We start from the raw sequence: 63,171 nt of genomic DNA on the forward strand, positions 1-63,171 counted from the left end.
AAAACCAAGTGAATTATTGTACTAGTCCCTTTCATGTCCTGAAGACAAAACTACAATTTCCTGTGTTGAGCAAAGGCATTCTGTTGAAATCTGGGTTTCGTCATTGTATAATCCATTATTAAGATATTCATCATAAATGAACTTGATTCTTAAGGAGGTGATCTAATTCAAATACAGTTTGTTGAGGATATTAAAATCATAAATTTTCAGGGCTTTATGATTGATGAGCTTGACACTTAATGAGTAGGTTTATTCATACATATTTCAATATGTGTCGAAATCTCCAACTTTTATCTGTAACTTGTTTCCATGTCCCTTTCTCAATCTTTTGTTGATGAATTGATTCTGGCTTGTGCAAAATAAAGTTTGATTTATTAATATGTGAGTGCAAACGAGGTAACTGAATTATAATTAATTTGGTGTTTGTGATTGATGAGCTTCATTTTTAAGATAAACTGGGTGGTGGGTACATATTCATTTTATACTTCCAGTTTCTTTTTCTTTTTCTTTTTCTTTTTCTTTTTCTTTTTCCAATATTCTGTGCAAAAAACAATGTCATGTTTAAATACTGTGAGGAGGCTGAGAATTATATGACTTCGTTTGCTTAAAGGTTGATACGCCTATGGAGGGCACATCTGAGGAACAGATTTTACTTCAGTCGTTAGTGGCAACTTTGGTCGGCAAAGATGATGTTGAACCAACTGCGCATGCTTTTTTAGAGGCAAATAGCGGAGTAGAAGTTTGTCAAAAGTTGTTGAAGATGTGGAATAAGTGAGTAATTTTTGTTGTTTTAGTTCTATTTGGATAGTTAAGTGTGATCATGTTTCATTCACTTACAAAACATTAAACATATATACAGCATTACCGAGTGCCCTAATTAGGTTTTGAGCTGAGGATGATACAGAGTTGGATTCCTCTTTTTGAGCTATTTTCGACAAATCATAATTTTTGAAAACCAACCATTCAACATCTGTATCTTTAGAGTTTGATATCCTTGTTGCAATTTGCTCCAAATCTCTCACTGAAAATCCCTTCTATTGTGTGGTAGCTTGAGGCCATCATCCCAGAAAGTTCTGGCAGTAGCTGCTGAGTTCAAGATGCTTCAGAAGGATAAGGAGCATTTAAGGATTAACCTTCATAGAGCCGAAGAGGAGGTGAGAATATTAGTGAGACGTGTGATTTCATGTTATTCTGTTAATAACCAATGTTTTATATTTGCTTAGGTCAAATTGTTGTTTGAAGAAAATAACCTAATGAATGAGGAGAATAAAAGGTTGAGGAGACAGTTGCACAAAGAAAGACAGCACTCTGGTTCAGGTGGAAAGCATACCAGCAGCACTTCTGCCAAGGTAAGAAACGAGTGAAGAACAACTCATTTTTATCGGTTTTATGCATTTGCTTGCATGTGTCCATAAGTTCGATATTCGTTTAGCATGCTAACCAATTGATATTTCTGTGATTTAACATCGTCATGCAGGGCAGCAAGCGAAAATGTAGTGCCCAGATGAGTAGCAGCCCAGTTGAGAGGAAAATTGATTTCAGTGACGTGGATTCGCCAAGACCTCCTCTGTCACCCTTGCAACATAATTCCCCCGAGTCTAGATTTTATAAGAAGTAACGTGAATTTTGTGATCGATCTGATTCATTTTTCATCTTCTAACTTTGGTACTAGTATCCATGATGGTGTGTTACCGTTACTTGGTAACTTGTATGGTTACATTTTTTTCTTCTTGAAAATACATAATTTGTCATCTGCAAGTGTTGCTAAGTTTGTCATCTGAAATGTTGATGGCATATCCATGATGGTGTTGATTAAAGCTACTTTCTATAAACTAGTTTTGAGTCTTTGTGGAATGAAAGTCTACCAATCTATTGTATCAGTAACATTTGGGCACTCTGTTCCCTCCTTTTCCTTTTCCCTACAAAATGCAATGTGAGTCTATGACAGTATGTATAGCTACCAATCTTCTGTTGTCTTGGATGTGCAATATGATGCTTCCAGTACAGGTGAAAACGAAAGGATCCCATTTTGCTGAGAGTAGTTTTGAAGGTACATATTCCATTTTGTTGTTGTCTTTCTTGTGTTGTATGTAAATTACTAGTGGATACATAATGCAGTTGTTGCATATGAGACGGAAAATTATTGCATAAGCTATGGTGAAATAATTGTATATGCGACGTACGGATCAAAATTCTCTCTGTAATTGTATATGCGACGTACGGATCAAAATTCTCTTTGGTGCAACAGTACTTCTGTCCCAGCCGATGAGAATAATTTGGGATATGTGTTACGAAAATATTGGAACGTTCACAACATTTTCCTAATGTGCATCACAAATTATCCTCACCAACTAGGAGAGAGTACTGGCACTGGACGCAGAACTAGGAAAACGGGAGACTCTTCAACCCAAACTCAGAATTGGTTTTGGTTTGGGTCTCCGACGGTTTGATTTGTCTTCTAGAATCCCCATCGACTGCTCATTTCTCTACCCACGGTACTCAAAACCTCTACATTCCAACGACATTTATATCTGATCCTCTCTATTTCTCTCTCTACCCCTTGGTAGGTCTTTCCATTTTTTTTCAATCAGAACTTCACAACCCAGCATCGTTGAACGCTCCGCTCCATCGACGACAATAGAAGATGAAGCCTCTTGGCCAGAACGAGAGATTTGGCATTCGTTTCGATGGGTTGACCTGAGGAAGCTCTCGCAGCTTTCAACAATCTCGAATCGTTTGTAGCATATCACTTCTTGAATTTATTAGAGGGCCTGATGCTTTGCTGGTGTACTGTGTGTGCAATATAGGAATTTGAAAATATTATGAAAATGGTCGGAAGCAAAATAACACACAGAAGTTACTGTATCAGATTACTGCAACTGTAAGTAGCAGTCATTCATTCAGTAAATGACATAAACTGACTTACAGTATAAGATCAATCTTCATTGACTTCCAGTAATAAGCACAACCACCACATTACTAATTTTTTTTTTTTTCCCATTTACTTAAGTCATGAGAAGGCACTGAAAATCTGTGAGCATTTGCCATGCAGTAAGTAATATATTTGGAAGCATGTTATATAAAACCAACAAGGTTCACAAATACTTAATACCTAAATTAATAAACTCCTGTATAAAGCCCCGGGAGAGAATAACCTTTCCAAGAAAAATTAACTATGTTTAGGCGGTCTCCTTAGTCTTTACTATAGGGATCTTTCTTTCAAATTTCCACATGGCCGGATTAATCCCCATCCCCAAGCTGCCCAGAAAGCCAGCCCTCAGAAGGTATAACTGAACTATGACATAAACAAAAACTGCCGTCACATTGAAAGATGATCGAACTGTTCATGTGGATCAGGCACCAATATAAGTTCTCTGGTGTCTGGACGATTAACAAAAGCAGCCTGGAGCAAATGGAGAAATTGAAGCAGTAATGCCTTGGAATCGCAAATGGATGGTAATATCACCGGTTCACCAAATCTTCTTTTTGACCCAAAAGAGAAGGATGACAATTCCTAACACAATGGCAACAGGAGCCCATTTCCGAATCAAAGCCTGCAGACAAGATTCAAGATCCTGATAAGATTATTTTAGATCCACACACAACACACGCACATTACAGGCACTTTTAATATTAACTAACAATGTAATTCTAGAATAACTTGATTAAAATTTCAGGTAAATATTGATGCCCATGGAAATAGGTTCATTCAATTTCATTCTTAACATTAGAATAAGCCACAAATCCATGTTCTGTAATGGAATCGATACAAAAGTGGGATACCCAAAAATAGAGCCAAGTCCTTTGTAATTGGTGTTCACATTACATTCGTAGCACTCGAATTACGGAAAAGCATTCCAAATCTGCTTAGTCAGGGTTCATCGCATAGCATTTTTAGTCCAAGACCCGATAGATGCAAACGAAACCTGTCTTTCTCATGTTTTTACCTTGGTCACTATTACTACACTGCAATAGACTTTCCAATTCTCAGCTAATTGACATAGGAGCATTGATTAAAAATGATATCAATAATAAACGACAATAGACTTGCCAATCCTCAAATAAGTGACATAGGAGAATTGATTATAGATGATACCAATAGAGTTGGATTCCAACAATAATTCTCAATTGAGTATTGATAATATTGAACAAAAACTAGTGTGATATATTATTAGAGCTGGATTCCATATGTAATTCTCAATTAAGTACTATAATATTGATATATAAATTAATATGGTATATTATATATAATCTAACTTTACTGGACTTTGAATTTGTCACAAATATAAAAAAACTCAGTTAAGAAGAAGAAAAAGAAAGAAAAAAAACTATAGTTTCTCACCAAGTATGATGATATAAATTAATATAGAAATAGTCAAAAAAATGTTTATAAAATCAAAATTAAAATTATATTGGCATATTTATAGTAGTATAGATTTACCATTAAATTTCAACGGTTATAGTCAATCACAAAATATGCCATAAGAACTCATCAATTTAACTCATCCTGCTATAATTCTATGATTAACGTCATCTCCAATTTATCACACACACTCATGAAAGATCAATGAAACACAGTAACCATGCATGCTTTAATGACCTATAACTTTTGTCAAAAAAAAATCCAGCAATGAATATAACCATGTAGCTAGGCAGGCATCCATTCAACAATTCGAAGCCTCGGGTAAACATTGCCATGATATGAGATGCAACTGCAAGATTCCAAATGTTAGGTCAGCTCAATGAATATTACATGGAAACCAATGCATGAAGTCCATGAACTCTTTCAATTGACGCTTTTTTCTTGCTGAAGCCCTCAAGACTAAAGGCTGATAAGGTGCCATCAAGATGTTTTTAGAACTGGGTAAAAAGAGCTCAGGTGGTAGATGGAAGCTAGTTGATTGTGATTAGTCCAAGCATCAAAAAATGGAGATCATGGGGTTGACGAGAAGGACCACTGGCATGCATACCAGTTCAAGATATTGTTAGAGCAGGTTCCATCATTAATGCAACATTCCTGGGATTGTAAAGAGGAAAGGTTTAGATTACCAACTACTGTATCCCCACAATTCCACTGAATCTTTTACTGTATTCCAGGATATTTCTCCCAGCAACAGGAATCAAGTGACTAAGCTTAACTGCTGTCACTCGAGCCTCCCAGCACCCCTATTTCCCAACACCACCAATCACCATCTCATCACCCACTATCACTGCTGTACCATCATCTCCACCATCCTAAAAAGCCACCACCACTAGCAGTGGCCACTCAGAACCCCTATGCCACCCATCCATTGAGCCCGCTATTTCTTGATCACATGATTGAACCTCCTCACCTACCATCCCCGCCATCCTCTCTGCCCAACCACCACTATTCACAAACATTACTCCAACCACCACCAATCACCACCCATAACCTTTCTCTTCTCTTAAGGTACCCCACCACTATCTAACCCACTATTCCTATCAATCCATCTCAATTACGTATCTTCATGCTTCTAAAATCAAAGGCGGCTCGTATACGTGATAGTAGCAATGTTGCAGCCGTTATCTGAGAATTGGGTGAAAATGAGCTCAGGTGGGTAGATAAAGCTCGGTAATAGTGAATAATCCAAGCATGTAAAAATGGAGATCATGGGGTTCATGAAAAGGATCACTGGCATGCTACCAGATCAAGTGGTTCCATAGATGCCATGGGGATAACAGAACACTCATTAATTAACAGGCAAAGTGTTTGTATGCTTCAGTATAGAGAGAAGGAAACAAAATTATACAATAACTGAGAAAGAACAAAAACTAGCAGTTCACTAAGGGTTCGTGATTAGTCGACATTTTTTGTTCAATTGGGTTACCTGAGCCAAAACCACCGAAAATATACCACACGTTGGTCATCTTCTACCTATTTTTACTTTCCGCTTTCTGTTCTCTCTCTAACACACAATACATCAACAACAAACACCTGCCACCACCATCCAGCCTTTTCTCCCACTAAGACCAATGTAAGTCTATCATTTGGAGTGGATTGTGGTTGATGGAAAAGATGGTGGTGCTCGTAAGTGAAGAAGATACTTGTGTCAGTCAGCTGTGCAGCATGGAACTTAAGAATAGATCTAAACTAAAATGACATTAAAATGCAAAACACATTAGTGCATTTCATTAAATTTAGAATCTCTCATTGACCAATTTAGAAATTTGTTATTATGACATCTACAATTTCTATTTGGTCATTGCCAGCTGAGTTATGGAAGGGAAAATTTGTTACAAATAATGAAAAATAGGAGAAGTCTGTATTATTGCTCAGACTAAGGTAGGTCCTGGTGACTAAGGCCAAATTTAAGGATGTTAATGTGGTTTACCCAAAAATTATCCTCCACATTATTTACTTTCTTCAAATAAATTAACAATACTGATTGATTATTTTAGTCATGTTATTTGTAACGTTCTTATTCTTGAGGATATTTGCATAATCAACCAAATAGGGAAAATTCAAAAGCACATGCAGTATTACCATAAAAAGGTGCACATACCAAGCAAATCCACCAACAAATACAGGGTATGATCACTCAAGAAAGTGGAGATAAATAACTTCAAAATTTCAGCAAGAAAATTGTGCATTATAAAATGATCCGGTTAAACTAACCTGTCGATTTAAATCTTTTGCCTTATCCGCATATACACGAGATTCTGATGTCAAGCGACTAGACATTTGACTGACCTCTGCAAGAATTAATATCTCAACGATATGAAATTACAAAAACTATGCAGCAAATTACTAGAATAACATAAGAAGGTAGTGCATCAATATTGAAATGAACAAAAGTGCTGTCCATCACAAAGAAGGGGACATATATAAACTCATATAATAGATGGTAGAAGATTTAATTAAAAATATAACAGGTGGAGGCCTTCACCACGTGCCATTTTTCTATTTTCCCAATAAGTTATATGGTGTTTTTTTTTTTTTTTTAACTGTTCAGCAATAATCAAGAAAAAATCAGCACAATGTCAATGGGAATCATGGCTCAAAGTCTAAGCACCGCAGAGGCACTAAAAGGACTCAATCCATACCAAAGATGGAATGAATATATATATATATATATATATAAGCCTCAAAACAGTCTAAATATCATAGAGAATATTTAAAAATAATAGGATCAAAAATGGATTCATAGAATAAATAAAATGTAACATTTAACAAATGCAACATTGTTTGAGCCCACAAGGGCTAGAGCAACTGGTAAGGCCTTTGGATGTCTCACCTTAGGTCTCCGGTTCAACGCTCACCAAAGGTGAGGCCTGGACTTAAATAGTTAAATGACGCACGCGGTTTGAAATATTTATGTTGTATTTTTTTCTTGACCCTTATGTTTTCCATATATAGACAAAACGTTTTTAGTAACTCTTGGTTATATCAGATCTAATTGGCCCCTAATTTTGTTTTTATTCATACATTTTCATGCATTATTTATAAAACTTGTAAAAACCACCCCCAAGGCAAATGATAATATGAAGAATATATTACACTAATAAGAGATACATGTAAAGTACAACTTTGAAAAGAAAAAAAAAGATAAGTGTAAATTACACCAATAATTTGTTCTATCAGTAATTAAAAAAAAAAATTTAATTTAGTTTTTCAATGTAATGGTAGAGTATAATAATGCCATAAACCATGCAATCATATCTGATTTCTATTGACATCATACAATTTGAAGGCACAAAATCTAGAAACCAAAATCAACCTATATCATTCACTTGCCATTACACACCTAGAAAGCATAGTGTGCTATTCAATTTCACATTCAACTCCAATATGTTCATGATACAACAAACTATCAAGTGTTGATATCTCTCCATTGTTTGCATGCTTATAGTCAATTTGCGTGCTTATATTCAAAAGACTCAAAACCACTGTATTTGCTATTTCCACTTATAGTACCTATTATTCCTAGGCTGTATTGGCAAACCTGGACCTTTACTAAAATTAATTACTACCTTCAACCTATATCATTCACTTGCCATTACACACCTAGAAAGCATAGTGTGCTATCCAATGTCACATTCAACTCCAATATGTTCATGCTACAACAAACTATCAAGTGTTGATATCTCTCCATTGTTTGCATGCTTATAGTCAATTTGCGTGCTTATATTCAAAAAACTCAAAACCACTGTATTTGCTATTTCCACATATAATACCTATTATTTCTAGGCTGTATTGGCAGACCTGGAACTTTACTAAAATTAATTACTACCTTCATTTTTTACATAAAATTTCATCTATAATTTCAAGTCCATTGATGTTTTCCCTATTGTGTGATCTATTTCCATTTCCCATATAGTCTTTTGCACCCATTTCTCCCAAAATCTCCTAATGTTGCTCATTATTTTCTTAGCTCCATACAAGAATGAATAATTCATAACTTATATATTTTGCTAGTAGAAGGAGTACAATAGTGTTAAGCAACCAATTCCTAGATATTTCAAACATATGAAGGAAAGTGCGCCAGCTCTGACCAATTATTTTTAACAGAACTTCAGAATTCTGTCCTCATATGGGAAATGTTAGTCTTAGTTGTCTAGTTTCTGAGTGTTCCATGTTTATTGATTTTAGATATGTATACTTCTTTTACTCTGTCAATTTTCTTTATTGCTCATGTGATGTCAAAGCATTTGCATAAGCTGCCTTCTATACTCCAATTTTTTAGGTCTCTAACCACCTATTTTAATAAAAACAAGTTCTTTTATCAGAAACTCAAATAAAAAAAGGTTAGACAAAGGTCTCTTTGTCAAAGCTGATGTTTCATGCCCCAACACAGCCACATCTAGAACTTCATGTCTGTGGATGTAGAGGAGATTATTTGTATAATTATTCCTTTTTCCTTTCTTTTTGTTTCTTTGTTGGGTATGCAATGCTTAGGGTAGGGGGAGGCGGTGTTACAAAATTTAAAATAAAAAATAAATAACCATTGAAAATAAAAGGGTTATATTCTCTAGAAAGAACAAATAACCATAAGGTGGTAAATTGGCAGTCAGCTGTCTACTTTCTACTTCTTAGCCGAGACCTAAAATTCTAAGAACATTTTATCTAGCTAAGAAAAAATCATTAAGGCTGTGACTTGGGAGGGGAAGAGAAAAAAAGCCAACGGTAAGCTTTGGCTGCAAAGCAGTGGTGCACCAATATCGCCAACAAGGTTTAAATTCAGAATATTATATGGAATGTTTGTTGTCTGTGAAGTGCCAAAATTTAGTCTTTTACTACTCTCCCTCCACTAGCAGGATCAATACTGATACACCCGTTGTTATCTTTAAGATGAAAGATGAAACTTATTGATAAATCCAGCATGTTGAACTTTAGAATATATAATTTTTAATCAGTATCACGTTAACATATGTAACATTAAACATCTTTCTGTCCACCAAACCTCACAGTAGTTTCCAGAATAGCATGCCGAACAAGTTTGGCAATCTTAAGCTCAGAGTTGAAGAATTCAGCATTTCTATCTCTTAAAAATACTTTCAAAATTATAAAACAAACTGGTCTCAAGAAAATTAAAAAGAATAAAGAATAACTTACGGTCCAACTTTTCACCAACACCAAGAACTTCCTGTACATTGCGAGTCATTATTTGGTGTACTTCATAAAGTTCATCATTCAACTTTGCAATATTCCGCTGAGTTCGAGTGTCCTGGTAGAGTTTCTTTGTTTTCTGTATGAATGTATCTTTTAAACATTTGAAAAAAAAAAAAAAAGAAGAAGAAGAAGAAGAAGAAGTACATCAAAAGTAGGAAAAATAGATTGTTGACAAAATAGCAAGGACGTGTACAGAAAAAGATGGAGAAGTAAGATCTACCAAATTTGATGAAAGCATAAGGTCTAGCGGCAGTTTCAATTTGACTTCCATTAACACGTTCAAATTCATTCTTTAGGTCCTCCAGGTATTGAAAAGCGAGTTTCTTTGGATAAGAGCGATCACACATTGTCAAATAACAAACACGTCCTTCAATAATATAACTAAGAAGCTAGGTTAAGAAAACATTGAATCCATAAATTTTCATTCCTAAATAGAAGAATTATAGTAATAGCATAAACAGCAATTTTGAAGGCAGTGAGATTGGATGGGGAATGTATATAACTTCAACTACGATAGGCCACAAAGTAATACAGAAAGCAACAAGGTTCATTTTATGACCATAGAATTAGGCATTAATGTATATTAAACATGCTGTGTGCATGAACTCACTGGCATCATTGCAGCCATGCACGTTTGCACATCGCAGCATGCATGCATGCATCTAAAATAAATTTCATCACCATGTATCAAGAGAAATATAATCTATCAAATAAAAGGATCAGAAGAAACTCTTATGGCCAAAATACTTTGTGATTTGTGAACGACAAACCTAACTTTGAACATCTTCATATTGCTCAAAATATGCAACTTCAACAGGGAATACTGCCAAGAGGAAAGCAGAAGTTCCCAAACTAAAGCTGCCATCTGGACAACATTGGTATTAAGTAATTTGGTCTGTTTAGTAGGAGAAAAAAATGATATGAAGTTAAAAGAAAAGGGAAGGGGTGGATGATAGATTCTATGGTCTAGTGAGAGGAAGGGAAAAGAAAAGTGGAGAGGGGGCTTCCTCTCTAAGCCCACCAAGTTCTATAAAAAAGTGGGAAGAAAGTTCGAGGGAAAGCGCTCCCCCTTTTTCCGCACATTTTTAGCATCCTTTTTAATGCAAGGGCTTAATAATAAAACTGTGCAACACATCTTTTTTTCCTTCCTTTCATTCAGATCAACCAAAATAAAGGACAGAAAATATATCATCCTTTCACCAAGTGTTCCTTTTCCACTTTCCTCCTACCTTCCCTTTCATACTTATATACTTCGAATCAAACAAAGCATTATTGGAAAATGGTACTCTAATTCAACCCTCAGTAGTTGATCTGAAACCATTATCCTTAAAATGGATCCAGAACCATCATAACAGCAAATGTCCATCTTATCACACAATTTTTTCCGAAATTGCAAGTCCGTTACTTTAAATTGTGTATTTAGTGTATAGGAGAAGTAGAGAACTATTATAGATAACGAGGACCTGATTAAAAAGAAAAATCTCAACACAATCTCATAATTGTCCATTACTGAATTATATACAGAAGTTGTATAAAAACTATAACAGGATGCATGTCTCTAAAGTTACAAGAACTACTTTGCAGTTTCCACAAAAAAAATATAAAAATATAAAGCACACCGATGGGATAACAAGCTTGTTACCTTCTACCTGGAGGGGAAAAAAATAAAATGAAATAAAAAATGTTACCATGAATTTAATAACTTCCAATCAAAGAGATGCCACCTCAAAATGACAACTCAGCACATGAAGATATAAAATTTAGAGCAATAACTTGCTATTATGCGTTATAAGACAGTTAATTGTTAACAGAACTTTTGCCGACAAGCTTGTTACCAAAACAGTAGCAAACAGCAAAAAGCCAGCTCCCAAGTAGCAGCTAAAATTTCTGTCAACCATACCCATATGAAGTGGAAAAAGAGAAGGTGACAAAAGGAAAATGTGAAATGTAAAGGATACTGGAAAACGTAAGGGCCAGTTTCAACTGACATTCTTGAAGCCTCATTCTGGCCTCTTGAGAGATTTTTGAACAAAGCCTTGACTTGCTGTTTATAGAATTCAGAATCTTGCAAATCACGGCCATCATCCAGTCCTTCTGCTAGTGGAAGTCCATCTGTAACACGAGCAATCATTGTCATCTTCACCATCTCTGCTTCACAAGCTCTCAGCTACAAAAAGATGAGAATGAAATGCATTAGCCATTAAAAAGCTGCAACCTGAGAAGGAAATATAACTTAAATGAATTAATTGGACATTCATCTGAATTTCAGTTTTAAGGCAACTTTACATATAACTGAGAGACAGAAACAGAATTTAGTGATGAATATAAACAGTTCCATATATATAGTTATATTTTTGTGTATAACAAGGATTAAATAATGTCAAGAAATTTGAATCCAGCAGGCAAAGTTGAAATGCTAATAAAGATTATACAAATATATACTATAGAATAACAACTATGTCAATTGCAAGTTGACATAGAAATTAATAAACCAGAACGAGTTTCATCGAAAGTGGCCCATATGAAGGGCATCAATATCGCATGAACTCGTAGGAGAACGAAAAGGAATTGAAGGAGTTAATAGTAGGTAATCACCACCAAATATGTAACTATCAATTAAAAATTAACACAATTTGACCTTCTTGTAGTAACTATTGTCAAGAACTGCCACATGCTGTGCAGAAATAAGATCAAAATTATAAAATTTGGAATATAAGATGTTTGTCAATGGCCTTGAACTTTAAAATTCATGAAATCCCTATAGAAAAGGAGTGAAACAAGATGAATATGTAATTTTGAAATCCGAATATATAGATACCAATAAGTTCCTGGATAGAGGCCTCATCCATGCTCAAAAAATCAATGATGTGCACCAATAAGTTCCTGGATAAGATGTTTGTCAATGGCCTTGAACTTTAAAATTCATGAAAATCCCTATAGAAAAGAAGTGAAACAAGACGAATATGTAATTTTGAAATCTCAATATATAGATACCAATAAGTTCCTGGATAGGGGCCTCATCCATGCTCAAAAATCAATGATGTGCACCATGTGTGTCTGAATCAGGGTATGCATCAAAACTTTTTCAAGCAGATTGGAACTGTTTGTTGGGGATTCAAATTTGCAAATGTTGCTTCTAAAATGTCCAAAACACATTTTTCTTAGGAAAAAAAAAAGATAATAAAGCTCTAAAACTTTCATTTAAAGACTTGAATAAAGTTGGATTGGACTTGTTTTTCCCTTTGGATGGATAAGATCGCAGATGTCAATAATTTCCAGGTGCAGAGTTGCAGACAGGAGTAGAGTATCACTAATTAATTTTGTGTTATACTGACTGGGTAAGAGCTATTCTTATGCAAACGAAAAAAAATATAATTTTTCCACCATCACCCAATTGTGATTCAACTTTCAAGCAACAACTGTAGAGATATTCTTGTATCATTTAAGTTTTGACAATGCAGATGAATGTCCTAAGCTGCATTTGATGCCAATGAAATACCAAAAAACCTTATTCTCAATTTTGCTCCAAAATGTGACACAATTCTACTTAAAAATTACAATGTATTGACTTTGATTGTTAAAATGTGTAACAAAAACCTAGATAATTACACCTGGATCCTAATGATTGTTAGCATGTAACAAACTAAGCCCACTAAACGACTCAAATCATCATAACAGGTCATCAAATGCTGAATACTTAGCGAATCAATCATTACGTTGAATAATCCAACCAATTCACCACCAAATATCATCTCAAAAAACATAAAAACAGCGCAGATCGGAACAACTGATTCAATTCCTATAAACCGAAAAAACATTATGATGATGGACAAAAATTATATGAATTCTATAAATTATTTAAATACCTCTAATGCGTATGTATATAAATGTGTCGAATTCAGATCTTCTCTTCAATCTGTTATTCTTGGTTTAGCATTCACCCCTTCTGCTTCGATTTCAATGATCCGATCGCAGAATTGAGGCAATGTTCCAATTCACACGACGAGATTGAATTAGGGTTTCTATAGAAGACAGTGGAGAGAGAATGAGTAAATGCTGGAGAGCAGAAGATGAATCAATTAGAGAATTGCGAGTGCAGTGATCACGGCGCGACTGAGAAATCCGGCAAGTGATGGAAATGGAAACCGCCGGAGGTAGAGGCCTTGTATCGGAGATGTAGGCCGCGCGTCACTCCGGAGAGAGAGAGAGGGGGGGGGTTTTGTGCCGACCGAGGGTCAAGAGAGAAATGGAGATCGGGATTATTTAATTATGAGATGTATTATCTAGTACATTGTGGTGCATGCCAGCAAAGGCCAGCTGCCAATCAGATTAAAACAAAAAATATAAGTACATATTACGACGTCGTGCATATCTTTGCCCGGGGAATATCTTAAGACTGTTTGGATTGCTCAAATTGGGTGGATTTGGAATTTAAAATGGAATTGGTTTCATAAAATTTGAAATTCAAAAATATATAGTGTCCTCAAATCCCATAAAAATAATGAGTAGAATTTGATCAAATTTGTAAATTAGGCTCAATTATTCATAATAATAATTAAGAAATTAGAAATCACTTTAATTATGAAAACAAGGTAGAATAATTTAAGGGAGGTGGGTGATATTGACCCTCCACCCTTTTACTTTTTTTTTCAAACGTTGTTTGGTTATTAAAATTTGTAATTTCATAATTATCTTCTTCTGTTTTCATAATAAAATATGACATTTGCATAAAGTTAGTATGATAAAAATGCAAGTATAGAAATAAATACATAAAAATTTGATGGATAGAATTAAAAATGATCACATTAGAAAGATGATTAGAGGAGATAAAAGGAAAGAAATTGATAAAAATGATCACATTGGAAAGATGATTAGAGGAGATAAAAGGAAAGAAATTGATAAAAATAATCTTTGAGTACGTTGCAAGCAAGTGACATATGTGAGAAAAATACTAGAAGAAAATCGAAGTTAATTAAAATTTTAATTAATAAGAACAAAATAGTTAGGGGTCATTTGGTAATATTTTTATTTTTTTTATTTCTTGGGTTTCTAAAAGGCAAAAATAAAATAAATTAAAATAAATAGGATAACACATTATTTCTATTTTTAAAATGTGGGAATTGGGAACATGGTCCTCAAAAACCCAAAATACCAATTCCATTTCCAAACAGAAGTCCAAATCCCATGTAAATCTGTTTCCAAACGAAGTCTAATCTCCTTATCCAGTCTCTCTCTCTTGTTCTGAAACAGAGCGTACACAGCGAAAATTGAGAAGTGAGCGAAGCATTGGTTTTGGTTTTTGCAAATTGGGTTGGTCTCAGATGGCTTTGCTTCGTCTTCTACACTTCCCATCGACCACTCATTTCTCCACCCAACAGTCGTTCGTTCCCTCAACATCCCCAATAACATTACTGCAAAAACCTCTTCACTCCAACAACACTATCTTTGCTCTTCTCTCTCTCTCTCTCTCTAACCCATCCTCTCTATCTCTTTCCCATTTTCCCCCAATCAGAACCAGACGACCCAGAATCGTCCCCTTCAATTTCTCATCTCCTACCCAAACCCAAGCCACCATTGAAACCCCAGAACTTGAAAACTCGGAGACAGTAGAAGAAGAAGAAAATGAATTCTCTCGAACCAGATTGCTTGCCCAAAACGTCCCGTGGACCTGTACTACTGATGACATTCGATCTCTGTTTGAAAAATACGGAACCGTCGTAGATATAGAGGTTGGTAATGCTAATTTCATTCATGCCTTTGCTTTTTCTTTCGTGTTTTTTCTGATTTGGGTCTCTTTTGATTTTTGTTGTCTCGTTAAGATATCAATGTATAACAAAACCAGAAACAGGGGTTTGGCGTTCGTGTCCATGAGTTCACCTGAGGAAGCTCTCGCAGCTTTCAACAATCTCGAATCGTATGTAAGCATTTTTTAGTTATGAATTACTTCATGGGTTTGTGTTTGTATTTCGATTTTATGGAGCATGATTTTTTATTTTATTTTTTATTTTTTTTATTGCTGGTGTATTGTATGCTTTATATAGGAATTTGAAGGTCGAGTTTTGAAGCTCAATTGGGCAAGGCCAAAGAAGCAGCCTTCTCCTCCTTCGCAACCCAAGGCGATGCCGGTTCACAACTTGTTTGTGGCGAATTTGCCCTTTCAGGCAAGGGCTAAAGACCTCAAGGAGTTCTTCAATACTGAAAATGCTAATGTGGTTTCTGCTGAAATTATATTTCATGATAATCCGAGACGCTCGGCTGGGTATGGATTTGTTTCCTTCAATTCGAAGAAGGAGGCCGAGGCAGCCCTTTTAGCATTTCAGGGAAAGGTAATACTGGGTTATACTGATTCTGCTTATATTAGTTTAATTTTGACTTGTTTTATATTGGCATAATCATATTATGTTTGTTGGATTTAATGAGTTTTATAGTCAAGAAGCTGTTATATTGCAGACGTTCATGGAAAGATCGATTCGAGTGGCACCTAGCAAAAGATTTTTGAGACAAGGAACAAAGTTGAACATCCAACCTGAAATCACATCAACTGAATCGAACACGGATGCCAAGCAGTCAGAGGGTGTTGTTGAAGCTTGAAGGTGAATCTTATGAGTCAGCAAGTTTCCACTTGCTCTTCACTTCGTTTCTTTAAGTATGCTAAGTCATGTACATTCAGTTTTGTTGATCAAAAACTTATATAAGATTTCATCTGGCTCAAGTTGGCTTTCTTTTTCGTTTAATCATTCTATTTGCATTGTGGTTCATCCCCTCTATTGATCACTCATTGCATAGTATTGCAAAGTAGAACATTATAGGTTCGACCCATGTCTACCAGTGTTGCATGGATTTTCGACTAGGATAACTGATCCTGACTTTTTGCAGTAATCAAATTCAGCAAGGAACAAGCTGGGACATAAGTCCACAATTCATATTCTTGTGATGACCAACATGGAAGGGGATTGAATGGGGAGGAATTCAAATGAGGAAGGGGTAATAATTTATTACTATGTGGCTAGGGGTTTTGTGTTCACCCCATTGCATTCAGGTGGTTTTGGAGCACAGAAATTCAAACAATTTAATCAAGCTTCATTTAGAAAATGATTTTCTAGGTTTAATATCTTGTGTTACTTATCCAAAAAAAAAATGGTTTAATATCTTGTGGAGGAAGGAACATTTGGGGGATTTCCATCGAGGTTTCTTGTTTTTATTGGGTCGACCTCTAGATGATGATTGGGAAAGGCTAGAGGAATGCTTCAGATACATTAGCTTTATAGGGGCGTGGTCAGGAGCGAGAGTGTGGCATGACATTCAGTGTGGAAGTCTCACTTCAAAAATACCTTCCTAAACCTCTTTTAGATTACCGAAGTCGTTATTTAATGCAATGGAAAAAACTTGAACTAACAAACATGTGGCTGCGAGTTCAAGTTTGAGAGAAGCCACTTTGTGCAAAATAATGTCAAATTATGTATCTGTATTCTTTCCCTCCCAGTATCCTGCATAGCTGACATATACATACAATGATACACCTCTTTTAGATTGCATTGATAAGAGAGTGCTTATATTGGAGAAGTTCCTGTTTTAGTTTGAGACCAATCTATAGGGTGTTGAGTGGGGATTGGGGAGAGCTTCAAATTTCCATAAAAGATCATTTAAGGGTTGAAGTGCCTTGTAAAGTATCTTCTTACGCAACAGAACTTATATTGGCAAATTTTGTAGATCAAAATTTGAGACTAAATTGCTTGAAAAACAAATTCGTGAGGAGTGGATGCTATTGACAAGCAAAAGAGCTGCCTGGTGGCTTTTCGGGGAAAAGTTTGAAGTCCTCTGTGTCAAGGAGGTAACTAGGGGATTCTTGGGGTAGAGTCTGTTAACCGAGGTTGTAGACCTTCTTTCTTGACAGTGGATTTGGTTTGCGTGATTTTTTTCTTCTTTTGCACATAAAAATCTGGTGTCTGCTATTTGTTGAAGTTTACTGCAATTGAAGTTCAGTTGTATCTGTTTTGATTTTAAAATTAGTTAAAACAATTAAGTAGTTCTACAAGACCTATTGAACCAAAAACAATTAAGTAGTTCTACAAGACCTATTGAACCCCCCCGCGGGGGAAGTTTAGATCAGTGGACCTTGTGTAACTCTATATCAGAGTCTCGGGTTACCGTCCTCAATGCTATCATATCTTTATTGTATGGAGTACTGCTTTGAAGGATGCTCTAGTCGGGATGACCTGGATGGCAAGGCGGAATGATTCCCAATTTGTGTTGCGTTGGAACAAGGCTGAGGAATGGGATAACCATCTCCTTCACTGTGAGGTTTGCAAACTTGGCAAGTACCATCTTTATTTCTTATGCCGTGTGTTTAGAAGATCTAGTAGGCACACTTCTGAAGATCAGATGTTTGCTCATTGGGTCAAACAAATTTTTTTTTGGACGTTCCCGATTCTTTACTCTTTTAATGAATTTCTAGGATATTTTAGTTTGTATAGAAGAAGCTTAGGTTCTCACTCTTGAATATTTCGCTGGCATACGAGTTTCTTTTGTTGATAATAAGATATTGCTTATAAGGACGCTAAAAAGAAGAAGAAAGTTGGGCATCAGACAGCTATAATTGCATCATTCAGTCCCAAGAGAACAATGAAATTCAATAATCTGTTATCTCCTGAATTGTGCCGTTATTGAAAGGTTAGATGTCTTTGATCTTTGCCTTTCAGGACTGCATTAACACTTCATTTTGTCTTTCTTTAATCAACTAAAGTAAGAATTAGGTCCTTGTGCCCATCAACTTCACAATTAGATATCTTCGGCCAAGTTCCATTATGCTCTGTCGATGTGCTGACATTTATTGGTTATATAATTATGAGAATAAAAATTAAAAATGCTCCGCTCATGCTCTGCCTGTCAATGACTGTTTTAACTATTAAAACTAGTTATTCGTACTCTTACCCTTGATTGAATTGCATGGCCAATCCACAATTTCATGATGTGTCAAGATGCTGTGTTCGAAAGCAACTGTTAGGATTCTACATTTTCTGTTTACATATGGTAGTTATAATGAATTTCACAAATGGTCGTATGTATCTTATTTCAACTGTTGAAGGATTTCTTTGTTTCATCTCATGAATTTGTGCACTTTGTATAAGGTTATATATCTAAATTATGTTGATTTCTGTTGCTTTAGATGTGTTCCTTCATTCCTTGTAGTGAAATGATGAGTTGATGAAACCTCTGGCCTTACTGGGTTAGAAATTAGTCACAAAAGATACAAAGCGACTCTATTCTGAGACCAGTTGAATATTTTTTAAAGAAAATGTAGAATATTTAGTGAATGAATTGATGAAAGAAGTTAAGTTGTGGTACTCATGGAATAATATGGACTCAAATTGAAACAGTTTTGGAGGTGAAAAGGTGAGTTGTGGTTATATAAAAGCCCAAAGTGGTAAATAGGGTCCCGAATAACGAGAGAGATGTAAAAACCATTTCTGATTACTATTCCTATTCCTAATCCTAAATGGAAGGGTTCCATATGTAAACATAGTGTCTATTTCGATACGCCCGTATGACCCTTTCTTATAATGAGAATGTATATAACCCTATTCCAGTCTGGGTTGTATGGGATGAAGTTCTAATCTATAATCTGCTGATTGAGTTGGTTCTATGATTATTAGGTTCAAAACCCTAGCCCATTTCAGTTTGGGCGGAACAGATCTACTAATTCTTTGATTCTCGTTAGCAAGAGGGATCTTGAACTAAGAAATAGATCCTAAAAGAAATGAACTGTAGTTAGAGGTGGTACCACATGGGGGGCGCAAATCCTCTTAAGTAACTTTGTCCTGTTGTCCCATGCGGTGCATGTTACTTGGCATATATTTGGCCACGTCCTTATTTGTTTAATTCCCATTGAGACCGTGTTTGGATGTCGTAATTACACAAAATAGCTTACTCTCTCGTAACCACATTCACCCTCAAACAAGGTATTCACATAGTGCCGGCTACATAATGTCATATATAAATGTAACTCAATTCAATATATTATTTATATTATTATTTGATATTTATGAAAAAAATTTGGCAAAATTTAATATTAATTGCCACACTCACCACCTTCATCATCAAAAGAAGGTATTCACATAGTGTTGAATAACTAATGTCACACATAAATCTAACACAAAAAATTGGAGATATCAAGCTATTGAGTCTGTTGAGCTAATTTTGTACCTACTTCCTTTTTACCAATTAATCTCTGTAGCTTTAGATCATTACAGAGAGCTAAACCAGATGAAGCCTCCCAAATAGTAAAAATTCTATCTTATCCTGCCGACAGAAGAAGTCAAAGCTCTTGAATACACCGTTGATAAACGTGTCGTTGCCACATGACTCTTAGATACGTCTCTACATATAAATGAAGAGGGGTCACTTTTATAACTCTTATCTTAAATACGTAGGTAGAGTTGTCCACTTTTATTATTCACGAGCTACTATCACATGTGCCATTTTATATCAATAACATTTCCAAAATCTAATTAAATTCTCTTATCAATCATCTCATTATTTGTTTATTATTTTTATGTAGCTAACATCAAATTATTTATAGTTTTTTTTTTTTGTATGATTAAAAGAAATAAAAGAGTTAACCAAATGAAAAATAGCACTTCATAAATTATAAATACATTCGTTCAATAATCAACTTTCCCCAAAGCACTTTCAAGTCGTTGACGAACTTCGGAGGGTTGACAAGTAATGAGGTTACCGGAATCTACGAGGATTTTACTTTCTAACAACAAAAGCATCCTATGCCTAGCTGCTGTTGAAATATTCCCTATAAAGGTGTGAATTCATTATTATTGTAAGTATTATTATTATTATTTTGGTTTCTTTTTAAGCAAATGATTTATATATATAACTTATAAGAATATTGTCATAACATTGGGAGATAAGAGTGTGTGAAGTCCACTACTTCACACCCCACCCCCTCTATATTTCTTGGTGTTGCAATCTCGTCAATTATAGACTTTTTTTTTTTTTTTTTTTTTTAAGTCTATATTTTATTCAATCTGCTCAACAAGTATATATGTAGTGAGCTTTAGCAACGCCAATGTTATGTTTTGGAGAAGGCAAACTGATGCAAAAGAGGGTTTGAAAAGATAGCGTAGTATCATCCTCTTGTGCGGATGGGATTTGTAATTGTCATGTGCAAAACGGTGTTGTTTTGGTGTAGGAGCTCAACGCAGGCCTCGTGTTGGAGCTCCGCATAACCTACATCAGGTTCCAAATTGTGCACCAAAACAACAATGCTTTGGTGTAAAGCATCGGATTCCCTCTCCACAAGAGAGAATGGTAGGATAATATCACTATACTCTTCGTGTATAAAATAATACATTTGTGATCCAATAGATTTTAATAACTAAGATAACCTAGCAAGAAGTATAGCAAGCAAAGTTTTAATAGTGACGGACTTAGAAAATTATGTGAGGGGCAAACTTATATGGTATGTTTATTTATTTATTTATTATTTTTTTTTTCCTTCCTTCAGCGGGGGCAATGTTAAAATTTTATTGGTATATAATACAAAAAAATAAAAATATAAGGTATATAATACAAAAACAAAAAATTTCAATGGGGGCGGATACTCCCACTAATCCCACTGTAGATCCGTTTGAGTTTTAGTATACATATACATGTTGCGCAAAAAAAAAAAAAAAAAAAAAAAAAAAAATACGGAGTGTTTCATTTGTTAATATTAAACATACAACACACACGGATATGATCCTAGTGCTTATGGTGACTTAAACCATCAACTTTCTACTTTTGAAAGGTGAGAATTACTATTAGTGGTATATTTAAGTTCTATGATCTACGGTTCATAATCCTATCCCATTTCATTTTGGACGGAACAGATCTACTAATTCTTTAATTCCCGTCAGCAAGAGTTATCTTGAAATAAGAAATAGACCCTAGAAAAAAATGAACTGGTGTTAGAGGTGGTACCACAAGGCAGGCAATGTGTGTCACAGCACTTGGATGTTGGAAGATAAAAGGCACAGTTATCGATGGTGTTTTCTCATGAAGGTGATTCTGCATATAATTTTGGCTTTGTTGGTTATGATTTAGGATTTGATTAATTGTTTGACTTGGTTATGATTTAGAATTTTCGCTTTGACATAATGATTAATGGTGTGTACAAAATAGTCACTAATCACTATATCAGCATTCCTGCTAAGTAATAATTTTGACTGACCCATTGCTATTTTAATTAGGTTTTTAATATAGAGTCCTCTATATATAAAGATAATTTGTACATTTAAATCACTTGTAACATAAGGTTAATTTAAACATCTCATGGGATCATTATCATGTATAAAATATGTATTTCAAATAATGAATCACACATGCAATAGATAATTCTAACGGGAGCCCCATAACTTGCGGTTTGAGATCGAGCTATGCAAGAAACATTACTTATTGGATTTGTTTAGTTAATTTTGTGGTATTATTCAACTTTAAATAAAAATAAGAAATTCAAATTGTCTCATTGAGCTAGTCATACTTATGAGTAATTTAATACTGATGAGGAAATGCCAAGTTTAAGTGATTGAAAACGACTGTTTTTCTTTGATACGAAAATATTTAAAAGCAGAAGAAATCAATGATAAGGGATTAATCTTAATAATTTTTTACTTTTATATTCTCATTATCTAGAATAAATAAGTAAAAATTAAAATCCAAAATCATCCAAGATTGAAGGAATGATTTTTTCCCCTTCCCTCATCTCTTTAATTTTAAATTGACTCCTCATTTCCTCCCTTGCTTGTCCTTCCCTCCCCTATCCTACTAAATAAACGTCGAAAACGACCACATGAGAGCAAACACCATGGGTAATCAACAAGGAGTATAATTAAGTTCTAGAATCTTTGACATTTGTATGAATTATGTGTAGTAGTGTAAGGAGGAATGGAGGATTCTGATAGTTTTGTGAGAAGTATGTGGAGTAGTATAGATGAGCGTTTGTAAAATGTAGTAATTATAGAAGAGTAGAGGGTTTTGTAAAGTGGGTAAATAGTTGATGACTTTTTTTATAATGGATCTAAATTGATGCCTATATATAAAATGAGAGTTTCTTTATAACATGGTAGAGCCAGAAAGTTAATGATGTGTTATAGGGTGTTGTGTTAGTTAATGTAATGTTGCATTGGTGTGTCACGACGGGTAAAAGTGTCGTTGCCACATATGACTCTTTGATAGGTAGATACATATAAATGTAAATATCACAGCAAAAGTATTGATGTAAGAGATGATATGTATAACAAAATCCCTCATAAGCTGCCACGTTTTTATGCTTCATTAAGCATTGTGAGGTTGAGGCCTATAAAAAGAATCATAATTTCTTTATTTCACAAGTATTGATAGAGGGGATGGTATATTAATTACAAATTCATTTCGAAATTAGTATGATGAATTTTTAAACGAATAGAGTAGGGTTTATTAAAGCATTTCAGATGTTTTTCAAGTTTTACCTTAATAGAAGTCTATGATTAATCATATAAAATTTTAGAATGTTCTATTTTTTGTTTGGTTATAATTTTGAAACTACCCGATGGAGCGTTTTATACTTAATAATATTTCCATTCTCATTATTTGTTTATTGTTTTTCGTGCCAATAAAATCAAATTATTGATAATCACTACAATAAAATAAATAATTTTTTTTTATTATTATTAAAGAAATAAAGAGTTAACTAAATAAAAAAGAGCACTTCATAAATTATAAATACGTTCGTTCCCTAATCAACTTTATATAATCGACTTATACATTAGTAGTACTTTTCCTTTGAAAGCATTTAAATATTCCTCATTAAGGAACTTGGGATGGTTGACAAGTAATGAGTGTAGGTGCAAAATTTCTCTCTATTAAAATAAATAAAAAGTAAAATACAACTCATTCAGAACAAGCAATTATAATACTCAAAAATAAGTGTATAATGCTCGATGCTTTTATTGGAGGTTTAGGCCTCTATTTATAAGAAACAAGGTGGTGAAATTATGGTAGGACTCGCTTGGCTTGTCCTCCAATCCATTACATAGATGACATTCTTTATAATTATAATCCTTTCATTTTTACAATTCTTTCCATGCAAAACTTTACTTGCACAGAACTTACTTTCTTTGTTGAATCATTTGTCTAGTAGGACTGGTCGTTGTTGACGTCTGGGCTTAATAAATGGGCCGAATGGCCTGAGTCACCTGGGCTTGTTCCGAATTGGGTTCTCCCAATTTGGGCTTGATACCGATGAGGCCCTTGTTGTATTTAATATAAATTTGTAGTGTGATGACGTGGACGATTCTTACTAGAGGGGGGATTTTTTCCCTCCACACTTTACCCCCAATTTCCTCTTTAATTGGACTACGGCTCCTAATTAAAAGGAATTGAAGTTGCACGATTGCCAATTCTACAAAAGTAGGTTCAAGATGTGTCCATTGCCATTCTGACTAAAAGGCCTCTTCATAGCTCGTTCCTGACTCTGCGACATTTACTGTGCTTATTGTTTCAGCGTGATCTCAGGTTAGTTCCTCATTCATTTGTTTAATTTCTTTCACATCATGAGTTCCTCATCTACTCACGATTGTTTAGACCTTGTAGATTCGGATTCCACACCTTCTTCTTCTCCCAATCTCATTAAGATCCCTTCCCCTAGGGTTTCTGACCTCGTTAAATTCACGAACGATTCAGCTATTCAAATGGATGTCTTCCCCTCACAAGCTGAAGTATCCATTTTCGGGTCAGATTGTGTGTTTACTAAAGATGAGAGAAAGTTGATTTTGTCTATTCGGCGTATCAAGTTCTCTATTGAGTCTGTGATAGAGGATTTTGAGATTCCTGATGGGGTAGACATTGTCAAATACCCAGAAGGAGTTGCTTTCAGTTCCGGTGAAAGCGTAGGGGACAATGAATTGCTTCTATCAGTTGGGCACCTTAATGCTCTTCGGTTCCCTCTTCACCCCTTCTATCTTCTAGTCTTCAATAAGTTAAGACTTGCCCCTCTCCAAGTAAACCCTAATTTTCTTTAAGTAGTCTCGGCACTTCTAGTCCGCCGAAGGTTGGAAAGTCTTAACTTGACTCTTGCTGACTTACTCATTACCTACACCATCGCCAGGCATAGGACTAAGCCTAGCCATTTTTACTTCACTTTCCCTCTTCAGCAGAGGATATGTACGGACCTCCCTTCTTCGAGAAGAAGTGGAAAGAGAGGATGATAATTGTGAAAGGGAACTGATTTGTGGATAAATTGAATACCCTTCCCATTCCTCGCAAATTTGGGAAGTTAGGTATAGAATGTCGTGACCCGAGTTTTTCAACCCGGTACGTCAGCGATGACCTGAAAATTGATCCGGTAACGGATCCAAAATGCGGAAGTAAAAGGTAAACCAAGCCCTCTAGAGATATAAATCATCCCTAGGACACCAATGTGACCTTCCATGAAGTCACGAACTTAAAGAAAGCAAAAGGAGCAAATGAGAGTAAAAAACGAGCAAAATTCGCTAATTAAGGGCAAAATGGTCAATTTGCATCTAAGATGGGAAATTTGACTCCAACCAAGTCAAATAAGGTCTACACAACCTATACTAATCATTTCACAACATTCTAAGAGGTTCTAAGAACTTTGAACAAGAATCCCACAAAAAGCCCTTTCCCGGTTCAAACCAAATCCCGACACTACTTCACTAAAACATGAATAACTCCCACTATGTTTGGAATCTGAGAATGGCATAAGTGTCATTGGAAAGCTGACTCAAAATCCTTGAGTTTAGGCTCAAGAATCACCCCATTTGGATTATAAATGAAGGAGATATGGTCGTTTAAAGTCAGAACAACAGTGCTGAAACAAAATCTGAAAGCTGTGTGAATGAGGTCTATTTCGGTCGACCGAAATGAACCATCAGATGACCAAAATGGACTGAATCTCTGCTGAAAACAAGTTTTTAAAGGTTGGTTGGTTCAGTAGACCGAAATGAACCATCGGTCGACCGAAATAAGCCATCGGTCGACCGAAATGGCCCTGAATGGCGATTTTGGCTACTGGAATGTGAGATTTTGATGTTCAAACAAATACCAAAAGCCATCGGTCGACCGAAATAGAGTTTTGGACGACCGAAATGACCTGAAGAGGTGCAAAAACACTTGTTATGCACTAGAATTGATAAGGCTTCACCCAAGCCTCAAACCCCATCATGGAATGGTTCAAAAACAAACTTCTAAACTATGTAAGCATGCTAACAAGTGTACTTTATGTATTAAAGTGTGTTACAATGGCCCATGACCTCATGACATCTCATTTACAAAATTTGGCATGCTAAACCTCCAAAGTTGATAAAAATACATTTTATCAATTCTAGTGCATAACAAGTATTTTTGCACCTAAACCTCCGAACAAAAATACAAGTTTTGTCATACAAGCTACAAATATGGTTTCATGTCAACATTTTGATGGAAATTGTACTTCAAGTCCACGAAACTTCCATGACATAGTGTGCATCCCAAATCATGGTCCATGTACCTGAAAAATGTCCCCACTACGTGGGTGAGTAACATAAAGCTACTCGTAAGAGATGAACATACATCGACCTAGCATTTTACAATTATATCACCTTAAGGTGAAACATGTTAAAGGGGCTCATGCCACCTAACGTCTATGTCATAATGAGACTCAGGGAGCATCCTAAACTACTGATGCAAATGAATTGAACAACGGCATACAAGTATACATGCTCAAGTACTCTAAATTATGTTAAACAAGAAAAACAATATCCAACGTACCTACTCAAGTATTCGATATACATATAGAGTACTCATAAATCAAGTATACAAACATGAGTATACTAAGCTAAACAATTACGCGCAAGACAAGTATACATGGCACAAGTATACTAAAATGAAATCCGAATACACAAAACAAGCATACTAAACGTAAGTACACTAAATAAAGTTTAAACACTCCAACAAGGATACAAGTTCAAGTATACTAAATGAGGTCTAAATACACAAAACAAGTATACAGTTTCAAGTATACTAAACAGGATTCAAATACCCAAGTAAGCATTAATTCTCAAGCTACAAGTAATCCATGATTAACAATTTGAAATTAAATGCGAAATCAAATAGTGGAAAAACTAGGATCTTTGGCTGTAGACCAATCGAGTTATTCCGGGTTACTAGCCCGCAAGGTACTACCTAGTGCGCACGTGTATAAGTTATTCTGGATAATTACGACCCACAAGGTACTACTTATTGCACACTTCATATGACTTAGGAGACTCACAAATTCATACCAGGGCCAAACCCTAGCCATCACATGAACATAATCCTTACAAGCCTCCAAAAACAATAAGTTCAAAATTTATGCAAAATCAATAAGTTAAACTAAACTTATACATTTTAAATAATGTCTAGGAATCAATTTACATGCACAAGTAAGGTTGAATCTACAAAAACTATGTCCTAGAATTCAAGTCTAGATAGCATATCACGTGTCAAGTCTCCATTATGCAATTTATACACAAAGTAAGAATATTTTACAACGCTTGAACCACATTACCATCCTAAGACACAAATACTAAATAAGCTACAATTTAGAGACAAGTTTTCAAGGCAAGCAATTATAATATTCTAACAAATTATATACCTACACAAGACATATTTAAACGAGTTATTCAAGACAATGATATCACCTATCATGCTAAGTCAAATTACCATCTTTAGAGGTTACAAGTACTTATTCTACAATAAGTTAGTAGCATGCTCACAAGCTAATTAAACGGACTACATTTCAAGGAATTATCAACCTATTACATCCAATATCAATTGAAGTGACTAATACACTTAAAACAAAATTAATTAAGCTAATTAATTAATTTTTCTCTAAATTTTCAAACATATCCAAATATTCTCAATTTAGCATATGTTAAAGAACTCACCAAAACCTACTTTAATATCACATTACAAGTTAATTTCATACTTGATACAACTATGTGAATTAATCTTTTACAAAAGATAAATATTAAATAAGTTTTACAATTCTTATTCAAATGCCCCAAATTTAATATATGTTACACAACTCACTAAGGCCTAATTTACTAGCATGCCACAATTTAATTCTAAACTATATACCATCATTAGAATTAAATCATAAACAAAGAAAATAAATAAATTAAATTCTAAAAACTTGAACAAGGTATGCTCACAAGTTGTATATGCTTATAAAAGAATCAATACAACAATATTATAAACCTAAGACATCCCCTACCTCAATTTGAGATGAAAATCTCAAAAGCCCACAGAAAAAAAAAGTGCTCCGAATCCGACAATACCGAAGGGTTTTGTCGGGGACAACACGATCTACAAGAACCCACAAGAAGCCCTATCAAAATTACAACTTGACTTCAAATTCGAACTCAAGAAATGGTCAGAAATGAATTCTAATAAGGGGAAAATGTAGAGCACGTCGAGGGGAACGATAAACATTAAGGCCGAAGAGTTTCCACTAAGGAAATCAAGTGGAGAAGAAGAAAGAATGTAGGCAGCCCCTTGGGCTCCCATGGCTGCCGGCCAAGAGGATGAAGAAGATGATGGAAATTTGACTTTGACTTAAGACTCCCTATTTATAGAAAATCTTTAAAAAGTGCCCCGAAAGGGCCCCGCCGGGTCCGAAAAAGTGAAATCTAAGCAGAAGTGCTCAAACAGTGAAACTCCGTGAACGAAAAAGATTCAAAATGAGAAAAATATGAACAACGGAAGAAACAGCGTCAAAAACTGAGTCCCGAGTAGAGAAATATGCCCCGAACAAGTTCGACGGCAGCTAGGGCCATAAACCCTGAAACTGGAGAAAAATGACCAGAAGGAAATTCTATGAGTACACGACTTGACAAAATGTGAAAAGGAATCCCGTATGAGGATCCAGGCTCCAGATGAGATATTTTGCAATAACTTTCGTTAATTGTGCATCCATACCCCTATGGACACCGAGAGCAATTAGAGTACTTTACTACAAAAGTAAAGATACGTATTTCGTGGAAACCACTTAGAATGATGATACATTAAGTCAAAAACTAATTTCGAACACAAAGAGTGAGGTTATGCCAACAAAGTGACAAACGGGGAAAAGATAAAATAGGGAAAAGGACAAAACAGGGAAAAAGACGAAAAATGAATAGTGTCGAAAAAACGAAAAATGTGAAAATGACTCGGTCCTTAAAGGAAGTTGTCAATCCAAAGGAAAGAGACGCAGAAACCATTTCTGAGCACTCGAGACGACACTAAGCGACGAGAAACTGAACTCAGACAAGAAATTTCAATGAAAAAAATTTATCTGTGAAATTCTGAGGAAAAAGAAAATGAAGGAAATGACTGGGTCATTACATAGAATATCTTCCCTCATTCCATGAAAAGTGCTATGTGGTTGTTTCCCATGTCAAGTTTTATTATTTCGTCATACTTATGAATTTCTTGGTCTTCTTTCAGCAACATTCCCCTCCTCTGCAGCTAAGAAAAGACTTGTTTTTTTCGAAGCACAAGTTTGGAGCGAGCCCCCTTCTATTGAGGAGTTACTCACTTCATCCAACCTTCAAAAAGTTGCTTCCAGTGCCACAGCTGCAGACCTTATGGATTTGACACTTCCATCTTTTGACAGCTTCCCCTTGACTGAGGAAGAAAAACAGAGAGCTGAAGCTCTGAAGAAGAAAGCTGCTGAAAAGCAACCTTTACTAGTCATTAGATCGACTGAGCATGAGAAGGAGGTGGATGAACCTCCTCTTAAGAATACAAGGTCAAACCCTCCTTCCAGCAGCAAGGGTAAAAACATCCCCAAAAGCAAGGGGAAGAAGGCTGGGGAAATTGACCCGGAGGAGGAAGTCCGGGCTTACGTTTAAGCCGAGTCTGAAGAACCTTAGAGACCTGTCTTCTCAAGGGCTAACAAGTCGATCCTCCATTCCAGCGATTCAATAGTCTCTAACCCTTCTGCTGCCTTAGCAGTTGCTCGAGGGATGTGGCTACCCAAGATGAAGAAATCATTGGGAATCTGGGGTTGGATCAGCTACTACTATCCGCCCCATTGATGCTGTGAAGGTTTATTCTTTTCCCTTCATTTGCTTAATTCTTCAGATTTCTTTTCACCGCATATTTACTGATATTGTCATTGTTGATTATGTAGAGTCTGTACCAAACTATGGCACTATATGCCACTGCTGAAGCTCGGTCTCTTTCCATTAAAAAACTATAAAGAGACCTGGGCAATGCTAAGAAGAAGGCTTCGCATTTTGCTATGAATGCGAATAACGTATCTGATGCGAATGATGTCTACAAGAATCGCCTGGCAGCTTCTGAGGTGAAGGTGAAGACTCTGGAAGCTGAAGTCCAGCGCTTGAATGATGTCATTGGTACCTGCAATACTGCTGGGAGACAAATGCAAAGACACTACTCCACTATTGTGCGCTTATCCAGTGCAAAGGCTTTTAGGTTCGGCTTCAGCTAGGGTTCTGTTAACAAAGCAAAGGATCTTGAAGCCTTTCATGTTGACATAGAAGTGTCCTTCCCTTATGCTGAGGGTTCAAAAGCCCAAGAGGCTAAGGTGCTTTTTGTTGAGATGATGAAGGCTCATCCAGAGGGTTATCCAACTTCAAGCTTGCCAACTCCTCCATCTTCTGACCTTCCAGCTCCTTTATCCACAAGTCCGAATGTAGTGGATGCCTTTGATTCTACTCCATTTGATCCAAAAAGAAAGTAGAGTTGTGTAACTCTTTTTTTTTTTTTTTTTTTTTTTTTTTTTTTTTTTTTTTTCTTGTTTTGAAGGAATGAATGTTGACACTATATATTTTTGTTCTTGAAATGCAGTTGCTACATTTATTCTGAAGTATCTTTCATGCTTGTGCATGCTTTTGATTTTTACACTACTATACTGTAATAATGTGCTCCTATTCTCAAGGAGTAAGGCTTATTGCCTGAGAACTTCGTACCTTTTGTGGTCCGAAGCAAAAACAGGAAAGATGATAAGAAGGGAATCCCTTTGACTGTTTAATTAATATCTGAGAATAGTTTCTCAATTTAGTATTCTAACCGTCAAGGGAACCTTTCTTGCCACTTACTCGTATGGCATTAATACATCAATACTTGTTTTCCTTGTATTATTTCGATGTAGAACAAAACTTTCCGTGAGTTATATACCATTAGTCCATTAAAAAGGATTTGTGGGTGTGTTGCCAAAGAGAACTTTTGCCCCCAGTTGGACTTATACCTTATTGACGTAGCCTCGGACTTAAATCATCCGAGGTGGTATACTCTTTGGCTAGGAACCAAAGAGAAATTGTATTGCACCGGACTCCTGTTGTCCGAAGCGATATATTCGTCGGTCACGAACTTGGGATGAGCTCTATTGCGCCGGACTCTTGAGGTCCGAAGCGATGTGTTCCTTGGCTATGAGCCTCAAAGGAACTGTAGTATGCCAGGCTCTTGAGGTCTAAGCGTTGTGTTCCTCGACTATGAGCCTGGGAGGAATTTGTAGTATGTTGGGCTCTTAAGGTCCGAGCGTTGTGTTCCTTGGCAATGAACCTGAGAGGCACTATATTGTGCTGGACTCTTAAGGTCCGAAGCGACGTGTTCCTCGGCTATGAACCTGAGAGGAACTGTATTGTGCCGGACTCTTGAGATCCGAAGATATGTTCCTCGACTATGAGCCTGAGAGGAAATGTACTGTGCCGGACTCTTGAGGTCCGAAGATGTGTTCCTCGGCTATGAGCCGGAGAAGAAATGTATTGTGCCGGACTCTTGAGGTTCGAAGCGATGTGTTCCTCGGCTATGAGCTTGAGATGAACTATATTATGCTGGACTCTTAAGGTCCGAAGAGATGTGTTCCTCGGCTACGAGCGCAAGAGAGACTGTATTGCATCGGACTCTTGAGGTCTGAACCTGATCTGGAAAACTTACCAAGCATGCAAAGCCGGCCAAAGATTCAAAAATTGATATGAGGCCAAGAAATAGAGTAACTATAACTGAGAAGTCCCCCATACATTTGTTTGGGAGACTTCTTTCCACAGAGACTCTCTTCGTGGCAACCAAATGTAGTATGCTAACTTTATATTTACTATACACCTCTTGTATCCTATTCGATGTGGGACAAGGAATATAATTTAATATAGGCCAAAAACTTGGTACATTTAGAAAAAGAATTATTGCAAAGAATGCCCACTGGTACCAAGTTTTTGTGGGCTGGGCCGTTACTGTTACCAGTGGGCCCTATTTGCAATGCACTGAAATACTTTAATATTTTCTTATATAAATGAATGTACAGAGGTATTCTTTTTTTGATGTGGGACAACAATATAATATGATTTCTAAGCTAACTAAAGCCCGAATGTTCAATAAGCATTCGTTTGTAATATACCTGCACTTTAAAGTACGTTTCCCATGTAAAAAGACTTGTACACAATCAATAAGCAAAAAATACGGCGTTGCTTTGTTTGTGAAAATATCTTTCTTTTGTTGTAACATTAACATTAGGGAATCTTTCTTTGTGAAAATATATTTCTTTTGTCGTAATATCAATAGTAGGGTATATGTATTGCCCCCTATGACGAAAAAGAAAGTAGCAACAAGTAACACCTCATATTACTAAAGTATAAGGAGTAAAGATGTGTATTACTCAAGAAACTTTTATTATGTGGGCCTAGAAACAGCCACATTTGGAGAAAAAACAGATGTATGCTGTCTGTAACAGAAAAGTAAATAAACCATATTATATAATGATAGTACCTTTTCAAGTGTATTGTATTCCATGGACGTGCAATTGGACGCCCATCATCTTCCGCCAACCGGTAAGCTCCTTTCCCTACCACTTCTGTGACTCTGTAAGGTTCAATCTAATTAGGTTGTAACTTTTTTACATCGGTTGTTTCCTGCTTCAGCATCCAATCTCCTTCCACAAAACGTCTGAACCTAACTCGCTTATTGTAACTGTTACGCAACTGTTATTGGTACGAAGTGAGCCGAATTATTGCGGCATCCCTCTTTTCCTCTAAGAGATCGAGGCTGTGTTCAAGTTGTTGATCATTGTTTCCTTCGAGCACCAAGTGGGTCCGAAGAGTAGGAATTGCTGATTCCGTGGGGATGATAGCCTCAGACCCATAGGCCATGGCAAAAGGGCTTTATCCCGTTGGCCTTCGTGGGGTGGTTCGATATGCCCAAAGCACCTGAAGTAAATTTTCGTACCATTTTGATTTGAGCTTTTCCAATTTTTTCTTCAGGCAGCTGAAAATGGTTCGGTTAGTTATTTTAGCCTGCCCATTTCCTTGAGGATGGCTAACTGCAGCTAGCTTCTGCCTAATCCCATGCTCGGCGAAGAACTTTCTTGTGCTTCAATTATCTAAGTTTGAGCCATTGTCCATCATGATAACCTTCGGCACCCGAAACCGGCAGATTATGTCATTCCATAGAAAACTCTTTACTTGTTCATGGGTCACGCTTGAGTAAGCTTCGGCTTCAACCCATTTAGTGAAGTAATCAGTGGCTAGTAACATATATTCCTTTTTCTCCACAATTTTGGATAAAATGACCAACCATATCAATCCCCCCATTGAGTAAATGGTCATGGATTCGCCATTGCGTGCAAATCTTCGGCGGGTTGATGTTTCATCAGACCATGTCGCTGGCACTTGTAGCATCTTCTGGCATGCTCCTCAGCATTCCAAGCTAAGTAAAGCTAGAAATAACCTTGAGCCAGGACCTTATGTGCCAAGGATTTGCCTCCAGAGTGGTTGCCACAATCCCCGTCATGAACCTGTTTTAGAATCGTGAGGGCCTCAGTGGGACTTAAATATTTCAAGTAAGGACCTGAGAATGACTTCCGATGTAATTGATTATTGATGATAGAATATTTGGCTACGGTGAGTCTGAGTTTTCGTGTCTCGGCCTTTTGGTTCGGAATAGTTCCCTCCTAGAAGGAATATCAATAAGTGATTCGAAATATACAAAAATCAAAAGACTTACCTTTCTTTTCGAATTATTCTTTTATGTTTCATGTAATCATTCTAAAAGTGTTTTACATAAATAACATTTTTGCATTATTACATTCCTTTTAATAGATTAATCAAAGTCTTTTATTTTTAGGTGTTGCTCACTTAATGCCTTTTCAAGCTTGTTTCCAAATTTCTTTCTACCTTCTTGAGTCATGAGATGAACATAATGATTACCTTGCTGTTTAAGCATTGTCTCTTCCTAAATTAACGTAGTGGTCAATTTTATTTTCACTTTTCACTTGTCATAACAGTGTTAATTCGAAATGACCCACACTGAGTAGACAAGAAATTAAAAATAAATTGACAAGAAAATTCTCATCCACAATCATCCATAAGGTTTTTAATTTTGCAGTAACATTAGTCATCTAAAAATATGTTCATATATGGTACGAGTACCAACAAAAATGCATAGTAGTAATATCAATTAATAATTTTCCTTTTAGATATTTATCTACAATACGAAAACATTCTTATGGTCAAATATTCCTTAGCACTATCACTATGGGGAACAATTATTCATATAATCATAATACTTAATTTGTTCGATCTCTTCCAAGCTTTATGGATAATCGTTTCTTCTTCACTGTCTTCATTAGTAAAAAGAACAGGTTTCTCAATTTAAAATGCTAAATCAAGATTTAGCACACCTAAATTTTGAACTTAACTTACTCATTCCATTATGAGAAGTTAATCCTATTGAGAATCAGAACAGATGTAGCATGCGAATTAATGGATGTAATAAAACAAACTTAATAAGATAAAATACTCATAAGAATAATGTTTTGAATTAACAACACGTATATATAACTTAAAATATAAATACAATGTATAACTACAGTATCCTTTTGGGTGGTAACTATAAAATACTAATAATGATATTTATTTGTATTTATATGTATACCTTCAATGGAAATGCATTATTTAATTAAACAGATAAGTTACATTTGGATATCCTATATCTACCCAATTAAAAATACATACAACCCCTTAATGTTCATTTAAACACTTGAAAATCAATTCCCTTTGGAGAATTATTTATCATAATTAAATAAACCCAATATTCATGTATATCACAAAAAATCATAAATATCGTAATTAATGAAATATTGCAATAATGTCTACCACTAAAATTAAATCCATCAACCATTATGTTTGGGCCACTTTGGTAACTAATTAGCTAATGACTAATTCATCATTAATTATGTTTACTACTAAAATTAATATTCATCAATTATCATGGTTAGGCCATTTTGGCAACTACTAACCCTCATATAATATGAATATTGACATATTCATCATTAAGTCATAAATATCGTAATTAATGAAATATTGTAATAATGTCTACCACTAAAATTAAATCCACCAACCATTATGCTTGGGCCACTTTGGTAACTAATTAGCTAATGACTAATTCATCATTAATTATGTTTACTACTAAAATTAATATTCATCAATTATCATGGTTAGGCCATTTTGGCAACTACTAACCCTCATATAATATGAATATTGACATATTCATCATTAAGTTATGTTTATTACTAAAATTAATATTTATCGACCATTATAGTTAGGCCACTTTGGTAGTTTCTAACCCTTACATAATATGAATATTAAATTAATTAATGACTAAATCACAAGTAAGCAATACGTGTTAACGTTATACACATATACTCATACTAATTGATCCAAGTTTGAATAGATTCAATTTCAAAAATACTTAAGTATTAATAAAATATTGTTCATGACATATATGATTCAATAATCTTTCGGGTAACATCAATGTGTAATCAATTAATCCAGTGTTGATAATGGTATAAACAAAATAAACACATAAATTGAATATTAATAGTAAATTATATCATTAATTATATTTTTAATTACTTTGTTTAAAATATTCATATAAGACAAAAAAACAATCATCAAAGCAAAATTCATCACTTTTGAATCACTTGTACTATAGATATCTGTACATGAATAAATAACCTTCTAACCAAATAAGTTCATACTCTATAACGAATTCAGAAACAAATCTATAACGAATTGATCCTCACAGTATGATCGTAATCTGCAAACAGAAATTTAAAAGAAAATTAAAAAACGCATACTATATACGTTCAATTCAAAAAGGAAAAAAACTAAATATACAATTGTTTAATTTTACATTGTATTTAAAAAGAAAATAATGAGTTTATAAACTGTAAGCTTTGATATCACATATAAACTATAATAATTCGTGTCAAACATTAATCACAAATAAATATGAATCATAAAATTTTAATACTTCATTATTTTCACATGTCTATAATGTATAAACAAATAGTTAAATATATGTATCTCAATCTATAATTGCAAATTTTGTAAAGATCAAGCCAAATGTCGAGATCATTTATGCAAAATGAACAATGTACTAAATTGCAACTCCAAAACAATAGCCAAAGTGTGGAAATCAATTTCTCTCTCTAGGCTTTTTGCACACATAAATATCATACATGTTGTTTTCATAAATATTATACATATGCATTTTTATAAAGACAGAAAGATGACCAGTTTTCCTTTTAACAACCTTAATTTCACTTTTCATCAAATAAGAAACAAATAGAAAAATATTTTTTCAATAATTAATTACCAAAAAAATAATTTATAAATTAACCAAATAATATAATATTAATCTAATATTTATTTATTTAATCACTAATTAATTAAATATATCATTTTTCCAAATTATATGGACACACAATTAATAAATCATCTTACGACAAATACACGAGAAAATTTCAAATTTTGATGGCATATTCAAGGTGCTTGTTCTTGGAGTGACTATGTATTGGTCGATGTCAGACTTGTTAATGATACTTCCAGCTGTGGATTCACTGAACTTGTAAAGAAGTTATACATGATGAACATTTCTTGCTATGATCAGGTATGCCCTCTAATTAAAACACGATTAACACTAAGTTCTTTGTAAATTGTAGTTAGTGTGGAAATTGCAGTAACTTTCTCTCTCTACTTTTTTTATTTTTCCTTTGCTTTCCAAACTGTACTAGACAAACCATGCTTAGTACGAGAGACTTTACGCCATCCCCCCAACAATTTCAGAATAAGTAACAAAATGTTTCTATTTAAAATTTATTTTATTTTTATTTTTATTTTTATTCTTTTAAAATTATTTCTAAATTTACAAATATAATATTATTAACTGCCAAGAAAGTGAAGTGGCCACCACTTATTACATGATTCCCACTTTTGACTTTCTGATGATATATATTTGTAATTTTATTTAATTTTTTTGTTTATGGTCCGGAGCCTGTAATAATTTTTCTGGAGTGAGAGCACATGCAATCTTTAATTTAGCCTCATGAATCAAGTGGACATTACCAAGTGGACCCTAATTGGTAAATTATCTGAATTTGCAAAAAAATAAAAAAACTAATAATTGAAGTCATGTCGGCTACTGTAGTGAGGGATGTAAAGTTTAATGGCGGGTTTTATCATCGAGATCTGAAAAAAGCTTCCTCCGGCGAACAATTTCTGCTCAATACACGAGAGAGTGAAGGAATGGCCGGCGCTCATGATAGTGCTGTCGACTTGGAGACAACGATAAGCAATGCCTCATTGGAAAGAGAGATGGCGGAGACTGGTGTTGATTTTCTCTTTGAGAGGTTGAATCAGCTAAGGGAGGGCTCAATAGGTTTCCACCTTTCTCTTGTTGACTCTATTTCTGACGAGTTACAATTTCTGAGAACTTTTCTCAAGGACTCGGAGGAGTATGGAGTTAAATATTTGGTTACACAAATCCGAGATGTGGCGAATGAGGCAGCATTGATTTGTGATCCTGAAAGATTAGGGTTTCCAAAATCAGAATGCCCAGTGCCCAAAAGAGGGAGAGTGATCCAAGCAATCCTGGAAAATATATTCCTAGGAATTTGTAATCCAAATGAAAAAATACATCATAGAATTCTCAGTATGCATCATAATATAATGTTCAGTGATGTCTTCAAACAGATTACGGCTGTGAAGAAACAGGTGATCCAGTTTTATGAAAAGGAGATTGTGGTGGGCTTTGATCATCAAGTAGAAATGTTGAGGGACCGACTTGCTGGAATGCAGAAGAAGCAACTCGAAGTTGTCTCTATTGTCGGAATGGCCGGATTGGGTAAGACCACTCTCGCAAGAAAATTATATAATGATTCTTTCATCCGATATCACTTCTATATTCGTGGGTGGGTTTGTGTGTCTCAAATATATCGGAAACGGGATTTGTTGCTTGACATTCTAAGTTCTGTTCTCAAGCATAAAGAGGAAATTTCCGCACTAAGTGATGAAAAGTTGGGAGAAGTGTTATACAAACGATTGAAGGGTAATATATATCTCGTTGTGATGGATGATATATGGAATATTGGGGTCTGGAATGACTTGAAAAGATACTTTCCGAACGACAACAATGGCAGTAGAGTTTTGTTCACTACTCGGCACACTGATGTGGCTTTGCTTGCCAATCATGATGATACTCCTCATCATCTCCCTTTCCTAAATGAAGATCATAGTTGGCATCTCTTACAAAAGAAGATATTTTGGAACGAAAGCTGCCCTCCGGAGTTGATGGATATCGGAAAGCAAATAGTAAGAAAATGTCAAGGTTTACCGCTTGCAATTGTTGTGGTGGCTGGACTTCTTGCAAAGATGGACAAGAATCGACATTCGTGGATGCAAGTTGCTGAAAGATTAAGTTCATACATTGGAAGTGATACAGCGCAATGCATGGATATTCTAGCACTAAGTTACAACAACTTGCCTGATCACTTGAAATCATGCTTTCTCTACTTTGGTACATTCCCTGAGGCCTATGAAATCTCAGTGCGGAAGTTGATATGGTTATGGATCGCAGAGGGATTTATAAACCAAATTGGGCACGAAAACACGAGCCTGGAGGATGTGGCTGAGAAATACTTGATGGATTTGATTGATAGAAATTTGGTCTTGGTAGCCAAAAGAAGGTCAGCTGGTGGAATCAAAGCATGTCGTGTCCATGACCTGTTGCACGATTTATGCTTGAGAAAAGCCTCGGAAGAGAATTTCCTAATGCAGTTTTACAAGGATGGAATCAGAACATATCCTGGGTATGATCAAGGTCCATCTTCTTCTTCTCCTCCTTCAGTTCCTACTGCAAAGAAGCATTTTCGCTTATGTGTTGATTCATTCTTTTTAAATTATAACAATTATACACAGCCTTTTTTTCCCCACATCCACTCTTTCGTGTGTTTTGTCTCTCAACAGATTTCATTACCTACTGAGAGAATTTCATTCATTTGTCAGACCTTCGAACAACTTAGGGTTTTGGATTTATGGGCCATCAGTATCTTCTCTTTTCCAATTGAAATAGTTCAGCTATCTCTTCTGAGGTACTTAGCTCTTCGGGGTGAGTTCCAGGAAATCCCCGCATCAATAGAAAACCTTGGGCATCTAGAAATTCTTATCATATCACATGTGGAGAAATCAGTCTTACCGAATGAGCTATGGAATATCTTAACATTAAGGCATCTATGCATTGCGGGGAAAAGTATATTCGTAAGAAAGGTTGGATATTCCTCTGTATTGCATAACCTACTAACCATCTCACATATAGATCCTACAACGTATTGCCAGGATTTATTGGCAAGGACTCCCAATCTTCGGAAGTTGGGATTTTGTGGGTCGTTTAATACAGTCAACTCTGATAATTTTTGGTTTCCTGATCTAGACTTCCTACTGTGTCTTGAAACCTTGAAGTTGTCAAACATGTTTGTTCCTCGCCACCATAATTTCAATCTCCAAGGCATTAAGTTCCCCCCAAATCTTAAAAGGTTAACTTTGTCAAATACCGCTCTCATGTGGAAGGAAATGTCAGTCCTTGGGATGTTACCCTACCTAGAGGTTCTCAAACTGGAGTCTCATGCCTGCATCGGGTCAATATGGAAAACAAGTGATGGAGGGTTTCATAGACTCAAATACTTGAGATTGTATTACATAGATCTTGAACAATGGAATGCCTCCAACATTCATTTTCCAATGCTTCAACATCTAGTGCTGCATAATTGTCGTAAACTCAAGGAGATTCCATCGGAATTAGGGGATATATGTACCCTACACACAATTGAGGTAAGAAGTTGTAGTGATTCAGCAGTAATTTCAGCCAGGGAAATTCACAGAGAGCAAGAGGACAAAGGAAATGATTCACTGAAGATCATTAGAGTAAATTCTCTGGATTGGGGAGCTGGAGACATATTTTAAAGTCCGTGTTAAGTTCCAGTGTGCTGGCATGATGATCAAGTAAGTACATTAAACTCATTAATTTTGATGCTCATTTATATTGTATTCATCTTGAACACTGCACGTAGCTGAATGGTTCATAAACGGGTACTAGATCAGAAGTTTCAGCTGATTTACAAAATATTAGCAATTTGAATACTCTCTTTCTAATAGTGCAGTTGTTTCCAAAGTTCTATGACCAAAAAGAAAATTTAGCATTTAAATTGTTCATCACTTCATCCATTCATCTACAAAATGGGATAAGAAACATGGGTATGTTTTTTCAATCTTCTCTAATATGTTGCCATGAAAATTAAAAGCGAATGTGTTCTTAGAAGAGTCTGAGCAATTGAATTAGCAAATATCTTCAATTTGTTAAATTATCGGCATTATAAATGATTGAAAAGCCCTGATTGAACACAAAAGCAGATGACCCAAATCCCTGGTAAAAAGTTAATGAGCTTTAGTACCTGATGCATGCAGAAGTAGGCAATTTGCGAATTTCCTTGTATCAAATTCCACCTACTGTCTTACCTTATTGTGCTGTAACCGCCCAAATCAAAAGCTCTGGTTTTTAATTAGAAAATCAAAAAGGGTTATAATATTTGCTATGAATGAAATTTTGTCTGGGCTTAATATCCTTCTATTCAATATTCTGATTGAATTTGTTGCTTGTTTATTTTTCTTCCTATTCAGCTTGGACAAAAAGTTTGTTTATCATACTCATGTTGGTTTAATATTCCTGGCATTAGCATCTCCATGTGACAAAATCTCACACTCATTTTGGACCTTAGTGTTGTTTTTTAGCATCATAGAAGATCCGAGCTGAAGTTTATGTAAGCTTCCCTGATTTAGAACTCAAAACCATGAGTTATTTGCATTACCAGCAAATCACTGGTTATATATACTGCAGGTTCAAGGCATTTGGGTTGGTAGTTATTGGAAGAAAATATAGGGATGTGATCTGTATTGGGAGTATCTTTAGGGATTGGATTTGATCTGATCTTAATTTGATTTTATATGATATTATTTTCATCATGTGCTTATTAGAGGCATAGGATCAGTGATTTGATTTACTTTCCACTTATATAATATATGGCTAATGAGAATTTGTGGCTTACATGCCATTCCAAGGCAACTATGCTTCAAAAGATCAAAATCATGGCCACAAATGGACCAAAGAGCCTTTTACATTCAACTTGGTATCAGAGCCAAGAACACGACACACAGTCCACTGCCTGATCTCTACTTCATCTTCTCTTGGCTCATCCTGTCCCCTTTTTGTGTGCTTTAAATTTTTCAGTCACCAACCACTAAACCACACCCAAGCAAACCAAACCCCTTCGGGGGTATTTCTTCTTCCCTCCATTGCTTCATGTGGCAGAGGGGTCTCTCTCTAAACTAATGACCGGCTTGGTTGTTATGTGCTGTTGACGAATCATCCAGCCTCTTTTCATTCTCTGTTGACTGCCGCAAGGTCAGTACATGCTGTTGACGAATTGTTCTGCTAAGTTTCATTCTTGCAGACAGAGCAGCTCACTGGAAGACTACTCCAGCCCCTTTGTGACTTGCAGACAGCAGTATTTACAATCTGCAATACGGTAAGAATCTGCGATTTGATTCTATATCATCATAATCTGAGAAATGGAATCTGTTCAGACTAAGGATAACATTGGCATAGTTCCCAAGCCCAAAGGATTACTACAATTTTATTAAATGGGAAAAAATTTCCGTCTTGGTCGAGATCAGTGAGACTTTATTTAGGGAGTCGGGGTAGAACTGGATATTTATTGGGCACTATTAAGAAACCAGCATGTGCTGAACCCACGTTTACACAATGGAACATTGATAATTGTACCATTCTTGGGTGGCTATTCAATTCTATGGAGCAATGTATTTATAATATGTTTATGTATCATGACACTGTACACACCTTATGGATTGCTCTCACTAAGAATTATGCTCATGCTCGTAATAAAGCCCGGATCTATGAGTTGCATCAAGATATCTCACGAGCTACCTAAGACAATTTGAAGCTGTCAGTTGCAGATTACTTTGCCTTCCTTCAGTCACGTTGGGAGGAGCTTGCTCACTATGAGTCCCTTGGTGATATCTTAGCAGAGGCTGCAGGGATTATTAAGGCTAGACACGAGCGCCATCAGATTTATCAGTTTCTTATGTGACTCCGTCCAGAATTTGAGGCCTTTTGTGCTCAAATTCTGAATACTACACCTCTACCCTCTCTTTTCGAGGCTTTTGCTATTATTGATGGGGATCATCGTCGACGTCAGGTTACACCGTCGATGGCTCCTGCTACACTTACTGCACCTGGCACTGATCAAATGGCATTAGTCGCTTCTTCTAGACCATCTGGTACTCGCAGCCATGGGCGTGGCAGTAACCGTGGATGGAGGACTTCTACTATATGTGCACACACTGGAAAAAATGGTTATGCTAAGGATAGATGCTTCCAGCTCTACCCACACCTCAGATCTAGCAGCACTACAACTTCTTCTACTGCTGCTATTGTTGAGTCCATTGGTACCCATGAGCCACCTGCTCCTCCGCCTGGATGTATTGCTATGCATCGGTTGCATACACAAATTGGGTCTATTATCCGAGATCATTTATCACAGGCATCTCTCCCTTCAGCTACATCTGCTGCAGCTCAGTTAGGTACCATCCCTTCAGCTACACCAATTGCAGCTCACTTAGGTACCCCACCTGCATTCCATGCCTCTCAATCTGGTATTGTTCCTCCAACTTGGGTCATAGATTCTAGTGCTTTTGATCACATGACTGGTGAGTCTCGATATTTTTCGGATATGGAAGCATCCTCCGAGCAAGTACGCCTTGCTGATGATTCTTTTACACCGATCATTAGTAAGGGTACTGTCCCTTTGTCTCCTGATTTATCTTTACAGTTTGTTCTTCATACGCTTAACCTTTCCCTTAACTTATTATCTATTAACCGCTTAACTCATTCCTTGGCCTGCTCAGTGACTTTCTTTCCTGATCACTATGTTTTTCAGGACCTAGATACGAAGAGGATTTTTGGCAGGGGGTATGAGAGAGACGGGCTGTACATCTTTGGGACATCTCCAATTCTTGCACATGCTTTCGTATTACCGGACTACGGAAGGCATTCTTTTACAAACCAAACTCTTGATTTATGGCATGCTCGTCTACGACAAACTAATTTTCAGCATTTGTTATCTTTGTTTCCTTCATTACGAAGAGCTTGTAGAGCCCATCAGTTTTGGTGCGTTGTGTGTGAGCTTTCTAAACACACACGCACCTCTTATATTTCGCGCATGCGTCATAGTCTTTGTAACACAGAAATTGGGAAAAACTGGAGTATATTTCATGACTTTCTAATACAAAGCAGCCCAACCTTTATAGGCTGAATACAATCAGATCAGAATCCAGTAAATTAAGGAATATACAACCAAATCCCTAAGATCAGGAAATAAAATAAGTCAACCTAAACTTTAATACACCAGCTATATTAGCCTATAATTAGTACAAAATCAAACAGTTAATACTTTCCAAATTTATCTAACAATTACATAAATCACGTAATTCTCCAACACTCCCCCTTAAGCTGGGGAATAAATATCTTCCATCCCCAGCTTGCAGACAATTCTTTGGAACGCAGGACTGGCTAACCTTTTGGTTAGTACATCAGCTAGTTGTCCTCTTGTTGAGACATACGGAGTGCAAATTAGTCCATTATCGAGCTTTTCCTTTATGAAGTGGCGATCAACTTTCACATGCTTGGTGCGGTCATGTTGCACTGGATTATGTGCAATATTGATGGCTGACTTGTTATCACAATATAACTTCATCGGCCTCTCAACTGAAACACCAAGATCCTTTAGGACTATTTTCAACCATAATAATTCACATATTCCTAAAGCCATGGCACGAAATTCAGCTTCTGCACTTGACCTTGCAACTACTGGCTACTTTTTGCTCCTCCATGTAAACCTAGGAAGGCACAATAACCCAAGGTTGATCTTCTATCTGACACTGAACTTGCATGGTCCGAGTCTGTGTAAACTTCTAAGTTCAAGCACAATCCTCTCTTGAACAATAAGCCTCGACCTGGACTAGATTTTAGATATTGCAGGATTCTGTATACTGCTTGGAGATGTACTCCTTTGGGTTGTGCATAAATTGGCTCACTACACTAACTGCATAGGCGATGTCAGGCCTGGTGTGAGACAAGTAGATTAATCTTCCAACAAGTCTTTGATACATTCCTTTGTCAACTGGCTCATCATCAACAGCTTCTCCAAGCTTATGATTCGGTTCAATGGGAGTCTTCACGGGCTTATAGCCTATCTTTCCTGTTTCTTTCAGTAAATCAATCACATACTTTTGTTGTGAGACGAAAATTCCTTCTTTAGAGCGAGCAACTTCAATTCCTAGGAAGTATTTCAGCTTGCCTAGGTCTTTTATTTCAAATTCCGTGGGCAGCTTAGCTTTAAGAGTTTCCCTTTCAGCTTAATCATTGCCAGTGACAATAATATCATCTACGTATACAATGAGGACTGTAACTCCCCCTGAAGAAGAGTGTTTTATGAACAGAGTATGATCACCTTGACTTTGTTTGTAACCCATTGCTAACATTGCTCTTGCAAACCTGCCAAACCAAGCCCTAGGGGATTGCTTCAGTCCGTACAGTGCCTTCCTTAGTCTGCATACCCTATTCTTCTTCGGAAAACTGAATCCTGGAGGAGCTTCCATATATATTTCTTCTTCAAGATCTCCATGCAGAAATGCATTTTTTACATCAAACTGCTGCAAAGTCCAATCAAAGTTAGCAGCCAGAGACAATAAAATTCTTACTGTGTTCATTTTTGCCACTGGAGCAAAAGTTTCTTGATAATCAACACCAAAGGTCTGGGTATATCCTTTTGCTACTAGCCTCGCTTTTTACCTTTTAAGAGATCCATCTGCATTGAATTTTACTGAAAACACCCATTTGCATCCCACAGTTTTTTTTCCCTTTGGTAATTCGACCATCTCCCAAGTCTTGTTCTTTTCCAGTGCGTCCATCTCAACTTTCATGGCCTGCTTCCATTCCCTGCTGTTTAATGCCTCAGACAATGTTTTAGGAACGGCTATTGAGTTTAGATGAGTAAGGAAGGCTTTATGTGAGGGAGATAATTTTTCAAAGGAGACAAAATGAGAGAGTGGATGTTGTGTACACCTTCGGGTACCTTTTCGAACTGCAATGGGCAGTTCTAAATCAGTCTCATCAAACACAAGAGTGGAATTGTTTACTTAAGTAGTGTTTTTCTCCTGAGTGGTTTCTTTCCCAAGCATAGGTTCTGACTTTTGGGCTTGCTTCGGATTAATCTTGCCTCCCTTCCTTCTCGAAAAAACTTGAAGTGGTTTAGTGACTCCTGGATTGATTGATGGAGTTGGATTTTTAGGAGGAGATTGTGGTTGAGATTCAAGAGATGTCACACTTGGATTTTGAAGCGGAGGATATCAAAACTGGGATCGGAAGTAGGTAGTGAAACCTGGGAATGAATGTGATCCGGACTTGGAGAAGCCGCGGTAAGAGGGGAACCAAAGGAAACCGAGGCAGGAGCAGTTGCAGAACTTGGACTCAAAGATGGTGGTGACAATTTGGGCATAAGATCGAAATTAAGGACATCTGCATCATCATCCTTTTCATCACTTGTTACCTCCCTCTGAGGAGAAGGATGATGAAAGAAACTCTCATGTTCAACAAATGTGACATCAATTGAAATGTAGGTTTTCGGAGTAGGCGGATGGTAACATTTGTAACCTTTTTGAGTTGAAGAGTAACCTATAAAAATAAATTTAAGTGCTCGGGGATCAAGTTTGCTTCGATTGTGAGCATGAACATGAGTAAAGACAACACACCCAAATACCCGAGGAGACAACCTGTTTGGAGTAAGGAAATCTGGAAAATGATGTGAAAGTGTTTCCCAAGGACTTTTAAAATCTAAGACTTTGGTAGCTAATTGGTTGATAAGATGAGTGGCTGCGAGAACGGCTTCCCCCCAAAAATATTTTGGAACTTGTCTTTGAAAAAGTAGAGCACGGGTAGTTTCAAGAAGATGTCCATTCTTTCTTTCGGCCACCCCATTTTGTTGGGGTGTGTCAATGCATGAGGATTCATGAACTATTCCCTCCTGATTCAAATATGGTGAAAGAATTTGGTTAAAATATTATCTCCCGTTGTCTGTCCTCACCCTTTTAATTTTCACCCCAAACTGTGTTTTTATCATGTTATGAAATATTGGAAAGATATTGGCTACATCAGATTTTTGCTTCATGAGAAAAGTCCAAGTTACCCGCGTACAGTCATCTATAAAAATGACAAACCAACGTGCCCCAGAATAATTAGCAACCCGTGAAGGACCCCAAACATCACTGTGCATCAAATAAAAAGGAACTGATGATTTATTATTGCTCAAAGGAAAGGAAACACGTTTGTGTTTGGCAATTTCACAAATATCACAATGAAGTTGTTTCAAATCAACATTTTTAAACAAAGAAGGAAACATAAGATTGAGAGTTCTAAAGGAAGGATGACCAAGCTGAAATGATGAAGGAGAATTTTGTCTTTATTTGTGGAGGAATCAGACAGAAGCACAGATGAACAACCAATTCCAGTACTCACTTTTCCACTCATGGGCTCGAGATAGTAGAGACCATCCTTTTCTTTAGCATGCCCAATCGTCTTCCCCGAAGCTCGGTCCTGAAACACACATGAATTTTTTGAGAAAATAAGATTGCAGTTCATATCCTTGGTGATTTGTTTGACAGATAAAAGATTGGTTGTCAATTTGGGCACATGTAAAACATTTTTAAGACACAAGGAAGGTCTTAAGGATATGATCCCCTGTCCTGCAACAGTGACTAAATTCCCATCAGCTATGGTGATCTTTTTATTACTAGGGCATGGTTTATAAGAAAAAAAAGATTGGGATGAGTTGGTCATATGTTCGGTTGCCCCTGAGTCGACAATCCAAGAGTGTGGGTGGATTAAAACATTATCTGAGACACTAAGAGCATGAGAACCAGAATACATACCAGAAAGTGCTAATGAACAGGCACCTGTAGGTTCTTCGAGTGAATCAAGAAGGGATCGGAGGCGATCAATGTCTTCCTTACAGAATTCTTTGCTGCTGGAATTCGGTTGATCACTGGTATTATTAGTGCTATTTTGTGCAACGTGGGCTTTTCCCTTTTGCTGCCAGCTTCTTCCCCCGGAATTCCGGTTTGACTGATTCATGTTTTGTGGCCTTCCATGTAGCTTATAGCAGGTGTCCTTCGTATGACCAGTTTTCTTGCAATAGTTACATACCAGATTCTCTTTGAATGTCCTCTTCGGGTCAGATTTCTTATAATCAGTAGTAGCTAAAGACTTCTTCTCCAAAGTTTGCTCACTAGCAGCGGTTGTAAGGAGTGCTAATCCTTCTAATGGCTGCGAATCCAACATAACTCCTCTCCTGCTCTCTTCAGCACGAATAGTTGCAATTGTTTCATTTAGGGAGGATAATCCTTTCCCCAAAGTCTGAACTCTTACAGTATCGAATTCCGGATTAAGGCCTGCTAAGAAATCATAGATTCGGTCTTTTTCTATGAAAGCCTTCAACAACGCAGCATCCTCGTTGTTCTTCATCTCGAGAACCTGGTAATAGTCCAACTCGTTTTTCAGAGTGTTGGCATACTCTGTTACAGTCTTGTTCCCTTGTTTTGTAGCAGCTAGCTTCACCTTGATCTCGTACACCCGGTCTACATCATTTTTCTTCGAATAAGTTGGTCTGATCGCCTCCCATATCTCTTGAGCGGTTATCAAAAACATGACAGTATCACTTATCTCGGGTACCATAGCATTCCATAGCCATGACATGACCATTGAGTCTTCTTCGTCCCAAGCAGCAAACTTTGGATCTTCCTTCTTAGGCCCATTTAAGAAGATGGTTGAGCTTGCCCTTCCCTTTCAGAAAGGTTTGAACAAGTTGAGACCACTTTAAATAGTTCGTTCCATTCAGCCTATACGTAGCTTGAATGTTCTGTAGATCTCCAGGAACCTGTTGTTGGATTATAGGCTCCTCCGATTGAGAGCTGGTTTGTGTAACCTCTGACATCTCGGTTGTTTTTTTTTTTTTTTCTGTAAAAAACTGAACTCCAAGCTGCTATGAAATCTGTAAATAATGAAATATTTTATCCCAGAAAGAGCACCTAGGGCTCTGATGCCATAACACAGAAAATGGGAAAAACTGGAGTATATTTCATGACTTTCTAATACAAAGCAGCCTAATCTTTATAGGCTGAATTCAATCAGATCAGAATCTAGTAAATTAAGGAATATACAACCAAATCCCTAAGATTAGGAAATAAAATAAGTCAACCTAAACTTTAATACACCAGCTATATTAGCCTATAATTAGTACAAAATCAGACAGTTAATATTTTCCAAATTTATCTAACAATTACATAAATCACGTAATTCTCCAACACCTTGTTTATTTGATCTTATTCATTCTGATGTATGGGGACCTTCCCTTGTTACTTCTTACTCTGGTCATAAATATTATGTGACGTTTATTGCTCGTTGTACTTGGGTTTATTTACTTAAGTCACGTTATGAAGTATTGTCTACATTTATTTCTTTCTTACAAATGATTAAAACCCAGTTTAATACTATTGTTAAAACCATCCGATCAGATAATGGGAGGGAATATATCTCTAATGATTTTCGGTCACATTTTAATCAATTGGGGATTTTTCATCAGTTGACATGCCCTTATACATTGGAACAGAATGGAGTGGCGAAACGTAAAAACCGTCATCTCATGAGTATTGTTCGGTGTCCTTTACGTGGTATGCAGGTTCCTCAATCTTATTGGAATATGGCGGTTCTCACTGCAGCTTTTTTTATTAATCGAACCCCTAGTCGAACTTTAAGGGGTAAGGTTCCATTACATATTTTGTAACCAGACAACACCCTTTTCCCTATTACTCCTCGTGTTTTTGGATGTACATGTTTTGTTCAAGACTGACATCCTACACGTACAAAGCTTGATGATAAAGTTATTCATTGCGTTTTTTTTGGCTATTTGACTATGTCGAAAGGGTACCGTTGTTATGACCCTAATACTCGTCGGATATATCATTCTCTTGATGTCACTTTTTTCAAAGATGTTCCCTTCTTTGGCCCATCTTTTTTGCAGGTTCCGTCTTTTTCTATTATATCAGTAACTTTCTCACCCTTGGCTCGACTTGCACCAGTTCTATCCTCAACATCTCCTCCTGTGGCTCAGCCCGAGCTTTGCGTATACACTCGTCGCCCACGAGATCCCCCTCATGCTACCCTGCCACTGTCCTCTTGTGGTACAGGCAATCCTAACCCTGCTATTCCTAATTCTACTTCAGATCCTACCTTGCCTACTTCTATTGTAGATCCTGCATCGCCTACTTCTGATTCTGATTTGCCTATTGCTCTCCGTAAAGGTAAAAGGGCTTGTGTGACTAATCATCCTATTGCCCAGTTTGTTTCTTATTAGGGACTTTCACACAATTACCGGCCTACCTTGCTGCCACCTTGGCTATTTCCATCCCTTGAATTGTATAGCATGACCAACATTGGACAGCATCCATGGCTGCTGAGATGGATGCCTTGCAGAAAAATAAGACATGGGAGCTTGTTACTTTACCACAACGACAGAGGATTGTGGGCTGTAAATGGGTATTTGCAGTCAAATATAAACCAGATGGTATTGTTAATCGATATAAAGCTAGGCTAGTCGCGAAGGGCTTTACACAAATTCCGGGGAAGGACTTTAATGCCACTTTTGCTCCGGTCGCCAAGCTGACTACTGTCCGCCTTCTTATTTCCTTAGTGGCTTCCTGCTCTTGGCCTCTTCACCAGTTAGATGTGAAGAATGCCTTTCTTCATGGGGATTTGACAGAAGAAATTTATATAGATCCTCCTCTTGGTTTTCGGCGTCAGGGGGAGTATTATGGGAAAGTGTGTCGCCTTCTAAAATCCTTATATGGACTGAAGCAGTCACCTCGGGCATGGTTTCACCGATTCAGTGATGTAGTTATTTCTTTGGATTTCACTCGATGTCACTCAGATCACACATGCTTCTTCCGTTGTAGTCCAGGAAATCGTTGTGCCATTATCTTAGTATATGTTGATGACATAGTCGTCACGGGAAATGATGCATCTTTCATTGACAAGGTAAAAATAGACCTTGGACAGGCTTTTGAGGTTAAAGACTTAGGTCCTCTTCGATTTTTTCTTAGTATTGAGGTTGCACGCTCTAGGCATGGCATTTCGCTCTCTCAGCGGAAGTATACATTAGACCTCCTGCAGGACACTGGTATGCTTGGGTGTCGTCCTGCTTCTTATCCTATGGATTTGACACATCGGCTTCATGCCAAGTCTTGAGACCTTCTTCCAGATCCGTCTGCTTATCAGCGCCTTGTTGGCCGCTTAATTTATCTAACAAACACTAGACTTGATCTCACATTTGCGGTTAGTGTTGTGAGTTAGTTCATGCATGCTACTTGGACCTCACACTTGGATGCAGTATACCGAATTCTTCGGTACCTCAAGTCCTGCCCAGGACTTGGTCTATTCTACAAATCCACACCACAACCTCTTAGCTCGTGCTACACCGATGTTTATGCTGGAGAATGATCGTCGCTCTACTTGAGGTTTCTGTACTTTTCACGGAGGCAATTTAATTTCTTGGAAAAGTAAGAAACAAAGCATTCTGTCTCGTTCTTTTGCAGAGGCAAAGTACCGTGCCATGGCTCAGGGCACTTGTGAGATCTTTTGGGCCATAGTTGTTAAAGGCGCCGAAGGCGCGCGCCTGAGGCGCCACCTTGGCGCCTTGAAAGGCTTAGGGCGCGGGCCTTGTATTAGGCGCGCGCTTTTGGGACTTGGGCGCAGGGCTACAGGCGCGCCTGTTTGATTTTTTTATTTTTTATTTTTTTATTATTATTTTGGTTGTGACTTGTGTGGGACAGTCAACACTCAACAGTGAGTCGTATATTCAGTCTGCAAATCTTTAATTATCACTTGCAAGTTACAAAGCCAAAAAAAAAAAAAAAAAAAAAAAGATCAAAAAGCAAAAAGCAAAAGGAAAGAAGAGACAGAGAAGAGACAGAGAAGTACAAAGTGTCGAAGCCGGAACTGGAAGGGATTCAAGGGAAGCTCGGATCTGCCGTCTCCGTCTGCGAAGCCCGGATCTGCGAAGCACCGGTAAGTTCTCCTTGCTTCTTCTTCTTCTTCTTCTCTCGAATCTCTCCTTCAGTCCTTCTTGCTTCTTCTTCTCTTCTCAGTTTTTTTTTTTTTTTTTCCTTCTCTTCTCTCGGCTCTCCAGTCTCCAGAGTCCAGCGGTCCAGCCTCTCCTCAACTCTAGTCTCTTCTCTTGAGTCTTGCTTTTATTTTTTTTATTTTTTTTTCTTTGAGCCGAGTCTCGGACTCTTGGCTCTTCTTTATTTTATTTATTTATTTTTTATTTTTTCCCCTCTATTCTTCTTCTCTCGACTCTCACTCTCAGCCTCTAGTCTAATCATATATTTTTTATTTATTTATTTATTTTTTTCTATTCTTCTTCTCGAAATTTATTTTTTTTATTTTTTTATTTTTTTCTTTCACAACAAAAATATATAAAAAGAAAAACCTTTTTTTATAACAAGAAGTGAGTGTGCTTCTCTAATTTCTGATCTTATTTGCGGCTCTTTTTTTTTTTTTTTCCCCCTCTATTCTTCTTCTCTCAGCTCTGAGCCTCTTTCTGATAGTGTGATCTTATTTTTTTTTTTCAATTCTTCTTCTTCTCGGCTCTCTTTGACAGACTGACCTCTTATTTTTAAAAATTTTTTTTTTTTTCTATTCTTCTTGGCTCTCTCTGCTTCTGCTCTTCAGCCTCTCCTTTTATTTTTATTTTTTATTTTTTTATAATCTGTGCTGCTGGAATAAATTGTAGTTTACAACTTTACAATTCTGTGCTGCTGAAATTGTTAATATTGCTTTGAGCCTTTGATTCTTTGAACTTTGAACCTCTGTAATTTTTTTCTGTCATAGTTGTTGCAGACCGTAGACACTGATTAGTGATTACATGATGCTAATCTTGTTATTATTTTGTTATTTTGAATTTGATTGTAGTTTGTACTTTAAAAGATGCCTAGTGATGGTTTAAGAAAGGATCCGGCATGGAATTACTCACATTTGGAGAATCCGAAAGATACAAATGCCGTCACTTGTAACTTTAGTGCAAAAGTTACAAAAGGAGGTATTTATCGGGCTAAGCAACACTTAGTTGGAGGGTATAGAAATGTGAGTGCATGCACAAGATGCCCATCTAGTGTTAGAGAAGAAATCAAAGAGTACATGAGTAAGAAAAAGGAAGAAAAAGAGCAAATGAATTTGTTACCTAGTGATGAAATTAATTTCATTGATGGAGAGGATGAGGATGATGCTATGGAAGTTAACAATTGGGGAAAAAGGGTAGCTAGTGTAGGTAGTGGCAGTGCTAGTGTCAATTCCTCAAAGATGCAAAAGCAAAAGGGACTGATTGATTTATATTTCACTCCCAGACCGGAAATTGTGGTACAAAAAAGAAAGGAGGGGGGAAAACAAACAACCATTAATGATGCATGCAAGAAAGAGTTGAGAGGAAGAGCGTGTGCTACTTTTGCAAGGTGGATGTATGATGCAGGAATTGCATTCAATGCTGTTAAGTATGATAGCTTTGCTGAGGTTGTTGAAGCAATTGGACAATATGGTCCTGGCATGAAACCACCTAGTTATCATGAGGTGAGAGTTCCTTTGCTTAGGAAGGAATTGGATAATACCAATGCTTTGATGAATGACCATAGAGAGGAGTGGTCAAAATTTGGATGCTCATTAATGGCAGATGGGTGGACAGACAAGAGAGGGAGAACATTACTTAATTTCCTAGTAAATAGTCCAAGGGGAACCATGTTTATTGAATCGATAGATACTTCTTCTTTTTCAAAGGATGGTGCAAAGATGTTTGACTTACTTAATAAATTTGTGAACCGCATTGGAGTAGCAAATGTCGTCCAAGTCGTCACAGATAGTGAATCAAGCAATAAGTATGCCGGTAAGAATGTTCAATGTTTATAACTTTTAGAGTTTACATTCTTTACAAATATATAATTTAAATCTTTTTTGATTTACTCATTCTCTTTATATCATTTTTTTCTTTTTTCCGTTTGGTTTCAAATAGGGAGGATGTTAGAGAAAGAACACCCACATTTGTATTGGACACCATGTGCTGCTCATTGCTTAGACTTGATGTAAGAAGACATTGGGAAAATACCGTCCATCTCTAGAACAATGCAGAGGGCAGTGGAGTTGAATAGTTATATTTATATGCGTTCAAAGTTGTTGAACATTATGAGGAACTTTACTCATAAAAAGGAGTTGCTTAGGCCCGCTAAGACTCGATTTGCTACATGTTTCATCACATTATTAAGTATTCACAAGCAAAAGAATAACTTGAGAAAGATGTTTACTTCAGAAGAATGGAATCGTAGTAAATGGGCGAAATAGGAAGCCGGTAAAAGAGTTGCTTCTTATGTTTTGATGCCTTCCTTTTGGAACAACATTGTCTTTAGCCTTAAGGTTTCCGGTCCTCTTATTCCGGTTTTGAGATTAGCTGATGGTGAGAAAAAGCCTCCCATGGGATACATTTATGCGGCTATGGATAGGGCTAAAGAAGCCATTGCAAAATCATTTGGGGGAGTAGAAGATAAATACTCAAATATTTTTGAAATAATTGATAAGAGGTGGAATGTTCAACTTCATCGCCCTTTGCATGCAGTAGGTTATTATTTGAACCCAGAATACTTTTATTCAAATCCAAAAATTGAAGAAGATGAAGAGATTGCAAAGGGTTTGTATGCATGCATTGCAAGGTTAGTCCCGGATGACAAAGACCAAGACAAAATTACTGAGGAGCTGTCCTTATATTCTAAAGCTGAGGGCCTCTTTGGTAATCGCTTTGCTATTAGACAGAGAAGTACACGAGCACCAGGTCAAGTGGTAAAGTATATTAAGTTAGTATAGCTAAGTGTTAAAATGATGAAGCTAAATTTGCTAAACATCATTATTAATTTTTTTTAATAGCTAATTGGTGGGAAGCTTATGGTAAGTCAACAAAACTTCTCCAAAAGTTTGCTATAAAGGTTTTAAGCCTTACTTGCAGTTCTTCTGGTTGTGAACGAAATTGGAGCGTGTTTGAGCATGTAAGTATATACTATTTACTAACTAGGTTTGTAATTTAATTGTTGAAAATTAAAATTTTAATTTTTTATACTTACTAGTTAAAGTTGAATTTATTGCAGCTTCATAACAAGAAAAGAAATAGGCTCGCTCAAACAACGTTGAATGATTTAGTGTTCATCAAATATAATAGAGCATTGAGGCATCGATATAATATGCGTGACACTCTTGATCCCATTTTACTCGATGACATTGATGAGAGCAACGAGTGGTTGACGGGGAGGATGGATGATTCTGATGCAGAACATGATCTAGTCTATGAAGATGATTCCTTGACATGGGGTGATGTTGCTAATTTTGCTGGTATTGGAGAGGCTAGCAGGCCGCAACGGTCTACTAGATCAAAATCTAGTTCTAGTTCACGGTTACCAACAAAGGGAGTAGGAAGTTCTCCAGTTCAACTTGTGGATGAGGATGAGGATGAGGATGATTCAGATGAGATAGAAGAGGATCCTGAGAATTATGAATCATTTAGTGACGATCAAAATGATGTTATGCTTATTGATGAAGAGGATGATATTTAGATTCGTTGGTGACTTGGTGTTGTCTTCTTAGGAAGAAATAATGTTTACATTTGTTTTAGTTTTATCTTATATTTCTCCTTAGTTGACTTTTGTATCTTTATGTTAATATGTTTGATTATTCACTGAATCACTGTTGAACTCAAGTACTTGATTTACTTGGTTTTGGCATCTTTATGTTGAATATTTAACTTAAGTAATTCATTTAGTTGACTTTTACATCTTTATATATACTATTGCATCTTTAATACTTTATTGGGTGGGTTTTATTTTTTATTTTTCCAACGCGCGCCTCGCTTTAATAGGGCGCGCGCCTCGCCTTGCGCCTTGCGCCTTACGCCTCAGGCTCCAGGAGGCATTTGTGCTTTTGTGTGCCTTGAGCCTTTAACAACTATGTTTTGGGCTTCATTCCCTAGTAACCGAGCTAGGATTCCTGTATTTAGTTCATCAACTCTCTTCTGTGATAACCGGTCTGTTATTATGCTCGCATCTGACTCAGTTCTTCACGAGAGGACAAAGCATATTGAGGTTGATATTCACTTTGTCAATGAGAAAGCGCGATGTGGAGTTATCCATACTTCCTTCGTTTCTTCTACTAATCAGCTTGCCGATATGTTCACAAAGTCAGTAGGACAATTTGCTCTTCACTCTGGTATTGGCAAGCTGGGCTTAGTTGATATCTTCGCTCCAGCTTGAGGGGGACTATTGGGAGAAAATATAGGGATTTGATCTGTATCGGGAGTATCTTTAGGGATTATCTATTCTTAATTTGATTTTATATGATATTATTTTCATCATGTGCCTATTAGAGGCATAGGATCAGCGATTTGATTTACTTTCCACTTATATAATATTCAGTCTGTCGTATAAATTAGGAGTATGGCTAATGAGAATTTGTGGCTCACGAGAGCCTTTTACATTCAATTGTAGTGAAGTACGTATCAGAAACCAGACTGATGCTTTGTAGTTCTTAGTTGCCACTCATGGGAGGCCACAAAGAGATCCAGTTTCTCTGTCTGTCAAAGCCTGGAGCTCTATTTGAGCACAAAGGAGTGCCCAACACTCGCTTAACAAGATCAGATATTACCAAGGAGAGTGTACTACAGCAATAGAAAATTGAAAAGTTCAGAGATATATCAGGTACCATTACAAGTCATGACAAGCAAGCATTTTACAATCCTCAGCCAGTAGTCCTATGGTGACATTTTCACATCCTTCTCATTGCTGCACCAATTATCACTTTCATTGAAATGAACTGCAAAATTTTTTACTGCTGCAGTTTTCTAGAACTTGGGAAGTAATGGAGCAGAGAAATATATGCTTTTTATTAGAAAAGTATCTGTTATGACTTGTTGAATCACTTGCTACAAAATCAGGGTCTTCACTAATATCCAATCCTTATTATGGGAGCATTTTATTTGCTAAAAATTAGGTTGGTTGGATGAATTCAACTGTCGCCGTCATATTGTCAGTGCAAAAATACACTTCCTAAGAAACTCAAATCCAACGTTGCATCGCCAATTGTTGAAAAGATGGGGAAACTGGAGTTCAAGACCAAATCATATATATTTTGTAGTTTTTCTTCAACAGTTAATCACTTTTGGTAGTGAACCACAGAGAGTATCATTTAGCGGCCTCTTACTGAAGAGATTTAAAGGATAATAGAGAGTAATTATTCTATATAGGTGCTTTGTGGCTACTTGTCAAAAAAATATAGGTGGTTTTTGGCTGGCTTTGAACAGCCACACAATCATTTTTAATGGTATCTTAGTACTTCCAAGGAACTTGCCGATGCTGACAGCTTAGACATTGCCAGAGCTTTGTCTAGTCCATCGCCCAGTTCTAACGTATCTATGAACACCAAGAAAAAACCACCAAAGCTTGGAAAAATGGTTGGGAGCCTGAAATTCCTTCGCATAGCTATATTGACTCAGAAGGTCATTTTGATCATTTGGTTCTATGATGAGTGAAGTAGAGTTAGACATTAAGAATAAGTAGAAGCACACTATTTTCACAAAAGGATTTGTGCCAATAAACATCAAACATGGCCTTTGTTATGGCTTCACCTTGTGTTGTCATGGACAATCTGAATGTGATTGGCTTAATAGTGGGAAAAGGAAATGGAGCAAAGAAAATTGAAGATATTAGTGCCCTTTATTAATTATTATTATTGCTATCTGATCGAAATACACCTGCTCAAATAACCAGAAATAACCATACTAGGGAAGCCAGTGTAAGAGCAAACCATATTTTGGCCATGTTTAGTGGAGAAAGCAAATTAGTCCTGTCCAAAATTTCCATAAAGCCTCTATTGGAGCAGATTATTTCATAGCCATGATGGATTTGGAGTCTTCAAAAAGGGTCCCTTTTATGTTCAAGACAATGTGGACGACTTCCAATCAATGCGCTGAAACAATAGAAAAGGCTAGGACGCATATGTTAAGGGGTCCAATTTGCATGTTCTTGCTTATAGAACTTCAAAAGTGGGATAGAGTTCTTGAACATGAGATGTATCGGCACCACAGTTCAATAGGTAGATTCTTCTGTTGGAGGGTTTGTTCTAATGCTATAGCCACAAAAGATATATTAATTTTGCCAGGAAGGGCTCATCATCATCTCCCTTATGAGCAATTTATTTCCTAGAGCTAGCATATGTAGTTGTAACTGTTTCATCAAAGTCTGGTTTTACAGCATTCATCATAGATGATTTACTCTTCACTAATTTATTCTTGAGCTGGTCTTAGAAGTAATCAAACAGCTTTCAAACGAATCTCCAGTAAATCCCAAGCAAAGCTGCTTTTAGGTATGTTTCAAGAAAGGTCCATGTCAAAATTGAAGAGAGAATAACGTAGCGGAAACAATAAAGAACAGGGTTAAAACCCTTGAATTAACAAAGAACACACTCACAAGAGAGAAAACTTGAAATTATATTGATAAATGTCTCCTTGCAAACTTACATCTCTTGCCTTTATATTGGCAAGTCAAAAAAAAAAAAATAAAAAAATCCATGAAATAATACTAAAGGGAAAATCAATCACATATCTGCTGAGATTTGATGGAGCAGAATCCTCCTTAAATCTTGCAATGGAGAATAATTCTTTGTTGGAAAATCTGCCAACTTGCATGACAGATTCTGGAAGATCTCCAGCCTGTATAGGCTGGCACAAATGTACAGTTGTAAAATTGATTGTCTAGGATTTTTTTTCCATATTAGTTTAGTTGACTTTTTCCTGTCAAAATTAGGAGATTGTATGTACTATTATCCTAGGCTATTTTTAGACGTAAAATTATATATTTATGTGATGTAATTCTATTCAGTAAAGTAACAAAGTATTCTCTCAATTAGAGGTTTGAATGCAAGCATGGTATCAGAGTGAGGAAATTTTCTGTTGTAACGACCCAACCCCGGATGATCCGAGTCATTAACGGGCATAGAAAGCAAGTTCGGATCCTTATCCGAACCCGAGGGTTTACTAGGGGTAAAATAGTCATTTTAGACAAGGAAGGGGAAAATTTGACATTAACCAAGTCCAATGAGGTCCATTCAATCTACTTTGATCATTTGCTAACATCCCAAAGGGTTCTAAGGAACTTAGACGTAGTTCCCCACAAATGCCCATTCCCGGTTTGAAGATTTTCTAACATTGTCTCACTAAACTGTAAATATACTCGTGAGCAAGCTGTTCTACATTAGAGAAATAGAAAATGAACCCAAGGATATATGTGGTTTAGCCACTAAGGCTTACATCCACGGCACACAAAGCCCAAAGGGCTACATATCTTTATTATACTCTCTTGATTTTTGTATACAACGATCACTTCTATTTATAGGTGAAATGAGAAAGACTTGTAGCTAGATAATAGAAAATACTTGCTCTACAAGTATTCTTGCTTTACAAGTATTTTATAATAAAGGAATTACACATAACGTCAAACATAAATATGGCAACAAATCTTATAGCAATATTATGTCAAGGAGTAATTTAAATAAGTGTTCCTATAATAATATTCTCCATCGACCCTCAAAAGAACTACTTCATCATAATCACTGTTGCTGGAGGGGTTGCTTCCATCTCATGAACCAGCCATCGAAACAAAGGCGAATCTTGGATTCAGAACCTTGCTCTGATACCAACTAACGTAGCGGAAACGATAAAGAATAAGGTTAAAACCCTTGAATTCACAAAGAATACACTCACAAGAGAGAAAACTTGAAATTATATTGATAAATGTCTCCTTGCAAACTTATATCTCTTGCCTTTATACAGGCAAGCCAAAAAATAATAATAATAATAATAAAGCACCCCGTGAAATAATACTAAAGGGAAAATCAATCACATATTTGCTGAGATTTGATGGAGCAGAATCCTCCTTAAATCTTGCAATGGAGAATAATTCTTCAATCAAGCTATCTATTGTTGGCAACTGCACCAATCATGTTGTTGCCTATTGTGAACTCCATCACCAATCTTCTTGTTTATTTTCAACTTTTCCCTTTTCTATTGTTGAGTTTCCCTTATTTATTTTGTTCTTCTAGTCCCCTCACCTTTTCAGCCCCCCTTATTTGCGGTGATCCTGTATGCTCAGATACTCGTGAACAAGCTTTTCTACATCAGAGAAATAGAAAATGAAGAACACAAGGATATACGTGGTTCAGCCACTAAGGCTAACATCCACGGCACACAAAGCCCCAAAGGGCTACATATCTTTATTATACTCTCTTTATTTTGGTATACAATGATCACTTCTATTTATGGGTGAAATGAGAAAGACTTGTAGCTAAATAATAGAAAATACTTGTTCTACAAGTATTCTTGCTTTACAAGTATTTTATAATAAAGGAATTACGCAGAAGGTCAAATCAAATATGGCAACAAATCTCATAGCTATATTTTGTCAAGGAGTAATTTAAATAAGGTTCCAATAATAATATACTCCAACAGTCCCATTTGTCCCTTTTTTGTCAAGGGAAGAATTAGCTAATAGTGAAAAAAAACCGACTTTGGTAAGTCTATAATTGAAGAAGTTTACATTTTGGCACCATAATATCTTCCTTCCATTTGACTTTTCTGTCTTAACTCTCAACAAGAGTTTGAAGGTTCAAATTCCAACTGAAACAAAGTGGATTCGTGAGTTCGTCTTTTATAAAAAAAAAAGAAAAAAAAGAAGAAGAAAGAAACAGAAATAGAAACTTGACTTCGCATATATTTGACGGTTACTTTAGGAAACTTATAGAATGAGGTGGCTTTGTTGTTCTCATTTCCTTTGGTCCTTGTTACAGGTATATCTTTACTTTCAACATTACCTTCGGAAAATAAAAACAACCTATCGGAGTTGTTAGTATATTTTAAGGAGAAAGAGCTTGTAAATAAAAATTGTTGCTTGGAAGGAGATCAGAATTGAAGACTTAGTGCTGAAGAACTGGTAAGCTTTGGAATTGTGCTGAAGAACTGGTAAGCTTTGGAATTTATATTATTCGCTTTACATTTTGTGGTTTTGCAATCCAGAAAACCTTGTGTTTGATGACGATGATGATGTGGTTATGAAAGCTTTATTTATTTTTTTTATCTATGTTGAAACATGTTTAGATCTTCTTGTTGGCTTTATTCCCTATTTGTGCTTGATTTCCTTTTGTAATTTGTGAGTGTGCTATCATTTAAAACCCCCCAAAATTCCGAGCAAAATCTTGAAATCACAAGGCACACCAATTACTTGTGTCTGACAACCACAATCTGGTTCTGCATCTTCAATTTCTGCTTTGTATATAAGCTGTGTTTTGTAAACTCTCCATCAACATTGTTATATATATATATATATATATATATATATATATATGTATGTATATGCATATATCGAATGGGCCTTTGCTTGGTTACAAAAAGTAAAATGGTCCATGTACCCATAGCATGGGTTTTGATAACATTTGATTTAAGTAATATGTTATGAACCTATATAGAGTGTAATGGTGGAAAGGAATAAAACTGGGAAAAAGCTTTGTTAGGTTAGGTTAAATTGATTGATCACATACCAAAACGAAACTATTTTTGTCTTATTTTCGTTTTCATTTTGCTAAAGAAATTTATAGTATCTTTTTCTTTATATATATCTATATATATATATATATATATATTTTACCATGGCAAGAATCTCACACACACATATATATATTTTTACCCTCAACCTTCTATTTTGGAAGTATACTAGAACAGAGTCTTTGGTTATATAGTAAGTATCTTGCTGAAAGCTAAATGCGTCGTATACATTTGGGGTAACATTTGAAGAAATAGTGTATTATTGTGCCAAAGTTTATAATTCAGGATTTATAAAAGATAAATTTGAAATACATCGAACACCTAAAAGTGATCTAAACTCCATCAAATCATAGGACAAATTATTATTTTTTATTATTTTCCTTTCTCACTGGGTAACAGTTAGCTTGTTTAGTGTTAATATAATAATATTGGTTAAAGAAAATTATTTTCAGGTTTGTAGAAAACACTAAAGTTTAAAAATATTTGTTTTTAGCAAACACTAAAGCTAAAAAATATTAGTGAGCTAGCCAATTTAGGAATAAAAACTTGTATAGATTGCTTGCTGGAAAAAAAAAAAATTAACAATAGAATGTGGCAGATGTAGCATAATTTTTCTGGACTCTAAAATGTGCCTAAAAATCTCAAAACTTTGGCCAAATTAAAAGAAAGAGAAAGTTAATTTAATTTTTTTACGTATTTGACATAATGATGAAGGGTGGGTGGGTGGGTAGTGAGCTCTAATACCAACTGATGTAGGATGGGTAATGTGAGTGATGTAGAACCATAAGAGAGAAGGAGAGTGAGAAGAAGAGAGAGAAGAGAGAAGAAAGTAGAGAGGGTGCAAGAAGAAATTGGGGGATAAGGACTCTGCAATTCAATACTCAATATTATTCAATCATCAAAAGGTACTCAATACAATACATGTGCCCAACTATTTATACGCAATCCAACACAAACCTAAGTCCAAGATTGTTGCTATATAGCTGCTACAAATACATAGAAGTCAAGAATGACTGCCATGAATCCTAATGTAGCTGTGCCTATGCTGAAAGCTAAAAAGGCTTAATTTCAGCAAAGCTGCAAGATAGCCGACCTTATTTATAGGCAAGCTGAACCTAAAACTGATTTAAAGGAAATATTGTAAAACTAACTCATATTTATATAATTTCTAAAATATATAGAAAAGCTCTAAGATCTATCTATCCTTGCCTTTCCTCCAAGCATAGGTTAGATTCATGTGCAGCTCATGCATACAAGACAGATTTTGATCTCCATCACATAATATTTGGTCAAATTTATCATAATTTGATTTGAATATTGGTATGGCCAATGTATGTAAATGAATTTGAAAAATGGAAAGGGAAATCCAAATTTGAGTGGAAAAAATATATACATTTAAAGTGGCTTATACATTTGGATTTTTAAATCCGTTCATTTTTCGCGGAATCTAGGAAGTGTACGCTGTTTCACTATTGCAAATTGTTAATTAACAAACAACCAATCATAGGGTACACCCATGACTTTACTTCCAACTGCAATCATATATAATCTTGGTATGGATTTTATAACTTAGAACTTCTTTTAATAACATGAACCATAAACTAATAGTTTCTATAGAAAGTGAAAAAAATAATGTAGATGTATGATATTGAAGTGATATAAATGCATGAAAATAAATGTTAAAATAATGATACCAGATGCTAAGCTCTAATACCACTTGAGAGTTATGTCAATGGAGGTTTATGAAACCTAAAGGAGGGGAGGGGGGGGGGGGGGGGGGGGGGGTGGTGGTGGTGGGTGATTAGATCGAGAAAATCGTGTGGTTTTATGAAACCGTGTGCTATGCTTGAATCCGTAGTCAATTCTATTTCTGATAGGGGCAGATGACAATTGAATTTGAATCCAATTTTTCCCATGATGTTCACAATCTGAATAGTGAAAAGATCAATTGTATGAGGTTTTTACTATTTAATACTGTACTTGTATTATTATAATGGCGGATTGAGCACGACCCGTGGGCCTTCTACCTCCAAGCAGCTTTGCTCCATCAGGCTTTTGCCCATTGTGGAAAATTCCTCACTGCTGCCTCTCGTAGGAGTCTGGGCCATGTGTCTCAGTCCCAGTGTGGCTGATCAATCTCTTGGACCAGCGACTGATGCTACTCAAATTTTTGATATTCCTTTTTATTTCTCATTAAATGATTGACATCTTCTGGAAATTTTAGCTATTCTTAGCATGATATTAGGGAATCTCATTGCTATTACTCAAAATTCTTCCATAAATCTGATATGTAGTTATTAAAATGATTGTTGGAGACTCAAATGATGGACATGAAAGCATG

At 36.2% G+C, this 63,171-nt stretch overlaps 6 protein-coding genes across 8 annotated transcripts in view; 5 read left to right on the forward strand and 1 right to left on the reverse strand.

Annotated features, from left to right (window-relative positions):
- Nucleotides 1–1,950, forward strand: part of LOC132274132 (uncharacterized) — a 5,529-nt gene extending 3,579 nt beyond the window's left edge. Inside the window, exons 3-6 of the mRNA XM_059775306.1 lie at nucleotides 611–771; nucleotides 1,049–1,154; nucleotides 1,224–1,349; nucleotides 1,478–1,950. Of these exons, the coding sequence (XP_059631289.1) occupies nucleotides 611–771; nucleotides 1,049–1,154; nucleotides 1,224–1,349; nucleotides 1,478–1,618 (534 nt within the window). The 3' untranslated portion in view covers nucleotides 1,619–1,950. The remainder of the gene's footprint in view (nucleotides 1–610; nucleotides 772–1,048; nucleotides 1,155–1,223; nucleotides 1,350–1,477) is intronic.
- Nucleotides 1,951–3,032: 1,082 nt separating this feature from the next.
- On the reverse strand, nucleotides 3,033–13,878 carry LOC132274133 (25.3 kDa vesicle transport protein SEC22-1). The gene is made up of 6 exons (XM_059775307.1): nucleotides 13,498–13,878; nucleotides 11,590–11,798; nucleotides 9,852–10,012; nucleotides 9,575–9,721; nucleotides 6,638–6,714; nucleotides 3,033–3,554 (listed from the first exon to the last, which is right to left on the reverse strand). The coding sequence occupies exons 2-6, from the start codon at nucleotides 11,775–11,777 to the stop codon at nucleotides 3,471–3,473; spliced, it is 657 nt and encodes a 218-aa protein (XP_059631290.1). The 5' UTR covers nucleotides 11,778–11,798; nucleotides 13,498–13,878; the 3' UTR covers nucleotides 3,033–3,470.
- A 910-nt stretch (nucleotides 13,879–14,788) lies between these two features.
- On the forward strand, nucleotides 14,789–16,706 carry LOC132274134 (28 kDa ribonucleoprotein, chloroplastic). 2 transcript variants are annotated; one of them, XM_059775309.1, is made up of 5 exons: nucleotides 14,789–15,360; nucleotides 15,451–15,549; nucleotides 15,673–15,957; nucleotides 16,082–16,224; nucleotides 16,508–16,706. In XM_059775309.1, exons 1-4 carry the CDS (start codon nucleotides 14,953–14,955, stop codon nucleotides 16,220–16,222), a joined length of 933 nt encoding a protein of 310 aa, XP_059631292.1. In that variant the 5' UTR covers nucleotides 14,789–14,952; the 3' UTR covers nucleotides 16,223–16,224; nucleotides 16,508–16,706. The 2 variants fall into 2 exon arrangements, with proteins under 2 accessions (XP_059631292.1, XP_059631291.1); XM_059775308.1 differs by lacking the exon at nucleotides 16,508–16,706 and having other exon boundaries at nucleotides 16,082–16,387.
- Nucleotides 16,707–37,085: 20,379 nt separating this feature from the next.
- On the forward strand, nucleotides 37,086–60,435 carry LOC132274137 (putative late blight resistance protein homolog R1B-23). Of its 2 annotated transcripts, XR_009470347.1 has the most exons (3): nucleotides 37,086–39,978; nucleotides 55,729–55,938; nucleotides 60,080–60,435. XR_009470347.1 is itself a non-coding variant. In XM_059775311.1 (2 exons), exon 1 carries the CDS (start codon nucleotides 37,114–37,116, stop codon nucleotides 39,937–39,939), a length of 2,826 nt encoding a protein of 941 aa, XP_059631294.1. In that variant the 5' UTR covers nucleotides 37,087–37,113; the 3' UTR covers nucleotides 39,940–39,978; nucleotides 60,080–60,435. The 2 variants fall into 2 exon arrangements, 1 of the variants encoding a protein (XP_059631294.1); XM_059775311.1 differs by lacking the exon at nucleotides 55,729–55,938 and having other exon boundaries at nucleotides 37,087–39,978.
- Nucleotides 50,703–53,306, forward strand: LOC132274135 (uncharacterized). The gene is made up of 2 exons (XM_059775310.1): nucleotides 50,703–53,093; nucleotides 53,220–53,306. Exons 1-2 carry the CDS (start codon nucleotides 52,148–52,150, stop codon nucleotides 53,291–53,293), a joined length of 1,020 nt encoding a protein of 339 aa, XP_059631293.1. The 5' UTR covers nucleotides 50,703–52,147; the 3' UTR covers nucleotides 53,294–53,306.
- Nucleotides 53,579–55,066, forward strand: LOC132272718 (uncharacterized). The gene is made up of 3 exons (XM_059773813.1): nucleotides 53,579–54,029; nucleotides 54,122–54,240; nucleotides 54,340–55,066. The coding sequence occupies exons 1-3, from the start codon at nucleotides 53,579–53,581 to the stop codon at nucleotides 54,799–54,801; spliced, it is 1,032 nt and encodes a 343-aa protein (XP_059629796.1). The 3' UTR covers nucleotides 54,802–55,066.
- Nucleotides 60,436–63,171: the final 2,736 nt, after the last annotated feature.

Source organism: Cornus florida, unplaced genomic scaffold (assembly GCF_030987335.1).
Source record: "Cornus florida cultivar Cherokee Brave unplaced genomic scaffold, ASM3098733v1 CherokeeBrave_3.0.0_Hap2_Chr09, whole genome shotgun sequence".
NCBI classification, from domain to species: Eukaryota; Viridiplantae; Streptophyta; class Magnoliopsida; order Cornales; family Cornaceae; genus Cornus; species Cornus florida.

What these genes read in the sequence shown, in the direction of transcription:
- LOC132272718 (XM_059773813.1), top strand. Translation starts at nt 53,579, where the DNA reads ATGCCTTCCTTTTGGAACAACATTGTCTTTAGCCTTAAGGTTTCCGGT. An exon ending in GAGAAGTACACGAGCACCAG is followed by an intron (nt 54,030 to 54,121) that starts GTCAAGTGGTAA and finishes TTTTTTTAATAG; the next exon opens with CTAATTGGTGGGAAGCTTAT. An exon ending in ATTGGAGCGTGTTTGAGCAT is followed by an intron (nt 54,241 to 54,339) that starts GTAAGTATATAC and finishes AATTTATTGCAG; the next exon opens with CTTCATAACAAGAAAAGAAA.
- LOC132274137 (XM_059775311.1), top strand. Translation starts at nt 37,114, where the DNA reads ATGTCGGCTACTGTAGTGAGGGATGTAAAGTTTAATGGCGGGTTTTAT.
- LOC132274134 (XM_059775309.1), top strand. Translation starts at nt 14,953, where the DNA reads ATGGCTTTGCTTCGTCTTCTACACTTCCCATCGACCACTCATTTCTCC. An exon ending in GAACCGTCGTAGATATAGAG is followed by an intron (nt 15,361 to 15,450) that starts GTTGGTAATGCT and finishes TGTCTCGTTAAG; the next exon opens with ATATCAATGTATAACAAAAC. An exon ending in TCAACAATCTCGAATCGTAT is followed by an intron (nt 15,550 to 15,672) that starts GTAAGCATTTTT and finishes TGCTTTATATAG; the next exon opens with GAATTTGAAGGTCGAGTTTT.
- LOC132274133 (XM_059775307.1), bottom strand. Translation starts at nt 11,777, where the DNA reads ATGGTGAAGATGACAATGATTGCTCGTGTTACAGATGGACTTCCACTA. An exon ending in TGTTGGTGAAAAGTTGGACC is followed by an intron (nt 6,715 to 9,574) that starts GTAAGTTATTCT and finishes TAATTCTTGCAG; the next exon opens with AGGTCAGTCAAATGTCTAGT. An exon ending in CAAAAGATTTAAATCGACAG is followed by an intron (nt 3,555 to 6,637) that starts GTTAGTTTAACC and finishes TCTTGTCTGCAG; the next exon opens with GCTTTGATTCGGAAATGGGC.
- LOC132274135 (XM_059775310.1), top strand. Translation starts at nt 52,148, where the DNA reads ATGCCTAGTGATGGTTTAAGAAAGGATCCGGCATGGAATTACTCACAT. An exon ending in ATCAAGCAATAAGTATGCCG is followed by an intron (nt 53,094 to 53,219) that starts GTAAGAATGTTC and finishes GGTTTCAAATAG; the next exon opens with GGAGGATGTTAGAGAAAGAA.